This window comes from Medicago sativa, chromosome 6, assembly GCF_051527215.1.
Source record: "Medicago sativa cultivar Bolivia chromosome 6, Bolivia_mono, whole genome shotgun sequence".
In the NCBI taxonomy this organism is placed as follows: domain Eukaryota; kingdom Viridiplantae; phylum Streptophyta; class Magnoliopsida; order Fabales; family Fabaceae; genus Medicago; species Medicago sativa.
In genome coordinates, this window is record NC_140754.1 from 71,915,882 (window position 1) to 71,975,529 (window position 59,648).

Genomic DNA, 59,648 nt, shown 5'->3' on the forward strand with positions numbered 1-59,648 from the left:
GAAAACTATTTGAAGAAGCTTGCTTCAAAACTTCCTAGCTAAACACCCTTAGTATACCTCAATCTTGCTTAGATTTTATCTTATTGAAGGATTGAGAAAGGATGGAGGGAAGATCAAGTGTAGAGAGGAAAGGAGAAGATGAATTTCTAGAGAGAAGGAGGAGAAAATGTTTTTGCCAAACCCTAGAGAGAGAAGGTGAAGAAAATTATGAGGAATTTTAGACTTAAATTCCTTAAATACTCCTTCCATGATCAATTACACAAATACCCTTAGTCTTAAACGCGCACATTTTATCGTTATCTGGTAAGACATCGTTTCACTAATAAGCGGGATATTACAGTGTTTCTATTGAATAACTTTTTATTTTATATGCAAAACACTGTTCAATATTTGCACCGCTCCCGTTGTAGATTTTATGTGTTTGTATATGCATAAATAAATTTTATGTACATATATAAGAAAATCGATATGATATTATTTCGAAAACTTGTGACTATTTTCAAAATATCAACATCGATGTAATGTTTCTATTAAATAACTTTTTATTTTATATTTAAAACACTGATAAATATTTGCACCGCACTCGTTGAAGATTTTATATACTTATATGTAATATCCCGCCTGTCAGTATCGGTATATTACCTGTTGACCGTGTCAGAGGAATTAAATTAATGGAAAAGTAAGTTAATGGAAAATAATTTATGAGATGTCAGCTTTTTACGGGAAAAGTATCAGAGTTGTTTTAAATACGTTCAAGGCAAGGGCAAATTGGTAATTGCACACAAAAGGATATTTATTTGATATTTGTCCCAAAATATCTCATTTCTTTTATCCATTCTTTCTCCTAAGTTGTTGGCAAAGACTTCCTCTTCCTTTCCTCTCTTCTCCATCGCCCCCTTCCCTCAACCTTCCTCTCTCAAACTTTCACAATCATTTCAAGTGGTGACTAAGCACGAAAATTGTTGTCCTCTTGTTCAAGAAACAACCATTGACTTTGGAATCATGTTTGAGCTTCAATTCTCTTCTCCTTCATGAATCTAGGGTTTGGTCTTGATCAAGAAGTTAGGGCTTTGGGTTATTGATTTGGGAGCTCTTGATGAATATGTTACATGGGATTGATGAATCAAGCAAGAATCAACTATGGGTTTACTTAGAAAGCAAGAGTTAAGGAAGCAAGTGGATCAAAGCTAAGGTTATGGCTTGCTTGAGCTTGAGGCTTGGAGTTGTTGCTAGAGCTTTGATTAGGTGAGTTCCTAGATAGCTTATCCCTCCCTTGGGTTATGCAATTTCTTGTGAGAAAATCATGAATTTGTTAGTATGAAATTTTAGGGTTCTAGTTGCCCCTTTGTGTCATGTATGATCAAATATTGTTAATTGATGCCATGCATATGATATAAGTTGTTTGTATGATGTTTTGGAAGTTTAGGATGCATTAGAACACTTGGATTTGGAGATTTTTATGTAAAAATACGTTTTCTGCACTTCTGGACTGATGGCGTCCACAGCACACTAAAGCGTCCAAAATGTCGTAACTACTGGACCTGCACGCTTGGAGGACGCTAAAGCGTCCTCAAAGCGTCCTCAGCACGCTTAAGTGTCCAGGCAGCTTTTGACAGCACTTTTTATGAAAACGTTCTGAAATGTTCCGAAGGTCCAGAAATGCAGTTTAAAGCCCCGTTTCTTGCAAAATTTTATTGAAATATGAACCCCTCAATTCCAAGTGCCTAATGTACAATTCCAAGAAAGGTTTTAAATGAAGGAAAGGCATGGTAAATCATTAACAATGCTTGTTGATAAATGCTTGTTGATAAATGATACGCAAGAATGATATGTTATGCAATATGCATGGGTAGTGATCAACTAGCAAGGGAATGAAAGTAGAGCCTCGACATAGTTGTCGAGAACTAGCTAGTTAGCAAGAATCCCTAGATGATAAGACGCGAAGAATGTTATCTTCGCACTTGATTAAGAATAAGATAGCAAGCATGTTAAGATGTGGTTTGATTAGTTAATCACTCCACCACGATTAAGTATGTACATGGACAAGTATAAGTTTACCGCTAATCGGATCGACTCAAGGGTCCGAGATATTAAGCAAGCAAGTATGAATATGTTTAAGTATACATACGACAAGACTATGATTATTATTAAGTAGGTGGCATGTCTCTTGCTATCCACATCAGGGGAATGCAAGAGGTTCTCGATCTAAGGGGAACGATTTAAGCCGTAAGGGACCCGCTTGTCACTGAAATTAACAAGACGTAGGTGCTCGTGTCTCTTGTTATCCACGCCAGGGGGATACGGGAGGTTCTCGACCTAAGGGAAACGGTTCAAGCCGCAAGGGACCCGCACGACACCGAGGGAGTCCGATGTACGTACATCGATCATGTATGGGATTGTTCTCGGGGTTACTCCACCCGGGGCTCTCCGTAAAATGAACCAAGATAATAATTGTTTGTTCAACGCTAACATAATTGAATGAACTTAGATACATTTATGTATGATATGATTACGAATATGATTATGATTATGATTATGTTCACGAATGAAAGCACGTATGATTAAGTTAAGTATAAGAGATGCTATAAGACAAGTACAAGTTATGTATAGAACAAGTAAAGAACATGATACCGATGACGATCTTAGGTTTCCCCTAATCGTCCAGTTTAGAATCGTGCCATGATTATGATATGTTTAGGCCTTGAAACGTAAAGCGTATTCTTGGCAACGCGGTTCTAGATTCCCCCTCGACCGCCATGACACGTATAGAATGTGAAGCCTATAACAAGTGAGACAAGCCTATGACGGGTTTAACATGCACTACCGTCTAGGAAAGCATGACCACACACGTATAATAAACCGTCAGGTTGTAATGTAGACACGTGGTGACCGTAGGTTTCCCCTGAGGTTACCTATATCCTAGGATTTAGGGGAACTCACTGAGACATTATGTCTCATCCCAATCCTCATTTGTTTCAGATATCAAGTTTGACGTCAAGGTAGTAGCCGGGTGGATTTTCAGCAAGAGCTCGTTCGTACCCGAAGCATGAAGACTATGGATCTCAAGGATGTATTTATTTTAAATAAGATAAGATATGATGTATTTATAATGTACGAACGCATTTTGTTGTATATAAATTCATTCGAAGTTTTTATGCTGTATATTTTAATGTATCCAGTACTAGATTCAACGTACGTGCTAGACTTTCTAGATACGTCTAGTATGGGTGTTACATTTGGTATCAGAGCCAGGTCGATTCAGACCGTGCCTTGGGTCATTAAGTTACAACTAAGGTAGTGGGACCATTGGGTTACGGGTAGATGTTCTAGTTGTTGTTGTTAGTTGAGCCTGATCAACTCAATTTAACATTCGACGATTAGAATGGATGCCTGAGAGCTGAATAGGACCCAGGGGAAACGAAGTATGTGATGAAGAAGTTTGATCGTGCCAAAAGGTGGCCGGTGAACCAAGTAGAAGTGGGAATCCTCCGGGAACATAAGGTCATGTTAAGAAGGAACGTACCGACAATGTCGGGTAAGATGTTAGTGGTACTTCATGTACCCGTAAGTGAAGAAGTTGGATATATGTATCTAACCATGACCGAAAGTTTCGGTAAGAGTTGTTGTTGGAACGAGTTTATGATATTCTGGAATGTCAGAACAAGGTTACAAGTCAGTGAGAAGTCGACATATGTTGACGAAGTCAGCAAGCTCTCAGGAAGGGTATTATGTGAATGAAGTTAAGGACATGTATGTTCAGAAAGTTGCGTAAGTGGTAACATAATGAGGTAAGATATTCGTAATGGAGGAAATTAAGGATTCAAGAGAAACTTTTATGTTATCAGGATTAAGGCGTTGATTTCCGACATGCCAAGAATTGTATCGAAAAGGTTGAGTTGCCATGCATACGTTATAGAATGTTTTACGATGCCAGGAATGAATGATGTGCATTGGTTAATTGAAAAAAAAAATATAGTTGGAGAAACTCACCAATAGCGAACTTGGAACGAAATTTTCTGTTTTTATGAAATTTACCCATTCGTTCCAAAGGTTTGCAATGACTATTGGGGAGATGTCTTCACAATAATCTTTTATATGACGAAAATAATTTATGACATCAAGTAACGAATGCATATCATATCCTAAAATTTCCAAGGAAAAAGGCATGGGCAACCATCAACGAAATTGATACGGTTTAAGGTAGTTTTGGAGATTAATGTGTTAAGAGTCAAGAAAGATCTCAGATTAAGAGTTGGAGGTCCGGTATTTTAAATATACGTCATGGATGTGAGTACATGAAGAAAAATTAAAGCGGTGCAAAGTTATGAGAAATCACAAGGTTCAAAGGGTGGGAAACTAACTAAGGAACTCACCTAATCACAATCTTGAAGCAACTCCAAGCTCCAAGCTCAAACATGCCCAAAACCTTAGTTGTGCTCCCTTTGCTTCCTTGCTCATACCATTCAAACTTGTCACCCTTTTCTTGCAAACCAAGACACCATTTCAAGCTCAAAACCATACTCCAACTTTACCCTCAAAACACATATTCAAAACTTGAAATCAAAAGGAATTCTTGGTGAGGAAGGATAAAGATATTAATCCATTCAAACTTAATATTATTACCTTGATCTTGTGGAGACTATACCTTGTACCAATTTAGAATCCATCTTCACTATATACCAAACCCTAGTTCTCCAATCACTTCTTCAAGAAGAGGAATAGAAGATATCAAACATAATCCATAATTCCTTATGCTTAAGTGATCATAAAGGAACAAGTTTGGAAGCTTACCATGAGAGGATGAAGTTCCATGAAAGATTTGTGAAGAGGAAAAGAGAGAGAGGGTGGCGTGAAGATGAGAGGGAAAGAGACTCATCAAAACTCAACTTGCATCCTTCTCCATGATCTTGAAGAAACATAAGTTAAAGCCTTGCCTTGAGGGAAGAAGATTTGCAAAGGATTAATGGAGGAAAAGAGAGGAAGAGGGCGATGGGTTAGAGAGAAGGGAGAGCAAAACTTTCTCTCAGCCCTAGAGAGAGAAACACAAGGGAGAAATGAGATATTTTGTGCCCAACACAAATAAATATCATTTAAACGTGCAATTACCATTTTGCCCTTGCCATAAACGTGTTTTAAACGTTGCCGATACTTTATCCGCATTGTGCTGACATGTCATAAATATTTCCAATAACTTACTTTCCATGAATTAAATTCATCTGACACGGTCAACGGTTAATATACCGATACTGTCAGGCGGGATATTACAATGATGATAATGGAAAACATGTAAGATTCAGAAGGTTATTTCTCGTGACTCAAGTAAAGAATCGAAGCATCAAGAATGATGACCGGTATTCGGAGAAGGTACTAAAGTTCAAGTAATACTTAAAAGGATTATTTGAAGATTCAAGTTTAATGCTCCGAAGAAGTGGAACAAGTTAATGTCAAGAGGTCCAAGGATTTCCTACGAATATGTAAGCGGTATCGTGAGTATGTATATCGGTTAAAAAGGGAAGAATTCATCTTTGAAGTTACGCATGTTATCATGAGGGAGAAGCAACTTTTGAGTGATGTGTTATGAGATTCATACTCTTGTATGCAATACTTGTTGAGTGACAACGATACTTGTTGAGATATGTCAAGCCATGATTTTATAACTTTTAAAAGCTAAGATTGGTATTAAGGAACTTGGGAACGATGCTTATTTTAAACTCATGGATATTATACATTTTTGAAACTGATGAGATACGTCGTAAGTAAACTCACTTAAGACGTACAAGCTTCAGGACCAACTTGTCGTGGACAAGTTTGGGGCGAGTTGTTAAATCTTTTTCAAAATATAGAAACTCGTCCGGCGGTTCTGTGGTACCATTACACAATCAGTTTTGGAAATGATAAAATCTTTTTAGTCAAGTGTTTATTCGTTGCAAGAACCCGTATACCAAAGTTTAAGAAAGTTTCTTCAAGAAAGATGCTAGAACATGTATTGTTATCATTTAACAAGAAGTGGCACTTGAAAGTATGCACACGTTATGGAAACAACAATGTTTATGCGAAGCCAATATCATACAAGATACACGAACTTGTGTTAAGAGTATTCGACGTAAGTGTAAATGGACTTACTAGAAAGTTTCAAGAGCATGCCAATCACGACATTGATGGTTAGATTGTCAGATGAAGTGGCTAGTTGATTTCATTTTTCATGTCAAGCTATGTGAGTACCCATTAATTCGGGTGCAATAAGAGCTCAATGAGATCAGAAGATTTCTTAAGACTCGGAAAGAGATTCGTGGAATTGTTTACATGAGTAATGCAGGTAAGAGGCATGTGTCTCAAAGTACAGTAAGATTATGTATTCATGATAAGATGTATGTATGAAAGATGTTTTATGTTGCAAGTAAGCACTGCAGGGCAAACCTGGTATCCGGTATGATTCCAGTTAAAAGGCAAATCCTGAGTGTTCATGTTTATGATAAGATACCTTTATAAATGGTTTATGTTAAGTGGGTAAGATACAAATCCGAGACAAGAAGTCTATGTGTAGCAAGGTAAGTTCCAAATCATGATATACTAAGATAACTCTAAGTATAAGTGATATTAAGGTCAAGAAGGTTATGTTCAGTCACATGTGAGTTAAGAAACAAGATGAGGTCATGATACGACGGATCCTTTGGATATGTATGAATAGGAAATGTATGGCTTAGACCATAGATGGTAAGTCTTTGTCATGATGATCGGTAGGTGATCTCTAAATTTTGAGGACGAAATTTTTTAAGGGGGTAGAATGTAATATCCCGCCTGTCAGTATCGGTATATTACCTGTTGACCGCGTCAGAGGAATTAAATTAATGGAAAATAATTTATGAGATGTCAGCTTTTTACGGGAAAAGTATCAGAGTTGTTTTAAATACGTTCAAGGCAAGGGCAAATTGGTAATTGCACACAAAAGGATATTTATTTGATATTTGTCCCAAAATATCTCATTTCTTTTATCCATTCTCTCTCCTAAGTTGTTGGCAAAGACTTCCTCTTCCTTTCCTCTCTTCTCCATCGCCCCCTTCCCTCAACCTTCCTCTCTCAAACTTTCACAATCATTTCAAGTGGTGACTAAGCATGAAAATTGTTGTCCTCTTGTTCAAGAAACAACTATTGACTTTGGAATCATGTTTGAGCTTCAATTCGCTTCTCCTTCATGAATCTAGGGTTTGGTCTTGATCAAGAAGTTAGGGCTTTGGGTTATTGATTTGAGAGCTCTTGATGAATATGTTACATGGGATTGATGAATCAAGCAAGAATCAACTATGGGTTTACTTAGAAAGCAAGAGTTAAGGAAGCAAGTGGATCAAAGCTAAGGTTATGGCTTGCTTCAGCTTGAGGCTTGGAGTTGTTGCTAGAGCTTTGATTAGGTGAGTTCCTAGATAGCTTATCCCTCCCTTGGGTTATGCAATTTCTTGTGAGAAAATCATGAATTTGTTATTATGAAATTTTAGGGTTCTAGTTGCACCTTTGTGTCATGTATGATCAAATATTGTTAATTGATGTCATGCATATGATATAAGCTGTTTGTATGATGTTTTGGAAGTTTAGGATGCATTAGAACACTTGGATTTGGAGATTTTTATGTAAAAATACGTTTTCTGCACTTCTGGACTGATGGCAGGACGCTAAAGCGTCCAAAGCACGCTAAAGCGTCCAAAATGTCGTAACTACTGGACCTGCACGCTTGGAGGACGCTAAAGCGTCCAAAAAGCGTCCTCAGCACGCTTAAGCGTCGCTTAAGCGTCCAGGCAGCTTTTGACAGCACTTTTTATGAAAACGTTCTGAAATGTTCACAACTTTAAACAACACTTTGTGTAAATGTTCTGAAATGTTCCGGAGGTCCAGAAATGCCGTTTAAAGCTCTGTTTCTTGCAAACTTTTATTGAAATATGAACCCCTCAATTCCAAGTGCCTAATGTACAATTCCAAACAAGGTTTTAAACGAAGGAAAGGCATGGTAAATCATTAACAATGCTTGTTGATAAATGATACGCAAGAATGATATGTTATGCAATATGCATGAGTAGTGATGAACTAGCAAGGGAATGAAACTAGAGCCTCGACATAGTTGTCGAGAACTAGCTAGTTAGCAAGAATCCCTAGATGATAAGACGCGAAGAATGTTATCTTCGCACATGATTAAGAATAAGATAGCAAGCATGTTAAGATGTGGTTTGATTAGTTAATCACTCCACCACGATTAAGTATGTACATGGACAAGTATAAGTTTACCGCTAATCGGATCGACTCAAGGGTCCGAGATATTAAGCAAGCAAGTATGAATATGTTTAAGTACACGTACGACAAGACTATGATTATTATTAAGTAGGTGGCATGTCTCTTGCTATCCACATCAGGGGGATACAAGAGGTTCTCGATCTAAGGGGAACGATTCAAGCCGTAAGGGACCCGCATGTCACTGAAATTAACAAGTCGTAGGTGCTCGTGTCTCTTGTTATCCACGCCAGGGGGATACGGGAGGTTCTCGACCTAAGGGGAACGGTTCAAGCCGCAAGGGACCCCCACGACACCGAGGGAGTCCGATGTACGTACATCGATCATGTATGGGATTGTTCTCGGGGTTACTCCACCCGGGGCTCTCCATAAAATGAACCAAGATAATAATTGTTTGTTCAACGCTAACATAATTGAATGAACTTAGATACATTTATGTATGATATGATTACGAATATGATTATGATTATGATTATGTTCACGAATGAAAGCACGTATGATTAAGTTAAGTATAAGAGCATGAGATGCTATAAGACAAGTACAAGTTATGTATATAACAAGTAAAGAACATGATACCGATGACGATCTTAGGTTTCCCCTAATCGTCCAGTTTAGAATCGTGCCATGATTATGATATGTTTAGGCCTTGAAACGTAAAGCGTATTCTTGGCAACGCGGTTCTAGATTCCCCCTCGACCGCCATGACACGTATAGGATGTGAAGCCTATGACAAGTGAGATAAGCCTATGACGGGTTTAGCATGCACTACCCTCTAGGAGAGCATGACCACACATGTATAATCAACCGTCAGGTTGTAATGTAGACACGTGGTGACCGTAGGTTTCCCCTGAGGTTACCTATAGCCTAGGATTTAGGGGAACTCACTGAGACATTATGTCTCATCCCAATCCTTATTTGTTTCAGATATCAGGTTTGACGTCAAGGTAGTAGCCGGGTGGATTTTCAGCAAGAGCTCATTCGTACCCGAAGCATGAAGACTATGGATCTCAAGGATGTATTTATTTTAAATAAGATAAGATATGATGTATTTATAATGTACGAACGCATTTTGTTGTATATAAATTCATTCGAAGTTTTTATGTTGTATATTTTAATGTATCCAGTACTAGATTCAACGTACGTGCTAGACTTTCTAGATACGTCTAGTATGGGTGTTACATTTGGTATCAGAGCCAGGTCGATTCAGACCGTGCCTTGGGTCATTAAGTTACAACTAAGGTAGTGGGACCATTGGGTTCCAGGTAGATGTTCTAGTTGTTGTTGTTAGTTGAGCCTGATCAACTCAATTTAACATTTGACGATTAGAATGGATGTCTGAGAGCTGAATAGGACCCAGGAGGAACGAAGTATGTGATGAAGAAGTTTGATCGTGCCAAAAGGTGGCCGGTGAACAAAGCAAGTAGAAGTGGGAATCCTCCGGGAACATAAGGTCATGTTAAGAAGGAACGTACCGACAATGTCGGGTAAGATGTTAGGGATACTTCATGTACCCGTAAGTGAAGAAGTTGGATATATGTATCTAACCATGACCGAAAGTTTTGGTAAGAGTTGTTGTTGGAACGAGTTTATGATATTCTGGAATGTCAGAACAAGGTTACAAGACAGTGAGAAGTCGACATATGTTGATGGAGTCAACAAGCACTCAGGAAGGGTATTATGTAAATGAAGTTAAGGACATGTATGTTCAAAAAGTTGCGTAAGTGGCAACGTAATGAGGTAAGCTATTCGTAATGGAGGAAATTAAGGATTCAAGAGAAACTTTTATGTTATCAGGATTAAGGCATTGATTTCCGACGTGTCAAGAATTGTATCGAAAAGGTTGAGTTGCCATGCATACATTATAGAATGTTTTACGATGCTAGGAATGAATGATGTGCATTGGTTAATTGAAAAAAAATATAGTTGGAGAAACTCACCAATAGCGAACTTGGAACGAAATTTTCTGTTTTTATGAAATTTACCCGTTCGTTCCAAAGGTTTGCAATGATTATTGGGGAGATGTCTTCACAATAATCTTTTATATGAAGAAAATAATTTAGTAATGAATGCATATCATATCCTAAAATTTCCAAGGAAAAAGGCATGGGCAACCATCAACGAAATTGATACGGTTTAAGGTAGTTTTGGAGATTAATGTGTTAAGAGTCAAGAAAGATCTCAGATTAAGAGTTGGAGGTCCGGTATTTTAAATATACGTCATGGATGTGAGTACATGAAGAAAAATTAAAGCGGTGCAAAGTTATGAGAAATCACAAGGTTCAAAGGGTGGGAAACTAACTAAGGAACTCACCTAATCACAATCTTGAAGCAACTCCAAGCTCCAAGCTCAAACATGCCCAAAACCTTAGTTGTGCACCCTTTGCTTCCTTGCTCATACCACTCAAACTTGTCACCCTTTTCTTGCAAACCAAGACACCATTTCAAGCTCAAAACCATACTCCAACTTTACCCTCAAAACACATATTCAAAACTTGAAATCAAAAGGAATTCTTGGTGAGGAAGGATAAATATATTAATCCATTCAAACTTAATATTATTACCTTGATCTTGTGGAGACTATACCTTGTACCAATTTAGAATCCATCTTCACTATATACCAAACCCTAGTTCTCCAATCACTTTTTCAAGAAGAGGAATATAAGATATCAAACATAATCCATACTTCCTTATGCTTAAATGATCATAAAGGAACAAGTTTGGAAGCTTACCATGAGAGGATGAAGTTCCATGAAAGATTTGTGAAGAGGAAAAGAGAGAGAGAGGGTGGCGTGAAGATGAGAGGGAAAGAGACTCATCAAAACTCAACTTGCATCCTTCTCCATGATCTTGAAGAAACATAAGTTAAAGCCTTGCCTTGAGGGAAGAAGATTTGCAAAGGATTAATGGAGGAAAAGAGAGGAAGAGGGCGATGGGTTAGAGAGAAGGGAGAGCAAAACTTTCTCTCAGCCCTAGAGAGAGAAACACAAGGGAGAAATGAGATATTTTGTGCCCAACACAAATAAATATCCTTTAAACGTGCAATTACCATTTTCCCCTTGCCATAAACGTGTTTTAAACGTTGCCGATACTTTATCCGCATTGTGCTGACATGTCATAAATATTTCCAATAACTTACTTTCCATGAATTAAATTCATCTGACACGGTCAACGGTTAATATACCGATACTGTCAGGCGGGATATTACAATGATGATAATGGAAAACATGTAAGATTCAGAAGGTTATTTCTCGTGACTCAAGTAAAGAATCGAAGCATCAAGAATGATGACCGGTATTCGGAGAAGGTAGTAAAGTTAGAGTAATACTTAAAAGGATTATTTGAAGATTCAAGTTTAATGTTCCGAAGAAGAGGAACAAGTTAATGTCAAGAGGTCCAAGGATTTCCTACGAATATGTAAGCGGTATCGTGAGTATGTATATCGGTTAAAAAGGGAAGAATTCATCTTTGAAGTTACGCATGTTATCATGAGGGAGAAGCAACTTTTGAGTGATGTGTTATGAGATTCATACTCTTATATGCAATACTTGTTGAGTGACAACGATACTTGTTGAGATATGTCAAGCCATGATTTTATAACTTTTAAAAGCTAAGATTGGTATTAAGGAACTTGGGAACGATGCTTATTTTAAACTCATGGATATTATACATTTTTGAAACTGATGAGATACGTCATAAGTAAACTCACTTAAGACGTACAAGCTTCAGGACCAACTTGTCGTGGACAAGTTTGGGGCGAGTTGTTAAATCTTTTTCAAAATATAGAAACTCGTCCCGCGGTTCTGTGGTACCATTACACAATCAGTTTTGGAAATGATAAAATCTTTTTAGTCAAGTGTTTATTCGTTCCAAGAACCCGTATACCAAAGTTTAAGAAAGTTTCTTCAAGAAAGATGCTAGAACATGTATTGTTATCATTTAACAAGAAGTGGCACTTGAAAGTATGCACACGTTATGGAAACAACAATGTTTATGCGAAGCCAATATCATACAAGATACACGAACTTGTGTTAAGAGTATTCGACGTAAGTGTAAATGGACTTACTAGAAAGTTTCAAGAGCATGCGAATCACGACATTGATGGTTAGATTGTCAGATGAAGTGGCTAGTTGATTTCATTTTTCATGTCAAGCTATGTGAGTACCCATTAATTCGGGTGCAATAAGAGCTCAATGAGATCGGAAGATTTCTTAAGACTCGGAAAGAGATTCGTGGAATCGTTTAAATGAGTAATGCAGGTAAGAGGCATGTGTCTCAAGGTACAGTAAGATTATGTATTCATGATAAGATGTATGTATGAAAGATGTTTTATGTTGCAAGTAAGCACTGCAGGGCAAACCTGGTATCCGGTATGATTCCAGTTAAAAGGCAAATCCTGAGTGTTCATGTTTATGATAAGATACCTTTATAAATGGTTTATGTTAAGTGGGTAAGATACAAATCCGAGACAAGAAGTCTATGTGTAGCAAGGTAAGTTCCAAATCATGATATACTAAGATAACTTTAAGTATGAGTGATATTAAGGTCAAGAAGGTTATGTTCAGTCACATGTGAGTTAAGAAACAAGATGAGGTCATGATACGACGGATCCTTTGGATATGTATGAATAGGAAATGTATGGCTTAGACCATAGATGGTAAGTCTTTGTCATGATGACCGGTAGGTGATCTCTAAATTTTGAGGACGAATTTTTTTAAGGGGGGTAGAATGTAATATCCCGCCTGTCAGTATCGGTATATTACCTGTTGACCGTGTCAGAAGAATTAAATTAATGGAAAAGTAAGTTAATGGAAAATAATTTATGAGATGTCATCTTTTTACGGGAAAAGTATCAGATTTGTTTTAAATACGTTCAAGGCAAGGGCAAATTGGTAATTGCACACAAAAGGATATTTATTTGATATTTGTCCCAAAATATCTCATTTCATTTATCCATTCTCTCTCCTAAGTTGTTGGCAAAGACTTCCTCTTCCTTTCCTCTCTTCTCCATCGCCCCCTTCCCTCAACCTTCCTCTCTCAAACTTTCACAATCATTTCAAGTGGTGACTAAGCATGAAAATTGTTATCCTCTTGTTCAAGAAACAACTATTGACTTTGGAATCATGTTTGAGCTTCAATTCTCTTCTCCTTCATGAATCTAGGGTTTGGTCTTGATCAAGAAGTTAGGGCTTTGGGTTATTGATTTGGGAGCTCTTGATGAATATGTTACATGGGATTGATGAATCAAGCAAGAATCAACTATGGGTTTACTTAGAAAGCTCAAAATTCTCCCCAAGTAGGATTTGAACCAAGAGCTAAGGAAGCAAGTGGATCAGAGCTAAGGTTATGGCTTGCTTGAGCTTGAGGCTTGGAGTTGTTGCTAGAGCTTTGATTAGGTGAGTTCTTAGATAGCTTATCCCTCCCTTGGGTTATGCAATTTCTTGTGAGAAAATCATGAATTTGTTAGTATGAAATTTTAGGGTTCTAGTTGCCCCTTTGTGTCATGTATGATCAAATATTGTTAATTGATGCCATGCATATGATATAAGCTGTTTGTATGATGTTTTGGAAGTTTAGGATGCATTAGAACACTTGGATTTGGAGATTTTTATGTAAAAATACGTTTTTCTGCACTTCTGGACTGATGGCAGGATGCTAAAGCGTCCACAGCACGCTAAAGCGTCCAAAATGTCGTAACTACTGGACCTGCACGCTTGGAGGACGCTAAAGTGTCCTCAAAGCGTCCTCAGCACGCTTAAGCGTCCAGGCAGCTTTTGACAGCACTTTTTATGAAAACGTTCTGAAATGTTCACATCTTTAAACAACACTTTGTGTAAATGTTCTGAAATGTTCCGGAGGTCCAGAAATGCCGTTTAAAGCTCCATTTCTTGCAAACTTTTATTGAAATATGAACCCCTCAATTCCAAGTGCCTAATGTACAATTCCAAGGAAGGTTTTAAACGAAGGAAAGGCATGGTAAATCATTAACAATGCTTGTTGATAAATGATACGCAAGAATGATATGTTATGCAATATGCATGGGTAGTGATCAACTAGCAAGGGAATGAAACTAGAGCCTCGACATAGTTGTCGAGAACTAGCTAGTTAGCAAGAATCCCTAGATGATAAGACGCGAAGAATGTTATCTTCGCACATGATTAAGAATAAGATAGCAAGCATGTTAAGATGTGGTTTGATTAGTTAATCACTCCACCACGATTAAGTATGTACATGGACAAGTATAAGTTTACCGCTAATCGGATCGACTCAAGGGTCCGAGATATTAAGCAAGCAAGTATGAATATGTTTAAGTATACGTACGACAAGACTATGATTATTATTAAGTAGGTGGCATGTCTCTTGCTATCCACATCAGGGGGATACAAGAGGTTCTCGATCTAAGGGGAACGATTCAAGCCGTAAGGGACCCGCATGTCACTGAAATTAACAAGACGTAGGTGCTCGTGTCTCTTGTTATCCACGCCAGGGGGATACGGGAGGTTCTCGACCTAAGGGGAACGGTTCAAGCCGCAAGGGACCCGCACGACACCGAGGGAGTCCGATGTACGTACATCGGTCATGTATGGGTTTGTTCTCGGGGTTACTCCACCCGGGGCTCTCCGTAAAATGAACCAAGATAATAATTGTTTGTTCAACGCTAACATAATTGAATGAACTTAGATACGTTTATGTATGATATGATTACGAATATGATTATGGTTATGATTATGTTCACGAATGAAAGCACGTATGATTAAGTTAAGTATAAGAGCATGAGATGCTATAAGACAAGTACAAGTTATGTATAGAACAAGTAAAGAACATGATACCGATGACGATCTTAGGTTTCCCCTAATCGTCCGGTTTAGAATCGTGCCATGATTATGATATGTTTAGGCCTTGAAACGTAAAGCGTATTCTTGGCAACGCGGTTCTAGATTCCCCCTCGACCGCCATGACACGCATAGGATGTGAAGCCTATAACAAGTGAGATAAGCCTATGACGGGTTTAGCATGCACTACCGTCTAGGAAAGCATGACCACACACGTGTAATCAACCGTCAGGTTGTAATGTAGACACGTGGTGACCGTAGGTTTCCCCTGAGGTTACCTATAGGATTTAGGGGAACTCACTGAGACATTATGTCTCATCCCAATCCTTATTTGTTTCAGATATCTGGTTTGACGTCAAGGTAGTAGCCGGGTGGATTTTCAGCAAGAGCTCGTTCGTACCCGAAGCATGAAGACTATGGATCTCAAGGATGTATTTATTTTAAATAAGATAAGATATGATGTATTTATAATGTACGAACGCATTTTGTTGTATATAAATTCATTCGAAGTTTTTATGTTGTATATTTTAATGTATCCAGTACTAGATTCAACGCACGTGCTAGACTTTCTAGATACGTCTAGTATGGGTGTTACATTATATGAAGATTTTTTTTTTTTAACAATATGTAATAGTCAATATGATAAAATTTAAAAAACTCGTTACTATTTTTAAAATATCAACATGATTGTATTGTTTCTCCAAAATACCATTAAATATTTACACCGCACACATTGTAGACTTTATGTGCTTATATCTTAAAAATCAAATTTTATGTATACCGATATGAGAAAGTTGATATGCTTAAATTTTGAAAACTAATGATTATTTTAAAAAATTTAACATTATTGTATCGTATCTATTAATTTTTTAAATATGCAAATTATTAAAATTAAGAGATTAAAATAGATAAGAACAAAATGACGATATAGAGAATTAGTTAGTCTTAGAAGTGATAAATCTGAAAAATGAAGATACATAGAGAATTAGTTAAGCTAGAAAGATAAACAAATATATATATATATATATATATATATATATATATATATATATATATATAATAACTTTTTCCAAATGAATAAATTTGTATTTTATTTTGTAAAATGACGATTAAACCCATAAAATTAAGAAGATTGTGAGTTTAATTGAGGATAATTATGAAATTTTACTTGAGTAAGATTTTCTAATTTTCTTATTATAGTATTAGTAGTAGTAGATTAGTAGTACAAATAGATATTTAAATTTGTTGTGTGGAATTGAAAAAATAGTTGTCCGTAATTATCATGATAATATATTGGATTTTAAGAAGGACAATTATGAATTTTTTTTGGATTTTGATTTTGATATATATATATATATATATATATATATATAATTTTAATATATATATTGCTTTTTAATAATTTTTTATATATTGTTAGTAGATTAAAAAAACAAATAATATTTAAAATTTTAAAGTATTCCAAAGACTTATTAATTTTGCAACAAAAATACAAATATTGGTGGAAATTTGTTATATCAACTTATTCGTGGAAGTAGAAATTAGGAACAATTATTTTTTTAGAGAAAAAATTGGCTACACCTTTTTGTTTTTAATTTTTTAAACATTACAATAATATTCACTTCGACCGACGGACACCTCAATGACAAAAATATGTTTTGTGTTTCTGGTAGGTTTCTGGGGATAAAGGGTTGATTGATCCCTATTGAACCCTGGTTCTACAAGTTCCTCTAGAGAAAATTGACTATATTTTAATGTTGTGCTACACTGATTAGAGATTATAAATTGCTCATTCTTTTGCATACATGTTTTTTTGAACTCAAATACTTATATATAATGCAGATGAGATAGAACTTGCTTTCAAATAACCATTCCCCAACTAATATGAGCCATCGAGCTTAAACAAATTCAATTTATTGATTTTGATTTGAAATACAAAAGAAACATTAAAGCACAAAATCAACATCTCAATAAACTTAAAGTGAAAACAAGAAAAGCAATTATTTATTTATTACACCGATCGATTGGAAGAAAATTTTCCTTGTAAACTAGCATATTAAAACTACAGTCCCCTTCGTTTACACCAAAATCTTCAATCATATGTGTAGTTAAGTCAATCCAAGCTAATTCTTTATCTATCCTTTTGAAAAATAATTTTCCCTTTGCCACTCCAATTGGGTACTCAATGGAAGGCAAAAATCCAACAATGACGAGTTTGATCCATGATTCTTTCACATTTAATTCACCTAAAATTGATATATTGAAAGTATTCATCTTTTCGTGATATGTGACCAGGGCAATGGATTCGTTTAACACAATCAAGTGTCTCCGAAAACATCCTTTATCAAGAGTACCATCTATGTCTGATGGTATAGCTGTGGTAAAGAACGTCTCATTGCTTAAGTCAAACGACACTAAATATGATTCAAATTCGAAGTCTATAGATAACCAATGACACACTCCATCCATGTACACTCTAGCATCAGGAGTACGGTAAAATGTAGGCATAATGACATCAAGTTTTCTCCAAGAATTACTTCTCAAGTTATATATCTCCCAGAAGGGTTCGAAAGTTATATCTCCCAATGACACATATCCGGTGATGCTTGGAGACATATTTCGCATAGAAAATCGTATATGTTGAAGCACCTTATAGTCATGCTTAACACAATCATAACCAAATCCATGAACACTCACATACACATCAACCCGTTGAGACTTAGTCGGACTTCGAGGAATGGCCTTTGATTCATCCGTAGTTGGATTCCACAGTAAAACTCTTGAATAAATTTTCCGATCGTTATCACGAAAAAAACGACGAAAACATATAACTTCATTAATACCACCCATATTTAAAATATCAAAGATGAAGCAAGTTTCCGTTTGCTCTTGAAATGGATTTGGAATATTTAGCTTGACCATATTCTCAATCCTCTCATCTAAAAGAGAATACAACGTGATTGTTGGTAAAGACCCCTGTCGTAGAAGGAGAAAGGCATCACGGCGATGAGAAGGGTCTTTGGATAAAAAATAATTGCGGACCATGTTCATGAAATAAGTGTTTTCAAATAAGAGGGACCATGATTTTCGGACGCATCCAAATCGCTTCAAAGATTTAAGAGGTAACTTTGATAGAATAGAGAAGACTATATCATCATGTAAATAGTTGTTTACCTTTTCATTCGTCACGATCAAAGGTTTCTTCTGGTGTGACATTGATTTCAGTGGTAACACGAACGGGTGGATAATCAGACTACGAGAGAGAGTACTCACGCTCAACCAAAACCAACCTAAAACAAAGGAAGCGATGAATAATATTTGTTTGGCGATATAATTATAAAACGTAATCAAGCAAAGTGCTTTATATATTTTTTCTTTTGAAACAAACCCAACCGCATTATATGTCTCACTAAACTAAACAAATTTTGTAACAAAAAAGACTAAAAAAAAATTAATGGATAATATCATTGGTTTTTTTTTTCTTTAACAAAAAAAATCATTGATCTTCTTTCTTTTTTTATTCCTTCAAAAAAATCATTTATTTTTTAAGGGTGGATAATAGCATTGGTGTTCCTAAAATTTTATCTTTTTCCATGACATCAATAATATAACAATATTATAAAAAAAATTGTTTAAGGATATCATTAGAATAAAAAAATAACCTAACCTAAAATCTCATATATTCTTTAATGTGTACTAGCAAAAAGACGAGCACGTACTTTCCGCTCTTTTTACTGCGCTAAAATTTGTAAATTATGAACTATGTTTTTTTTAATGAGATTTTGATTAAAACTAAAAATATAAATATTTATTGCTTTCTAGTTATAACAAACCAAATTAACATGATTATCTATTCCAATAGCACCAATAATATAACAAAAAAATATAATCTAAATTTTTTTTATGACATCAACAATAATCTTTATTATAGAAAAAGTGGTTTAAGGGTATAATTGGGATAATAAAAATGTAAGCATAAATAAACTCATCTAGTTTGTTACACTTTTTAAATGATAAAGGAAAAAAATCAAACATATATATATATATATATATATATATATATATTCATAACGTGTTTGTTATATTTTTTTAATATTTAAATTTATTCTTATCTATTTCTTACGTATGTTATTTGTATTGAAAATTGAGGGTATTTTTGAAAAGAAAAAAAAAATCAGCCCAAAAGTGCTGAAATGGGTTGTTTTCTTTATACTCCCTCCCTTCCTTTTTAAGTGTCTTTTTAGAAGATTAACACCAAAATAGCGATGTGTATTTTTGCACATTTTCTTCCTATTATACCCTCATTTTAATCCATCAATAAATTCCTATTTCACACACTTTATCTTTCCAATAAATTTAATATGTTACGTTTCTCCCGTAACAAACAATTATTATCTTTTTCTCCAACAAATTCATATTTTATTGCGCACTCTCTCTCTCATAACAAACAATTGTCAATTTTCTAAATATTGTCGACATCTTTTTAATTATTGTATGTCAATATAAAAATTATTTCAACTTCACATTTATCAAAAGTTAAGAACAATTAACTTTCTTCCAACTCCTTTAATCAAAGTTAAGGCATCAACTAATGTTAGAGTCACACTTGAAATTTTTAACAATTGTTACTCATCTCATCTTATTTATAGAATTTTAACTCTTCTTGAAACCATTGTTTGGAACAAAATTTTGTTTAAATTTGAAGATAACAAGAAACAAATTTTGTTCTAAAAAAACAAACAAACTTTGTTTAAAAAAACAAATTTTAGTTTTTAAAATAGATAGCATTAAAAAAATAGTTTTACTGAAGCCTCTTAAAAAAAATTAGTTTTATTGAAAAAGATAACAGTAATTGACAAAGGGTATAATTGACAAATCATACCCCTAAAAATACCAAAAAGACAGTTAAATAGGAACAAAAATTCACCCTAAAAAGACACTTAAAAAGGAACGGAGGGAGTATATACTAGCGAAAAGACGGACACTCATGTGTCTATCTTTCCGTTCTTCTTATTGTGCTAATGTTTGAAAATTATGAACGATGGTTTTTTATGAAATTTTGATTTTGATTAAAAGTAAAAATATAAATGTTTTTTTTATTTCAAATTATAACAGATCAAATTAATCATGATTATCTATTTCCATGAAACTAACAATATAACAAAAAAAAAAAATATAATCTAAATTCTTATATTTTTAATGACACGAACAATAATCTTTATTATAGAAAAAGTTGTTCAAGGATAATGAAAAAGTAAGTATAGGTACACTTATCTAGTTCGTCACACTTTTTAAATGATAAAGAAAAAAACTAGACATTTGTGTTTGTTACTAATGACAGATCATCTTACGTTATTCTTTGCATTTTTTTCAGTTTATTTTAGTAGGAAATAGCAGCAAAAAGGAGGAGTATTAGAACGATTGCCTGTGATTTTGGGACTTTTGTAATTTTTCTATATTTGAGTCTTTATTTCTAGTTTTCCCGAAACATAGCAATTTAAGGGGGTTTTTGCAGTAATTCATGAAGAAATCATGCAAATCGGCTAATCAAGAACATCCGAAGAATTACGGAGAATCAAGGAAACAAAGAATGAAGATTCAAGAGGCCTCAAAAGACTTACAAATGGGAGGAATTCTGTTCCCAAGTCCTGAGGCACGTTATTTGAAGACAAAGACTCAAAACGACAGAAAATCGGAAAATTTGGGCGCAGGAAAGACGTGACATGCGCATAGCAAATTTGGAATGTGCCTAACATATGACAAATGTGCCTAGCACATGAACCATGTGCCTATCACATGGAGTAGGCATTCATGCGCCTAGGGCACTGTTCATGCGCCCAGGGCATGGCTTTTGCCATACTTTCATGCGCTAGGCACACTAACAATGTGCCTCGAGCTCCTACAAATTCGGGGCACAATTGTCTTTTTCTGTTATTATTTTGGGTAAAGAACACACTTTTAGCCCAAACCCAGGTAGAAACTCTCACTATAAATATCAGTCTTCCTCATTCAGAATTTCTCGTTCAGAACTGTGCCAGTTCATGAGGAAGACAACTTTGGAGCTTCAGGAGAGTTTCTATCTTCTCCTTGATTTTCTAGGGTATGTTTCTATCTTTAGTAATTTGTTTTTAGTTACCATGTGTAACTAAATCTTTTTAAGTTAGAGTTCTAAGATGAACCTCTATATATTTTTGTTGGATATGTATTTAATATAATTTGTCGTTATTTATTTTATTTATATCTCTTTACTGATAACTATCTGTCTAGGAAGTAAGTGATTATTAATTAGCCAAATATATCATAGGAATTGTTAACCCTAGACGTAGGTACCTAGTGGTCGATACCCATTGGGTCGTGTGGTGCATTACCGAAGCTAGGAATTAACTAGTTAGTAATTAGGGAAACAAGCACCTAGCTGTCCGATTTAGAGCTTATAACCTAGTAAAACCATTCTCTTGAAACCCTTAGTAAGGTAGACGTAGATTAGGGTTGCCTGTTTGTAGAACTACTAAGTAAGCTTAGAGAGAGTGTGTTATGAGTGTCTCAAGATTCATAGATGGAAAGACATAAGAGAACCTTGGCCTTCATTGCCTTGGGAAACACTGGAAAGCCAATTTAAGTTTATGTTTCAATTACCTTTGAATTAGCAAGACCCCGCACGTAAGGATCATCGTCCAATCAGCAGGTGCAGTTAGCCATCAGAGGGAAAGGCCTAATTATGTACCCAATGAATGATACCCATTGGGTCAGGTGGTGCCCACCTATTTAGGAAACTCCCAACGACCTTATCACTTCTGTAATCACCAAGAGATAAGTAAACGCGACATTTATATTACGTATTATCCAACAATAAATATACAGAGGGGATTCGAAGAATCCTAACCGCTACTTACTTTTCTGCAACCAAAATAGATAAATTCGCTCTATTGCAAACAGATAAAAATCGAAACTCACTTTTATACCGTCAAAACTTACAAAAATAAGTAACAAGTTTTGTTCGGACGAAAGGACAATCCCTGTGGATACAATACTCTACTTACTAAGTTTATTACTTGATGAAAACGATTGGTACACTTGCCATTGTGCAATTACGCTAATCAATACAATCCTAAAAAGAATTTTATGCGCATCAGTTACACATTTATTTTAATATTTAAATTTATTCTTATCGAATTGTTACATGTGTTATTTGTATTAAAAATTGAGGGCATTTTTAAAAAGTGAAAAAGCTAGCCCAAAAGAGGCTAGAGACTTGGGGAGCAAAAGTGAAGCCATAGTTAAGATTTTCCAAGCTTAATGTAAGGGTGGCTAGACTTCTCTCAAAATAAGCTAAAATCTCATGTTTTCAATTATGTGCAAAAGTGATTATTGGTGAATTTTGACTTATGTGAATTAAAACAATCAATTTTCGTGCTCCTTAATTGATTCTAAGTTTGGGTAGGTTAAATTGATGGAAAATTCGTTGTTATGGTTTGTTCTTCAGTGTTAAAGTCTGTTAATATGAAAACTTAGTGATTTTTGCTTAAAATGATGAAAAGTGATGTTGTTGTTATTGATTGTTGATGAAACCATGAATTGATGATTGAATTGTTGTTAGATTGTGTTGTTGATGCTAATACATGCTTTGGGTATCAATATATATGAAGTTATGATCAAGTTGTTGTTGTTTGGTGAGTTAGAGTGAAATGGTGATGTTGTTGTGATGAAATAATATGGGTAGATTTTCTGTTTTGGTTCATGATTTTGAATATAAGATTGGTTGGGAAGAAACTTGGGTTTTGTGTGAAAAATACTTTTAAGTGTTTTTGGAAAATAAGTGATTATGAGAGGGTTGAGTAAGTTGTTTTGGTACCAGCCATTACTTCGGAGGTAGGAGTGGTAACTGTTAACCATTATGGTGGAGGAACGAGTAATTGAAAACGGTTACGGCGGAGATGCGTGTAACTAAAAACGGTTATGGTGGAAGATTGTTAGACCGTGGCAGTTAGCGAACGATCCCCTCCTTCTAGAGCCAAATGATCTGTCAGGTGAGAATGGTTGAGTCGCGACGGTGGCAAAGAAGGCTCCGATGCTATGAAGCCCGAATACTCCAAAATGGAGACGTACCTGTATTGGATACGTATCTGATACCGATACTCGCGGATACGTTTCCACAAAGTATCAAAATTAATTATTGTAATTTTTAATAAATATTTTATCGGATACTTATGTGATACTCCATAGATACACAAGGATACTTCTAAGATACTTCGCATATACGTATCCTAGAAAAAGATGAAGATTAAAAAAATGAGACAATGTTATAAAAATTCATTATAGATGTATATGATTCAATTTTAGATATGCATCAATAGAATTGTTTCTCGATGAACAACTTAAAATTATATATACTTCTTGTGGATGAACGTAGTGAGAGAGGTGATTCGGTTAATCAACATTAGATAAAATTTGTGTTGAGTTATTTTAATGATGTTTCTCTCGATATCCTAACATATGAAAATGTAATATGGTTTATAAGAAAACTTTCAAAATTTGTTATTTTGATCACATATATTATTTTTAAAAAAACATAACTTTTTATAATACAATAATGAAGAGTAATCAATGTTAATTTTCTTCAAGTATTTTACATACATATAAGTTTTATTATAGATTTTTGGTAACATATCCTAACCGTATCGTATTCTAAATTTAAAAAAATTCGCGTATCCGCGTACCCGTATCGTATCGTACCCGCACCCGTATCCGTATCGGGGCTTCATGTCCAATGAGTCGGTAACGGCTTCTGGTACGGTGGCGATGAGTCTTCGTGGTGGAATGAAACGTTCCTGCAGGCACGTTAGCACTCCAACGCTCAAATCAGTAATGGAACTGAGAAAGAGTGTGTAAGAAGTGTTGTGGGAAGTTGTGTGTACCTTGAGGGTGATGACAGGTCATCTTACGTTATTCTTAGCATGTTTTTCAGTCAATTTCAGTAGGTTTTGGCAGCAAAAAGGAGGAGTATTAGAACGATTGCCTATGATTTCAGGACTTTTGTAATGTTTTCTATATTTGAGTCTGTGGTTCTAGTTTTCCCAAAACATAGCAATTTTAGGTGGTTTTGGAAGTAATTCACGAAGAAATCATGCAAATCGGCAAATCAAGAACATTTGAAGAATTGTCAAGACTTTGGGAAGACCAAGAATAAAGATTCAAGAGGCCTTTGGACACTTTACATACGGAGTAATTTTGTTCCCAAGTTTCGAGGCAAGATATTTGAAGACGAAGACCTAAAAACAACGAAGATCGAAGAAATTGGGGCTAGAAGCACACAAGAATGCGCCTAGGGCATGGAATTGCATTACAATGCGCCTAGGGTATATGCCATGCGCTTAGGGCATGGCAAAGGTGCAATATGCGCCTAGGGCATGCGCAAAATTGCACTAGATGCGCCTAGGGCATGCAGTATGCGCCCCAAGCATCTCAAATGTGAGGGGCGCATGCGTGATTTTATTCGTTTTTGTGGGTTTAGCACGCATTTTTAGCCCAACACCAGTTAGAAATCTCCACTATAAATATTATCCTTCCTCATTCAGAATTTCTCGTTCAGAACTGTGGCAGTTCAAGAGGAAGGCTACTTTGAAGCTTCGGGAGAGAATCTATCTTCTCCTTGATTTTCTAGGGTATGTTTTTATCTTTAGTAATTTGTTTTTAGTTACCATGTTTAACTAATTATTTTTAGGTTAGAGTTCTAAGATGAACATTTGTTTTTTTTTTTTGATATTTAATTAATTTAATGTCGTTTATATTTTATTTATTCTTTTGTTTTAACAATTTTTTTGCTCATGTTTAGAGTATTTAAAGTCAAATCTTTACCATTATTTTTTGCTCACATTTGTTACAATTGATCAAAGGCTAAGGAAGAGTAACTTAATAAAATAATATGAAAATACTGTTTTTTGTGGAAGTAATAAAATAATATGGAAATACTGTTTTATGTGGACGAGATATGAAAACACTTTGCAATCTTTGTCGGTTGTATTGAGGGGAACAACACAGATGTACAACATAAAATCGGCAGATAAAAAAGTAACATGAATTTTTGTTTTGTGCTAGTTTTTTGTGAGTTTGATCTGTGGTTAACAGAGGTAAAAGAGGGTTAATGGATACGATTATTAGTAATCCACGTGTTATTTTATAATTGGCTAACAATAAGAACAGTTTATAAAGAATCGTGTTTAAGTTTTCTCCTTAAATTAAATAATTGGCTAACAATAAGAACAGTTCACAAAGAATTGTAAGTTTTCTCCTTAAATTAAATTTATTATTATCTATTATCTATTTGTTACATGTGTTATTCGTATTTAAAATTAAAATTAAAAATTAAGGGTATTTTTGGAAAGAAAAGTCCAACCCAAAAGTGCGCTGAAAGGGGTAGTTTTCTTCATATATAGTATAGATTCTCTAATTAGTTTTCTCATATTTCATTTAAAAAGTGTAACAAAATAGATGAATATATTTATACTTACTTTTTTATTATCCCAATTATAAGCTTAAACAACTTTTTCTATAATAAAGATTGTTGTTGTTGTCATAGAAAAAGAATTTAGATTATATTTTTTTGTTATATTATTGGTGTTATTGGAATAGATAATCATGTTTAATTTGGTTTTTTTTGAAGGAAAAAATGTTTAATTTGGTTTGTTATAAGTAGAATGCAACAAATATTTAATTTTTAGTTTTAATCAAAATCTCATAAAAAAACATCATTGTTCATAATTTACAAATTTTAGCGCAGTAAAAAGAACGAAAAGTACGTGCCCGTCTTTTTGCTAGTACACACTAAAGAAAATATGAGATTTTAGGTTATGCTATTTTTTTATTCTAATTATATCTTTAAACAATTTTTTTATAATATTGTTATATTATTGATGTTATGGAAAAAGATAAAATTTTAGGAACACCTATGCTATTATCCACCCTTAAAAAATAAATGATTTTTTGAAGGAAAAAAAGATCAATGATTTTTTTGTTTAAAGAAAATAAAAACCAATGATATTATCCATTAGATTTTTTTAGTTTTTTTTTTTGTTACAAAATTTGTTTTAGTTTAGTGAGAGTGAGACATGTAATGCGGTTGGGTTTGTTTCGGAAGAGTGGTTCTGGGGTAACGTTTGTCATTCTTTAGGCGATGGCAAAAATACTCTCTTTTGGGCGGATGAATGGGTGGGGGGGGGGGGGGGGGGGGGGAGTGTCTTTCAGTGTTAGATTTAATAGATTGTATGAGTTGGCGGTGGTGAAGAGTGTGTCAGTGTCTGACATGCACTTGTTAGGGTGGGGGTGGAGGGGGCAGCGTGGAGTTGGAGGCCTAGGTTGTTCGCGTGGGAAGAGGAGCTAGTAGGGGAACTTAGGATTTTACTTCAAAGTGTTAATTTGCAGGTTGACAGGGTCGATAGAAGACTTTGGCGGTTGGAAACATTTTCGGTTTATGCTGTTCGAAGTGCCTATAATGTATTGACTGCTAGTGCTACTGTCAACATTGAGGCGTGGCAGCTGCTACGTGATAGGCTGTCTACTAAGGACAACCTCTACCGTCGTAATGTGGTTGGTGTCGATGATCAACTGTGCGTTGGAGGTAGTGGGGAGGTGGAAACATCTTCTCATCTATTTTTACATTGTAATGTTTTGGGATCTGTTTGGAACCATATTTACAGGTGGATAAATGTTGCTACGGTTATGCCTTGTGATGCATCAAGTCTTTTTCATCAGTTTAATTACATTGGGGGAGCTGCCAAGTCAAGGAGGTTAATGCCTCAGGTTATTTAGTGTGCAACAGTGTGGGAAATGTTGAAAGAAAGAAATAACAGGATTTTCAAGAACAAAAACTCTTCTATATTGCAAGTGGTGGACAAAATAAAGTCGTCGACTTTTATGTGGTTGAAAGGGAAATACAAAAGTCTTTCCTCCAACTACCATGGTTGGTGGCTTAGCCCATTTGCGATATTAGGCATTGGTTAATAGTTTTTCTTTCTTGTTTTATCTTTTGGTGACCTGTAATTATTGTACAGATATTGTTTGAAGAAGGCCATTTGGTTGTGTTAATATATTCCATTTTAGCTTCTTCAAAAAAAAAAAATCAATGATTTTTTTGTTTAAAGAAAAAAAATTATATTATCCATTAAAAAAATTGTTAACAAAATTTGTTTAGTTTGGTGAGACATATAATGCGGTTCGGTTTGTTTCAAAAGAAAAAATATATAAAGCTCTTTGCTTGATTACGTTTTATAATTATATCGCCAAGCAAATATCATTCATCGCTTGTTTTTACTCTCAGTTCGCAACATTTGCTGCACTTTTCAAATTCTAAGGTAATTCTAAATTGTTTGTTTCAATTTCAATTTCTAAGTGTAAATAAATTTGGACGGATACAAATTCTAAGGTTTGTTTCTAAAATAATCCTCTCTCTTTTTCCTCACTCGGTAACAATTTTTTTTAGGTTTCGCTTGAGTGTGAGTAGCTCTCTCAAAGTCTGGTAATCCACTACAATCAATGTCACACCAGAAGAAATCTTTGATTGTGACCAATGAAAAGGTAAACAACTACTTACATGATGATATAGTCTTCTCTATTCTATCAAAGTTACCTCTTAAATCTTTGAAGCGATTTGGATGCGTCCGCAAATCATGGTCCCTCTTATTTGAAAACACTTATTTCATGAACATGGTCCGTAGTTATTGTTTATCCAAAGACCCTTCTCATCGCCATGATGCCTTTATCCTTCTACGACAGCTGTTTAAACCAATCACGTTGTATTCTCCTTTAGACGAGAGGATTGAGAATATGGCCAAACTAGATTTTCCAAATCCATTTCAAGAGGAAACTGAAACTTGCTTTCAGTTTGAAATTTTAAATATGGGTGGTATTAATGACGTTATATGTGTTCGTTGTCATCTTCGTGGTAATGATTTGGAAAAGTATACAAGAGTTTTACTATGGAATCCAACTACGGATGAATTAAAGGTCATTCCTCGAAGTCCGACCAAGTCTCCTCGAAGTCCGACTAAAACTCAACCGGTTACTGTGCATGCGAGTGTTCATGGATTTGGTTATGATTGTGTTAAGCATGACTATAAGGTGCTTCAACATATAGAATTTATGCGACGTTCGTTTCCATGTACCGGATATGTGTCATTGGGAGATATAACTTTCGAACCCTTCTGGGAGATATATAACTTAAGAAGTAATTCTTGGAGAAAACTTGATGTTGTTATGCCTACATTTTACCATACTCCTCATGCTAGAGTGTACATGGATGGAGTGTGTCATTGGTTATCTATAGATTTTGAATCATATTTAGTGTCATTTGACTTAAGCAATGAGACATTCTTTACCACAGCTATACCATCAGACATAGATTGTGGTTTTGATGAAGGATATTTATGGAGACACTTGATGGTGTTAAACGAATCCATTGCCCTGGTCACATATCACGAAGAGAAGACTACTTTTAACATATCAATTTTAGGTGAATTAAATGTGAAAGAATCATGGATCAAACTCTTCATTGTTGGATTTTTGCCTTCCATCGAGTACCCAATTGGAGTGGCAAAGGGAAAATTATTTTTCGAAAGGATAGATAATGAATTAGCTTGGATTGACTTAACTACACATATGATTGAAAATTTTGGTGCTGAAGAAGGGGGCTGTAGTTATAATATGCTAGTTTACAGGGAAAATTTTCTTCCAATCGATCGGTGTAATAAATAAAAATTGCTTTTCTTGTTTTCACTTTAAGCTTGATTGATTTTGTGCTTTAATTTTTCTTTTGTATTTCAAATCAAGATCAATAAATTGAATGTGTTTAAGAACGATGGCTTTAGTTCAAATCAAGATTAAGGGTATGGCTACACTTTTCCTTGAGTTTCATCATTATTATTGTCTTTGTTGATTCATGTTATATACACACAATAATGGAAAATAAGCAAACGGGAAGGAAAATGAAAAATAAGAAATTGAAAGCTCTATTACCATGATTTTGAATTTATAAATACTTAATTATGTCACATTTTAACAAATGTGTGTTTTTTTTTTTGAAGGATCAAACAAATGTGTGTTTTATACACTCTAAATCATAATAATGAAACTCTCGCATTATGTTTGGTAAAGACACAACTTTGCAATCCCACTGTTTTGTACATTCTATGAAAAATATAGTATTACTGGAATAACCATACTTTTGTTCCTCTAGTTGTTGCCAAATCAACAACCGATGAAGTGTTCGTATCGGATGGAGCCTCCGACTAGCTTATGAGCTAAAGCTGAGAACATTTGATCATTGATTGTTAGGAGTTATTTTCTCACATTATTAGTTATGTTATCGTCATTCAGCTGCTCATAAGTTACCTCAAATAGTAAAAACAGAAGGATGAGTAACACTGCAATTCCACAATAACACTACTGCGAAAAAATTCGACTTTCAAAAAACTTGTATAAAAAAGAATGAAAAATGTATAATATCTAATCATTGTAGTGACATGGAAATCTAAAGGAAATTAATGTATCTGCTAGTTGATAAGCTTGACGAAAAGTATACTCAATTTTCTCTAGAGGAACTTGTATCGCTTTATCCGCAGAAAATTCTTACACTTGCTTCTTGAAGTTTCAATCAATATCACCGTAATGTTTAAAAAATCGGACCAAACCGGCTAGTTCAACAAAAATGAAACGTTTATAATTTTTGCATTATTTATTTATTATCTGGTTTAACTGTGGTTGAACTGATGAAACCAAATAAAACATGATTTAGAGGTCTCATTGGTTCGATCTCTGGTTTATTTTTTAAAACATTTGTATTATTGTGATAGAACATGAAACCTAAAGCAAATGAGTAATGTTTGTTTTCCCTTCCCCTACATTTTATATCATAATAAATTTAGTATTACAAAAAAAGGAAACATTAAAAACTGTATGATAGTTTCAACTTGTATTAAGAGAAGAATTGAACAATAGGAATCTTGTTGAGACTTTTTCCAAAACCATTGTGATTTGAGGAAGGAATTAATGTACAAACAGACAATAGGGCTAATTCTTGAGTGTCCTAAAAGTCTCCTACATTCAACTAGCTATCTAGACAACTTCTAATTACCTTCTATCCCCTGAGATACACATTTCTTATGAAGTATAGACACAAACACGGACAGTGGACACCATACATGACACCAACTCATAAAAAAACAGTAATTATTTAAGGAAATGAAAGTCATGCAAGTGCTACATGACTTTTCTAACAAGTGGCCTCAAATTATTGAACTAAGATCAAAATAAATATAGATAAATATCGTGAGGAAATTGCACTCGCCTCCGCCCTAATGAAATTTCGGGATCGTGAGGAAATTGCACTCGCCTCCGCCCGAGGAAATTGCACTCGCCTCCGCCCTAATGAAATTTCGGGGTCTAACTCATCCTTACAAAACCGGGGTTTTTCCCAATACACCCCCGTCATGCCCAACACTATTTGGGCTTTGGTGCGTCTCCGCCCGAGGAAATTGCACTCGCCTCCGTCCTAATGAAATTTCAGGGTCTAACTCATCCTTACAAAACCGGGGTTTTTCCCAATACACCCCCGTCATGCCCAGCACTATTTGTCCGGGGTTCGAATCCCGGCCATCACAAAAAAAAAGTATAGATATATCTTCGGAAATGCTAAGTGTCCTCTTTTTTTCGGAAATGCTAAGTGTCCTCTTTTTTTTTCTAAAGAAGCTAACCCCGGCCTTCGGAAATGCTAAGTGTCCTCTTTTTTCGGAAATGCTAAGTGTCCTCTTTTTTTCTAAAGAAGCTAACCCCGGCCATCAAAAAAAAAGTATAGATATATCTTTTTTCGGAAATGCTAAGTGTCCTCTTTTTTTCTAAAGAAGCTAACCCCGGCCATCAAAAAAAAAGTATAGATATATCTTTTTTCGGAAATGCTAAGTGTCCTCTTTTTTTCTAAAGAAGCTAACCCCGGCCATCAAAAATAAAGTATAGATATATCTTCGGTTTTCTAATATATCTTCGGTTTTCTAAAGAAGCTAACCCCGGCCATCAAAAATAAAGTATAGATATATCTTCGGAAATGCTAAGGGTGGCCACTCCCGAAAAAATGTCACTCCCTTAGCATTTCCGAAATGGCCACTCTCGAAAGAGTGGCCATTTCGGAAATGCTAAGGGAGTGACATTTTTTCGGGAGTGGCCATTGAGTGACATTTTTTCGGGAGTGGCCATTCGGGAGTGGCCATTGAGTGACATTTTTTCGGGAGTGGCCATTGAATTCGACAGGCTCTGATACCATAATGAAATTTGGGGGCCTAACTCATCCTTACAAAACTGGTTCAACAAGGTGAGGATTGCCTCCTCTATATAAACTCTTATCAAGAGTCTTATCTATCCGATGTAGGACATGGGTTTTTCCCAATACGCCCAAGATACACTTAAAATAGTGCACATCCTCTTTGTTTGACAACTACGGGAGATGTACGACTGAGGAGAGGTTATCAATGTCTTTTACAAAATAGAGGTAAGTGCAATTTCTCCTTGTTAGAGAATGCAGCAGCACAAAGTCGATAATAATTATATTAGGGATTGATAAGCATTTATTTAGGCATGACTAAACACTCAAGCAGACTATCAACATGGCTGATGCTGAAGCTAAAAGTTTAAACCATTGCAAACTCTGATATATTAACCTTTTTTGTTATTTTGAAAAAGAAAAAATTGTGACAACAATTTGGATGACTAACATAGCCTAAATATATGATTCGTTATGTTATGTTTAGTAGATGGTTAATACTATATTTTAAACTTAATAGGTATAACAAACTTTTGCAAGCCATTAGTTCGTCTATTTTTCCTAAAATCATCTAAGTTCAATTTTATTCACAAAATAGAGTCCCATGATCTTTCCTATCCTTAAAAACATCTCTACATACTATCCAATAGCTCATTTAATCAATCAAAGTAAATCGGTTTCACAAAGTTCGATTAATTCCACAAAAACTCAAAGTTCGTCCAATTTTAAACTTGATTCAAAACCAAATTCATTCTCAATCTAAAACCAAGTTAAACTACTCATAAAAGTCCAATTATACTTCAATTAGATAGGGTTAGGTGTTTGGAACGCATACAAATACTTAAAAGATCGCAAAATGAGAAAAAATTGGGTTTCTGGAACACAGAGGGGGGCGCACGGTCGTGCCGACAGGGCACACGACCATGTGTCCCAATATCGTGAATATGAGCACGGCCGTTCCACTGGGCCGCACGGTCGTGCTCGTATGACAGTTCAGATTTTCCGATTTTCTCCGTTTCGCCGTTTCATGCATAAAATTCCAACCGTTTATTCGATTTCGATTCTGTTTTCTCCTACATGTTCCATTCACTCAAACCTATCATATTCTTCAGTCAAAATCAAGTTTCCCCATACCAAAACAACTTACTCAAACCTCTCATAATCACTTATTTTCCAGAAACACTTAAAACGATTTTTCACACAAAACCCAAGTTTCTTCCCAACCAATCTTATATTCAAAACTCATGAACCAAAACAGAAAATCTACCCATATCATTTCATCACAACAACATCACCATTTCACTATAATTCACCAAACAAAAACAACTTGATCACAACTTCATATATATTGATACCCAAAGCATGTATTAGCATCAACAACACAATCTAACAACAATTCAATCATCAATTCATGGTTTCATCAACAATCAATAACAACAACATCACTTTTCATCATTTTAAGCAAAAATCATTAAGTTTTCATATTAACATACTTTAACAATGAAGAACAAACCATAACAATAAATTTTTCACTTTTCAAAAATGCCCTCAATTTTTTATACAAATAACACATGTAACAATTTGATAAGAATAAATTTATATATTAAAATAAAAGTGTACTTGATGCTCGTACAATTCCTTTTAAGAATGTATTGATTAGCGTAATTGCACAATGGCAAGTGTATCAATCGTTTTCATCAAGTAATGAACTTAGTAAGTAGAGTATTGTATCCATAGGGATTGTCCTTTCATCCGAACAATTCTTGTTACTTATTTTTGTATGTTTTGACGGTATAAAAGTGAGTTGCAATTTTTATCTGTTTGCAACAGAGCGAATTTATTTGTTTTGGTTGCAGAAAAGTAAGCAGCGGTTAGGATTCTTCGAATGCCCTCTGTATATTTATTGTTGGATAATACATAATCTAAATGTCGTGTTTACTTATCTCTTGGTGACTATAGAAGTGATAAGGTCATTTGGAGTTTCCTAAATAGTTGGGCACCACCTGACCCAATGAGCATCATTCACTAGGTACCTAATTAGGCATTTCACTCTGATGGCTAACTGCACCTGCTGATCGCACGGTGATCCTTACGTGTGGGGTTTTGCTAATTCAAAGGTAATAGAAATATAAACTTAAATTGGCTTTCCAGTGTTTCCCAAGGCAATGAATGCCAAGGTTCCCTTAGGTCTTCCCATATATGAATCTTAGGACACTCATAACACACACACACACTCTCTAAGCTTATTTTGTAGTTCTACAAACGGACAGCCCTAATCTACGTCTACCTTACTAAGGGTTTCAAGAGAATGGTTTTACTAGGTTATAGCTTTAAGTCGTACAGCTAGGTGCTTGTTTCCCTAATTACTTACCAGTTAATTCCTAGCTTCAGTAATGCACCACACGACCCAATCGGTTCTAACCACTGCGTACCTACTTCCAGGGTCAACATTTCATATGGTATCTTTGGCTAATTAATAATCACTTACTTCCTGGACAAATAGTTATCAGTAAAGAGATATAAATATCAAGATATAAGCATCTAGTTAGTACCTAATCTAGGGTTGCACCTCTCACATAAATAAAGACTATAATCTAATAAAATTCTATAGTGGACAAAAGCATAAATAAAATAAATAACGACAAATTAAATTAAATACATATCCAACAAAAATATACAGAGATTCATCTTAGAACTCTAACCTAAAAAGATTAAGTTACACGCGGTAACTAAAGAAGAATTACTAAAGATAAAAACAGACCCAAGAAAATCAAGGAGAAGTTAGAAACTCTCCTAAAGCTCCAAAGCTGTCTTCCTCTTGAACTGCAATAGTTCTGAACGAGAAATTCTGAATGAAGAAGATAGGTATTTATAGTGATAGTTTCTACCTAAATTTGGGATAAAAGTGCGGGCTTTACCCAAAATAATAACAGAAAAAGACAATTGTGCCTCGAGTTTTTAGGCGCTCGAGGCACATTGTTAGCGTGCCTAGCTAGCGCATGAGAGTATGGAAAAATCCATGCCCTAGGCGCATGAACATTGCCCTAGGTTCAGGGATGCCTACTCCTTGTGCTAGGCACATTGTTCATGTGCGAGCCATACTTCTCATGTTCTAGGCGCATGACACCTCTTTCCTGGGCCCAAATTCTATGATTTTCTATCGTTTTGAGTCTTCGTCTTCAAATAACTTTCCTCAGAACTTGGGAACCGAATTCCTCCCATTTGTAAGTCTTCTAAGGCCTCTTGAATCTTCATTCTTTGTTTCTTTATTCTTCGTAATTTTTCAGATGTTCTTGATGAAGGTGAGAAAAACACAAGAAGGGGGAGTTAAATTGTGTTAGCTTTTTATTCTCCTAAAACTGAATTCACTGATCTGAATCTGATAGGTTTCAGGTTCTTATGAAATGTTCAGAGTCTAAGTGCAGCGGTTACTTAGAGAGAGAGAGAGAGAGAGAGAGAGAGAGAGGGAGAGAGAAAGAGAAGGAAGAAAGACACAAAGCAATTATAGTGGTTCCTTCCACAATCCGGAGTAGTCCATTCCCCCTTGCACTTCCAAGTAGAGTTCACTAAAATCAATATCTGATTACAATTGCTCAAGCACAAAAGCAAGAGACTTCAAACTACTCAAGCACAACAACAAAAGGTTTCCTATGCTCAAGCACAACTGCAAGAGACTTCCTATGAAAATCAAGGAGAAGATAGAAATTCGCATGAAGCTCCAAAGTTGTCTTCCTCGTGAACTGCCACAGTTCTGAACGAGAAATTATGAATGAGGAAGACATGTATTTATATTGAGAGTTTCTACCTGGGTTTGGGCTAAAAGTGCGGGACTTACCCAAAATAATTATAGAAAAAAACAATTGTGCCCTGAGTTTTCAGGCGCTCAAGGCACATTGTTCGTGTGCCTAGCACATGAGAGTATGGAAAAAGTCATGCCCTAGGCGCATGAACATTGCCCTAGGAGCATGGATTCCTACTCCATGTGCTAGGCATATTTCTCATGTGCTAGGCACATGGCACCTCTTTCCTAATTTATACAAATGAAGTCAAAACCTCTAAATCCTTCCTCAGATGCTTTCAATTCCAACAGAGTTGATTCTTGTTGTTTCATTAACTCAATATTTATCTTTTAAATCACTCAACTCATTGGTTATATGTTCAAAGTGTGTAAGGAGCTCTTTAAGTGAATCAATAAGTTCTTCTCTAGGAATATCAGAATATACCTTATTTTAATCCTCAGAGTCTGATTCTAGTTCAGCTTCTAAAGTCATTGTAGCTACTAACCCAGCACCTACTTTGGCTTCATTTCCAGCATCATCCTTCTCAGACCCTGATTCGCTATCCATATCTTCCTAGGTGGCCATTAAGCTCTGCTTAATCTGTCTTATATACTTGTTGGACTTGAAATTGGGTTTCTTGGACTTCTCCTTTAATTTATCCTACTGAAAATCACGATAATCAGCAATAAAGTGTCCAGGCTTCTTACAGTTGAAGCAACCTATTTGATCTTCTTTCTTGGAACCTTTGTAACCACTGCTTCTACTCAAGAACTTCTTGTTTTTCTTAGCCAAATACTAAAGTTTGTTTGAAAGCATTGCCATCTTCTCAACCACAATAGGGTCTTCATCAGAATCTCCATCAGGTGACTCTTCTTTAGACTCATTTGCTTTGAGATCTTGTGACTGTTTCCCTTGGGACTTTAGTGCAATAGACTTTGATTTCTTAGCAGAATCATGCTCATTAAGACTAATCTCATGAACCTTAAGAGAACTCATAAGATCTTCAACACTTAGAGTGTTTAAATCCTTAGCTTTCTCAATAGCAGTTACTTTAGGTCTCCATCTAGCATGTAAGCTTCTTAGAATCTTGTTCACATGATCAGAAGTTATCTAACTTTTCTTCGATATTTGATGTCCAAATACTAGAGTCTGAAATCTTGAGTACATAGCCTCAATACTTTCATCGTCTTTCATCTTGAACAACACATACTGATAAACAAGCATACTAGTCTTTGCTTCTCTAACCTTCTTGCTACATTCATTGTTAGCACAAAGTGAAGAAACCATTGCTTTAGCAGTAGATTTATCACTCATCTTCAGATATTCTATGCGAGGTTTAACAGCAACAAGAATTCCTCTGATTTTGTGATGTTTCTTGTAAAGCTTGTTTTGAGCAGGAGCATGCTTCTTCCTATCAATAGCAGATCCTTCTTCATCAAGGGGGAAGTCACCAACACCATCTTCAAGAATATTTCATAATTCATCATCTAAACCCTTGATGTCACTATACATCTTGGTTTTCCACCAAGAGAATTCTTCAGGATATCCATAAATCCTTGGAGATTTGCTGGAGTCAGATTTCTTATCATCAGAAGTACCATAGTCATAATGAATAGCATTGTTATTCTGACAAGAACTTGAGCTATCACCAGATACCATATATTCTCAGATCTTTATCCGTTACACTGTTAAGTGTTAAGACAACAGACCAAGGCTCTAGATACCAACTGAAGGTCAGAAAAACACAAGAAGGGGGTATTGAATTGTGTTAACTTTTTCTTCTCCTAAAACTGAATTCACTGATCAGAACCTGATATAGTTCAGGTTCTGATGCAATGTTCAGAGTCTAAGTGCAACGGTTAAGTAAAGAGAGAGAGAGAGAAAGAAGAAAGACACAAATCAATTACAGTGGTTTCTTCCACAATCCGGAAGTAGTACACTCCACCTTGCACTTCCAAGGAGAGTTCACTAAAATTAATATCCGATTACAATTGCTCAAGCACAACTGCAAGAGACTTCTAATCAAACAGAATTACAAAGAAAATGTTTGCGGGTTGAACACTTGATATACAATCAGGGGTGTTCACAATACAAATCAGATAAGACTCTTAAGACTCTATAATTTCTAAGATATGAAAGTTGTTAAGAAATTCTAAGAGAACTTTGATGTGAAAAAGTTTCAGCAGAGGTTTTGTACTTGTAAAATTGTTGTAAGAGTCTTGCCAATCTTTAGGTCTTCACTCCTTTATATAGAGGTGTGAAAGATACTTTAGAAATTGCCAGCACATCAAAAGTGTCGTTGTGAAGCTTGATCAAATCACCAATGATTTGTTGCCTGATTTGGTTATTGTCCTATGAGGGAACAATTTCAAATCCATTCCAAGTGTAGAGCATAACTAGCGTAGGTGTAGCTGTATTCTTGTACTATTGCAGACATGAAGAGTGAAGCAGTGCAGTAGAGGTTGTACAATTGTACTATTGTCCTTTTCCTGTGCTCTTCAGTGGATAAGCATCCAATGCCTTCAAATTCCTCTGAATTAACCGTTGCTCCAGGCTTCCATTCCTTCTGCAATCATAAGCTTTCAGAATAACAGCTTTTAACAAACTAAAGATTCCAGTCTTCAGCCTCTGATGAACTACATCTTCTAATGACTTTCAGCTACTGGTAGACAACTTCTGATAATCTTCAGCATCTGGTAGACAGCTTCTGATAATCTTCAGCTTCTGATGACGTCAGCTTCTGATGATCTTCAGATGCTTCTTTCTTACAACACAAGCTTCCTTTTTGTGAGTGTCATTGCTCTCATTTGTTCTTCTAGAACCTATATTTATTTAATTTTTTTTGTTTATGGTCTTGAACAGTAGAACAAATATTAGCATATTCAATTGACATTTTTAATACCTTATTATCAAAACTCAAAGTGATATTATCAAACACATTTTGTTCCAACACTTGATTTGCGGATTTGCATTATTTCTTCATGAATTACTTCAAAAAACCCCTCAAATTGCTATGTTTTAAGAAAATTTGATATAAATACTCAAATATAGAAAAATTACAAAAGTCCCGAAATCATATGCAATCGTTCTAATACTCCTCCTTTTTGCTGTTATTTCCTACTACTGAAAAAAATGCTAAGAATAACGTAAGATGACTTGTCATCAGTAATAAACACAACTGTCCAGTTTTTTTCTTTATCATTTAAAAAGTGTGACGAACTAGATGAGTGTATATATACTTACTTTTTCATTATCCTTAAACAACTTTTTCTATAATAAAGATTATTGTTCATGTCATTAAAAATATAAGAATTTACATTATATATTTTTTGTTACATTGTTAGCTTCATGAAAATAGATTTTTTTTTTTACAAGAGTTTCATGGAAATAGATAATCTTGGTTAGTTTGATCTGTTATAATTTTAAATCAAAAAATATTTATATTTCTACTTTTAATCAAAATTTCATAAAAAAAAAAATAAACATCGTTCATAATTTTCAAACAGTAGCACAATAAAAAGAAAGGAAAGACATGCACGTTAGTGCCCGTCTTAACGGTAGTATATATAAAGAAAACAACTTGTTTCAGCACTTTTGGGCTGTCTTTTTCTCTTTTCAAAAATGCCCTCAATTTTTAATACAAATAACATACGTAACAAATAGATTAGAATAAATTTAAATATTAAAAAATTGTAACAAACACGATATGAATATATATATATATATATATATATATATATGTCTAATTTTTTTTCCTTTATCATTTAAAAAGTGTAACAAACTAGATGATTCTATTTATACTTACATTTTTATTATCCCAATTATACACTTAAACAACTTTTTCTATAATAAAGATTTTTGTTGGTGTCATTAAAAATATAAGAATTTAGATTATATTTTTTCTTTGTTATACTGTTAGTTTTTTGGAAATAGATAATCATAATTAGTTTGATCTGTTATAATTTTAAATCAAAAAACATTTATATTTTTACTTTTAATCAAAATCAAAATCATAATTTCTAAAAAAAAAATCGTTCATATATAATTTTCAAATATTAGCACAATTAAAAGAACGGAAAGACATGCATGTGAGTGCCCGTCTTTTCGCTAGTATATATAAAGAAAACAACACATTTCAGCACTTTTGGACTGACTTTTTCTCTTTCCAAAAAATCCCTCAATTTTCAATACATATGACACACGTAACAAATAGATAATAATAAATTTAAATATTAAAAAAAATGTAACAAACACGATATGAATATATATATATATATATATATATATATATATTCTTACATTTTATTCCTTTATCATTTAAAAAGTGTAACAAACTAGATGAGTATATTTATTCTTACATTTTATTATCTCAATTATACCCTTAAACAACTTTTTCTATAATAAAGATTATTGTTGGTGCCATAAAAAAAAGGAAGTTAGATTATATTTTTTTTGTTATATTATTGGTGTTATTGGAATATATATTCCTGTTTAATTTGGCTTGTAATAACTAGAAAGCAACAAATATTTATATTTTTAGTTTTAATCAAAATCTCAAAAAAAAAATAGTTCATAATTTACAAATTTTAGTTGCTAGTACACACTAAAGAAAATATGAGATTTAAGGTTTATTTTTTTATTCTAATTATATCCTTAAACAATTTTTTTTATTATATTGTTATATTATTGATGTCATGGAAAAAGGTAAAATTTTAGGAAAAACCAATGCTATTATCCACCCTTAAAAAAATGATTTTTTGAAGGAAAATAAAAAGAAAGAGATCAAATATTTTTTTGTTTAAAGAAAAAAAAAATGATATTATCCATTAAAAAGAAATTTGTTAACAAAATTTGTTTAGTTTGGTGAGACATATAATGCGGTTCGGTTTGTTTCAAAAGAAAAATTATATAAAGCTCTTTGCTTGATTACGTTTTAAAATTGTATCGCCAAACAAATATCATTCATCGCTTGTTTTTACTCTCAGTTCGCAACATTTGCTGCACTTTTCAAATTCTAAGGTAATTCTAAATTGTTTCTTTCAATTTCAATTTCTAAGTGTAAATAAATTTGGACGGATACAAATTTTAAGGTTTGTTTCTAAAATAATCCTCTCTTTTTCCTTACTCGGTAACAATTTTTTTTAGGTTTCGCTTGAGTGTGAGTAGCTCTCTCATAGTCTGGTAATCCACTACAAGCAATGTCAAACCAGAAGAAATCTTTGATTGTGACCAATGAAAAGGTAAACAACTACTTACATGATGATATAGTCTTCTCTATTCTATCAAAGTTACCTCTTAAATCTTTGAAGCGATTTGGATGCGTCCGCAAATCATGGTCCCTCTTATTTGAAAACACTTATTTCATGAATATGGTCCGCAATTATTTTTTATCCAAAGACCCTTCTCATCACCGTGATGCCTTTCTCCTTCTAGGACAGGTGTTTTCACCAACAATCACGTTGTATTCTCTTTTAGATGAGAGGATTGAGAATATGGTCAAGCTAAATATTCCAAATCCATTTCAAGAGCAAACTAAAACTTGCCTCCTGTTTGATATTTTAAATATGGGTGGTATTAATGAAGTTATATGTGTTCGTTGTCTTTTTCGTGATAACAATTTGAAAACTTATACAAGAGTTTTACTATGGAATCCAACTACGGATGAATCAAAGGTCATTCCTCGAAGTCCGACTAAGTCTCAACGGGTTTATGTGGATGTGAATGTTCATGGATTTGGTTATGATTGTGTTAAGCATGACTATAAGGTGCTTCAACATATACAATTTATGCATCGTTCGTTTCCATGTACCGGATATGTGTCATTGGGAAATATAACTTTCGAACCCTTCTGGGAGATATATAACTTAAGAAGTAATTCTTGGAGAAAACTTGATGTCGTTATGCCTACATTTTACCATACTCCTCATGCTAGAGTGTACATGGATGGAGTGTGTCATTGGTTATCTATAGATTTTGAATCATATTTAGTGTCGTTTGACTTAAGCAATGAGTCGTTCTTTACCACAGCTATACCATCAGACATAGATTGTGGTTTTGATGAAGGATATTTATGGAGACACTTGATGGTGTTAAACGAATCCATTGCCCTGGTCACATATCACGAAGAGAAGACTACTTTTAACATATCAATTTTAGGTGAATTAAATGTGAAAGAATCATGGATCAAACTCTTCATTGTTGGATTTTTGCCTTCCATCGAGTACCCAATTGGAGTGGCAAAGGGAAAATTATTTTTCAAAAGGATAGATAAAGAATTAGCTTGGATTGACTTAACTACACATATGATTGAAGATTTTGGTGCTAAAGAAGGGGACTGTAGTTTTAATATGCTAGTTTACAAGGAAAATTTTCTTCCAATCGATCGGTGTAATAAATAAAAATTGCTTTTCTTGTTTTCACTTTAAGCTTGATTGATTTTGTGCTTTAATTTTTCTTTTGTATTTCAAATCAAGATCAATAAATTGAATGTGTTTCAGAACTATGGCTTTAGTTCAAATCAAGATTAAGGGTATGACTACACTTTTCCTTGAGTTTCATCATTATTATTGTCTTTGTTGATTCATGTTATATACACACAATAATGGAAAATAGGCAAAGGGGAAGGAAAATGATCACATGAAGTATTACAAACACTCTCATGACTTCAAACATAATCACATGAAATATATAAGATTTTTTCCATTTCCCAATGGAATATGAAAATAAATTGAAAGCTCTAGTACCATGATTTTGAATTTATAAATACTTAATTATGTCACATTTTAACAAATGTGTGTTTTATACACTCTAAATCATAATAATGAAACTCTCACATTTTGAATAATAAAACCAAACATTAATTTCTTTAGAAAAATTGAGTAGAGGTAGGTGATCTTTGCAACAACCAAGAAGCCTGCCTTGGTTCAGATTTTGGTACCGATGAAGTGTTCGTATCGGATGGAGCCTCGGACTAGCTTCTGAGCTAAAGCTGAGAACATGATATTTGCATCTGATGCTTTGAGTGGTTAACTGTTTTATTGAGCAGCATTTGATCATTGATTGTAAGGAGTTATTTTCTCACTATTAGTTATGTTATTGTCATTCAGCTGCTCATAAGTTAGCTCAAGCAGCAAAAATCTTGTTTCATGGTTCTCTTTCTCTGTTGGCTTGGTGCCTTAATATAAGTATTTGATGTTTTTTATAAAATAAAAAAAATAAGTGTTACAAGGGAAAAACAGAAGGAAGAATAAGACTGCAATTCCACAATCACACTACTGCGAAAAAATTCCAAAAAACTTGTATAAAAAAGAATGAGAAATGTATAATCTCTAATCAATGTAGTACAACAGTATTTGACATGGAAATCTAAAGAGGGAAAGTATAGTCAATTTTCTCTAGAGGAACTTGTATCGCTTTATCCCCAGAAAATTCTTACGCTTGCTTCTTGAAACTCCAATCAATATCACCACTAGCCTACAAGAAACATAAACCATATTTTATAGTCATTGAGGTGTCAGTCGGTCGAAGTGAATATTATTGTAATGTTTAAAAAATCGGACAAAACCAGCTAGTTCAACCGATAGAACCGGGAATAGGACAGTTCGCCGTTAGTTTGATTCCGGTTATCATGAAGTCCGGTTGAATTTGGCTTGAACCGGAGTTGAACCACAGTAGGTTCAAACATTTTCAATTTTTGCATTATTTATTTATGATCTGGTTAGACAATTGTTGAACCAATGAAACCAAATAAAACATTGTATTATTGCAATAGAACTTGAAACTTACTGCTGTTTCAGCAATTTCTTTGGCTTTTTCATCGTTGAAACCTAAAGCAGACAAGACCTTTCGACCTGCCGATTCTTCTTGTGACCAAATTCCAAGAAGTAAATGAGTCACGTTTGTTTCCCCTTCACCTACATTTTATATCATAATAACTTAAGTATTACAAAAAAGGAAACATTAAAAATTGTATGATAGTTTCAACTTGTATTTAGAGAAGAATTGAACAATAGGAATCTTATTGATACTTCTTCCAAAACCAATGTGATTTTGAGGGAGGAATAAATGTACGAACAAACAATAGGGAGTGTCCTGAAAGTCTACCACATTCAACTAGCTCACTAGACAATTTCTAACTGCCTCCTATTGTCTATTTAGTACATTTTATTACAGTTGTTACACTTGATTAGTTTCAGTCCTACTATCTCCTGAGATATACATTTCCTATGAAACATAGACACAAACACGGACAGTAGACAAACTGAGGCATAACTAAACACTCAAGTAGACTATCAACATGGCTGAAGCGTAAAAGTTTAAAGTACTAAAGCTGGCTGAACTGTAAATGTCTTTCACAACACCTGATTTTCACTCCTTATTGAGCAGTAGGGAAAAATAAACAATTAAAATTTAAAATCAATTTTCATATTTCAACCTTTTTCTAACAGATCAGGCACAGACGAAGATAACAGAGTTTTTTCTTTTACTTGAACTTGCGAACTCTGATATATTTCCTTTAAAGTAGCCAGTAGATTAATTAGCGTTGTGTTATTTTGACAAAAAAAAAAAAAAATGGGACAACAATTTGGATGATTAACACAGTCTAAATATATGATTCATTATGTTTAGTAGATGATTAATACTATATTTTGAACTTAATAGCTATAACAAAGTTTCGCAAACCATTAGTTATCCATTGAACACACTTAACCACGATTTTAAACGTCATTACTCATCAAACATGATTTTTTTTCAGGTGTATATTTCAACACAAATCGTCGTAATTAACTACATATTTGACCTACATCATCCAAACTGTTGTTGAAATTTGTGTGTCAAAATATCGTTTCTGATTAATTAAAACATGAACACAATGGCACAAAATTTGAAAATGGAGCCCTACCACCAACAGAACAATGAATCTAGCAGATCAATTGGGAAAATGCCAGGAGGCTACTTCTCAATACATAGATATGTCATCACCTAAATCATCCATACCTGACTTTGATGTCTCATTAAGTGCCCAATCGAGGGCTTTATGAAGTGGTTCAGTCAAAGAAGGTACCACAGGGGTGGAGTAGAACCAGTCAGATTTCCCAAGTATCTCTAATGTTTGTTCGCGTACTTTCAGATAAGTAATTCCATTAGCTCTTAAGAATTTTGCAGCTTTACTTGTTCCTGAAAAGGACAGCAAAAATTAATCAAATGTTGAACAACGTATACAAGGTACCCAACCTGAAAACAACACAACTTCCTTCCGAATAAATGGAAGGATCTTGGCATGATTTTTAAAAAATTTGGCATAATCTTAGGAGAAACAAAACCTAGAATCAAATATTCAAACTTGGGTATGCCTAGCTCACTATCTATTATAATTTTCAAACCCACAACTCATTTCTTAGAGACAGCAGTGTTGACACTTTCCGGTCTACGCATCCAATTTTAAGATTTAATAATGTGCAATTGTTGAATCTAGTTATAAGAAACACAACTGACCCAGATACAGTTTTGTCAAAACTCAAGAATGTCTTGGCCCATATGGAAGGAATGAACAAAAAAATTGACCACCAATAATTCAGAGCAAATGAACAATGCCAATATTGCCAAGTAAATCCTGTAGGGGAAACTAAACAGTTTCTAGAAAAAATCACAGGATTAATCTTTCTACATCCATTCTTGGTTCTTACATACAAGCACAAAGCACTAAAATATATTTTGGCTTGCATACGTCCGGATTCGAAACGAACTTATAATAAATGATGCCAGTGGATGGTGCATATCAAAATAACACAACCAAAAGGTGCTTAATCGCATTTAGGGGGCATATGGAAGAGTTTCTTTAAGTTAATGTTATGATTTATAACAAAAGCGCTCGTGTAATATTGGAAAGAGATTATAGAAATAGTTTATATATGTAAATATGCCCATAATCTATTCCGAAGTTATATAATAAGCTATTCAAATAACTAATGGAAATAACTTATGTATAATTTCATCCATCTCAAGTTCCATTTTTCAATGAAAACAAATATTAAGAATGCAAAAAGCTTTCTACCACGTGCCATATGTACCCAAATGCTTATACCTATTAAATTTATGTGTTTATAAAATAAACTCTTATGTGTGATACTGATAACCACTTATTGCATAATGGTTTAAGAAAATGAATAATGCCCTGCCAGTATAAAATCTCTTTACACAGTCACTCAATCACATTTTATTGTTCAAGTATGACATGATTGGACGATAGTGTAAAACATTTTTACAGTGTCATTGTATATCAAATAAACTCTAACTCTTGAGCCAAGCACTATCTTGGAAAAGTTCAATAACTAAAGCATCTATTCCATGCGAAAAGAGAAATGCATTTTGCTATTACTACTGAAAGTAAAATAAAAAATAAAAAACTAATTGAGCATTGCAACAAACCTTCAATTAAAATCCCCATGAGAAGAGCTTCGGTTCCTACTTTAGGATACTTAAGTTTCCTTGTTTCCAACTCCGCCATTGCATATGCCTTTATAGCCCTCGCCGACCACCTTAAACCAAACAAAAACAAAACAAATTGATGAGAAAATCATCACAAAACAAAAAAAAAACCCAATTACATGAAGAGTATTGCTATTTAGTACGGGAGATAAATCCACGAAAGACACGATACAGTGCAAACTGACAATTATATATATTTATTTTAACAATAAATTAATACAATTAAGGCGGTTAGCGGAAATCATGGGTCGTTCTTAGTGTTATTCTTCGCTTTCGTGGCTTTTTCCTTTCGTACAAACTAGTCTTATCCTTACATGAATTATTGAAGAGTAAACCTAAAACTTTTCTCCTAAACTTTCATTATCTATCCTATTTTTTTTTTTTTTTTTTTTTTTGTGAACCATTATCTATCCTATTTATTCCCTAAAGTATAGAAATGTAATGAATAGACTATAAACGATCTTCAATCAATCATGTTAATCCACAAACTCTATCTATCTATCTATCTCTATCTCTATCTCTTCTATTTTTTAAACATAAATGAGGACTAATAGTTTAGGAACTATTTCTTATTTTTTTTATACTTCAGAGACCAAGTACAAATAGTATGGACCAAATTGAAGTTTCACGCATAATTGAATTATAAGCAACGTGAACAAATTGAAGAAAACATGTCGTTTCTCTAACAATGTTGTCAATTCCAGAAAATAGCCGTCATTTCAAATTTTAGTACTGTTCAATGTTAAAGCACCGCTAAAGCCACCATTTGACAACACTATGAACTAAATATTGTATCGCATAATAATAACGATTTGTTCGAATTCAACACAAACCTGTAGCCGTATAGCTCGGCTATAACAGTTACTCCCTCCATCCCTTATTACAGGAACGTCTAACAAAAATATGGTATTAAGAAAATTGTTGGACTGATAAATTTGTCTGAAATGTGAGTGTCTATTGGTAAATTACCCTATGCGAATAAATGCATTCAATGTTGATTTTTAATATACTCAGGCAAGTCGGTAATACTAATCAGGGATACATTTAAATAAATGCATCTAGAAATTTGTAGAGCACTTATATATAGGGACAAACAATTTTTTTTGAAATGGTCTGTGGACAACGGGAGTACTCCCTCCATCCCTCAATTTGTAGACCCTTCACAAAAATTTAATTTTCCTAAATATAAGACCCTCTACAAATTTCTATATACACTTATTACTCTTTTCCCCCAAATATATCTCTTATTAATACTATCAATTTATCTTAGAATATAAAAAGTAAACACTAAATGTATTTATTCATAAAGGATAAATTAGCAATAGTCTGACATATTTCAAATAAATTTATCATTCCAACAACATTTTCTTAATACCCGTGATTTTCGTTAGAAGTTCTTATAATAAAGGACTAAGGGAGTTTTGACTGCATTCAATCCACAAACATAAAAACACAAAATTCTAACCACAAAAACCAATTAGATGAATTATTCTAATTTATATGTATTCGGCTCAAGTACCAACTAATCCTGTTAACTTAGTGGGGCTCAATTGAAGCCGGAGAAAAGCCATGTATTATAGTATAGATCTATGAGGCATGGACACTCTTTGGATTAGGCGTGTTCCGTTGTGGGACACGACACACCAAGATGACACCGACACGTCTAATTACACTGAATTATATGATTTTCTATTAGAGGTGTTTGGCGTGTCAGTGTCCGTGCTTCATAGGTATAGACTAACTCAACACATAAATTGTTAACACTAAATAATCGAACCTGAGACCTTGAGAGGAGCAGAGTCATAGGTCCCGGACCCAATTACATGAAATATTGAACTACAAACAAAATGAACAAACAAACAAACAAACAAAAAAAACTCACTTTGAAGGATTTGGAGTTTTCTTGGTTTCACCAGATTGTGGATTCCTGCAAAAAAAAAATAGAAACTTTAAGCAAATTAAAACCGACCCAGAAGAAAATTTGAAGAAACTAAACAACTTACGGGTCAGTGGGGAGATTAAACGGCACCGTTTCTGAAGTGGCACGGAAGTTTGTGATGGAAATGGGTCGTTGGAGAGTAAATTTGGTTCCAAAGAGAGAAGTGAGAGAGAGAGTACATGATTGGTTGTTGTTGGAAAATGAACGAGGGAAGAGTGTGTTGGTGTTGGGTTTGAGAAGAAGAGAGTGTGAAGAAAAGGTTGGAATGGAAGCCATTGAAGAAAGAGAGAGAGGTTTTGGGGGGTGCGCTTTTGGGTGGGTTTGGATGAATTTGTAGTGTGCACACTTTGTTCTTCTAGTAGTTGAAAGATACTCATTTTTGGTATTTTGAATCTCACATAGATAAATTTACTTTCACAAAAGATAAAAGAAAATGTTTATTGTCCTCGTGAGCTTAACTCAGTTGGTAAGGAGAATGCATAAAATATGCAAGGTCCGGGGTTCGAACCCGGGCACCACAAAAAAACGGTTATTGGGCACTTTGGTCCTGACTCTGTACCACGCTGTTATAAATATCCCTAACTCATGATTAAATATATCCCTAACTCATGATTAAATATAAAGTAATACACTTCTGTTATCAGTTTAGTATCTGACGTTAAAAACGTTTTTTCACTGATGAGGTGACATGCATGGGGTGTCACAGGAACTAAAGTGAAAGTAGAAAAGAGTCACTTTGATCCCTGGACTAAAAATCAATATCCTAAATTGAATCTTATGCACGCTACCTCATCAGTTAACCGGGGTTGGGTATTGGTTAAGGAATCAAAATTAGAACATTTGTTTTAATAAAATCTTTCTTCTGTTGACCGTTTAATCAATGTCTCTGATGCACCGATTAAATTTCTCTAAACAAATTATGACACAATTTTTTAATAAAATCTTTCTTCTTTGTTGCTTAATCGATGTCCCAAAGGCAATGTTTAACATTCTCCAAAGAAAAAATAGTTCAACCAAGAATATTGATATTGTTAGGATTAACATCCTTATTCACGTTTAAATTTAGGAACTTGCAATTGTAGTTTTTTTATCAGGTAATTTAGTAAAATTGTAGTTTTTTTATAACGAGTCAAAATCACAAGTTTCGTGAAGAGTGAGGGCCAAAATGCATTTAAACCTGAAAAACTAATGAGGTTGAGGAAAACACATCAACATATTCACTAGCCACATTCAACATTTATTACAATTTTATAAATGGCTTCTTATAAACTCCAAAGTCCTAATATTCATTTAATTGAATTCATTTAATTGAAGTTAACTGAGCATGTATATTTACTTATAAAATGATCTAAAAATTGTCTTTATTGCATGCAAAGGAAAACAAATATGGCTCAATTTCTTATCTTTATTTATGTTTTAATCATCTTTCTTTCTCTATTTCTTGTTGAAACGAATAGGAGTATGACTTTTTACACCATTTTTTTTCAAGTTTTCTCTTTTACACAATATTTTATCACATTGCAATGACATTTTTCTTAAAACTTTTTCTTATTTTACAATGCAGTTAATGTTCGTTGTGTTACTGTCGATGATTGTCCAAAGGTGAAAAGACCTCTAGTTATGAAGTGTTCAGGTAATTACTGTTTCCACTTTTTGAGTTGGAAAAATTAATCAATTATGAAAAAAATTAGGTTATGTCTAAGCTTAGCCTGTGATCTCAAGTCTGTTCCAGTTGTGATAATCACTCTTGTTGATGTGGAACAATGGATGGATGGATGGGATGAGTTTTGATGTTAAAAATGGAGCTGTTGAATAAGTTCCTTTGAACAAGAATTGTTCAATGATCCCAATAAATAGATTGTTGACTTTTCTTTATTAAGGGATGGAATATTTTTTGGATATGGAAGAAAATAGCTAAAACCAAATATTTATGGTCCGTTTGAATTAGCTTATTTTAGAGCTTATATAAAACAGTTTATGCAAATAAATGTGTTTTTATGTATTATTTATAAGTTTTTAAGGTAGTTCATGAAAAAACAATTTATGAAGATACAATTTTCGTTAATGAGAGATTATAAATTAAAATAAAAGTTTACTTATTTACATAAGTTATTTTTCATAAGCTCAAACCAAATGGGGCCTAAATATTATTAAAACTAGATGGTGGTAGTACTAGTTTTTCACATTCGCGCAGAATCATTATTAGCTTTGTAATCTTGTAATAATTCATATTCTCTATACTCATCAAATAACATTCTTTAATCATGCTTAAACAAACTTCCACAAAGCTAAGTATTAAAAGTGAATTGCAAATTACAATGTATCATAGAAAAATACAGCCACAAATATATTCATTAGAGTGTAAGAGCAATATTTGTATAACTTAATTATAAAACAAATAAAGGATGAAAATAGACAATGCATTAAAATTTCATCAAACAAATGAATCCCCTTCTTGCTCTTCGATGGAATTGCGGTGAAATCGACGCAGATACACACATTCTCCCCCATTTTGTCATCAAACAACATAGATTGAAGGTATCCTTCATCAATCTTATCTAAAATGTAACTAGAATCTAGCAGAACCACAAACAAAAAGTAATCAGCAACAAATCTGTTTGGACAAAGGCATTTGAAATACTTATTTACTCTATTTATTTCCATCTATTTTATATGATTTAGCCTAATTATGATACATAATATTAGTACAGTTCCTGTTAAGTAATTAGATGATAAAGTAAGCATGTTCAGACAATGGCAAAGTCTCAAGTTGCATGATCATGCTCAACAATCAGACCATCAATATAACAGATTTTCAATGTTATAAATTTTTCCAGATGCTACAAAAGGAGAAAGTAATCCATGAACATTTTAAATTATATTCTCGAATTCAGCTGTTACGAACACAAGTTCTATGAATTTTTAAAGATATGGCAGGGTTATAATGCATTTGTATCTATGGTCATTTAATCTTGACAGAAATGGAAGACCATAACCAATTGCATAAGAGTTTCATAAACTAATTTAATATAGAAAAGAGCATATGGATCAGCCCCTATTCCCTCCTCCAAATAAATGGATTTAAGGATGCGTTTGTTTCAGCTTTAAAAAAAATAGATTGTGTCAAAAGAATCTAGAGATTTTTATTTAGAGATTTTAAAAAAAAATCTGAAGTTATTTGTGTTTGTCTACTATCCATAAAAATCCATTTATTTTAAAAAATGAGTTCTAACATGCACATGTGTTATCTCCTTGTTGTTGAAAAAAATAGATTTTGAGAAAAGCTAATCCTAATAGCTTTTCATTATAGAGTCAAAATAGATTTTTTTGATAAAATGATTTTTCTAAAAATCCTAAACAAACACTCAAAAATGAAAAAAGTGATTTTTTTAAGGAAAAAAATAGATTTTTTTTGGAAAAAATCTGAAACAAACAGGCCCTAAATCATACCTTTGATTGCTTAAGTTCTTCAACCTTGTTACTGTCTATATGCACTTTGAATTTTGTATATTGAACAATGACTGCATTCTCTAAAGTCTAAACTTGCCTTAATCAGAAATAACTCTAGCAAAAATAAGATAGTATAAATATCAGAAGATTCGAGTAGGTAAGAAATAGTAGAGAAAATATTTTGCAGAAAATAATCATTGTCAAACAATATAGCTTCACCCTTTGATTAAACAAAAGAATTGAAGTATCATGTCCTCCTTCCAATCTGCAAACAGCAAGCAAAACATTCAAAGGAAGAAATAGACAAGAAAAAAAAAAAAAATCATGAAACATGGACTCCAAATTATAACAGAGCTTCCAATATATTTCTCAATTGTCCGCATAAAAAAGTTAATAAAAGACTTTCGTAAACAAATTTAAAATCCAAGTCTTTTGCAGAGGCAGAAAAAACTACCAAGAAAATGAATTACTAAATAGAAATAAAGCAGGTAATGTACTTCCCTCCAGAGGCATACTCTTTCCTCCAACAAAACCACCTCCTAATGAATGTAAGCATATTTGGGTTAGGATGTGCCGGCTCCAGCTGACTTCCCTGCAAGTCCACTTCCACGGGGCATTTTCTTGGAACTCAAGTCTTCAACATCCTTGGGGTTGTAAAAGTTGGGGGCTATCTCCAGCAACCACTCTGGCTTTATCTCTGTGACCTGTCTCAGATATTCCTTGGTTGTAAGTACTAGTTCATGGTACAAAACCAATCTAGGAAAAACCTCGGTCAGCCCCGAACTAGGATGTATGTGAGCAGTTTGTAGACGTTTAACCATCTGATAAGTACCATATTTTTGCAGCTTTGCAGTATTAGGGAAAAATCCAGATGTTATGGATTTCTTGATGGCATCTAAATCATTAGAATTCGAAGTTAGTTCAATCTCAACCCTCTCCAAGAGACCTACAAGTTGATCACGGATATCCTTAGCACGTTTCATACTCCTTACCTGTATATAATTCTCATAACACCATTGTCTTGAATAATTGGACTCCTTCCATGAATTGTAGATATTTAAATGAGCAATGTGGTCACCAACATTTCCAGTGTGAAAATTCATTCTTGCATTGTCTGCATGTACTTTTTTATTCTTCGGACTGTAAAATATTGAACTGCCAACAGAAAGCATAGCAGCAATGGAGATGATCTCGTCAGAACACTTGTACTTTTCTGAAGCAATTATCATTTTTGACAGCATAGGATCAAGTGGGAACTCTGCCATTCGTCTGCCTACCTTAGTTAACTTGCCGTGCCCATTTAAAGCACCCAGATTACATAAAAGCTCCACGGCATTCTTTAAGGCATCAAGTGGTGGAGGATCCATAAATTCAAACTGAAACAATTTCTCTATCTCAATACCAAGACTAATTAAAGTTAAGACGACATTTGCAAGGTTAGTCCGTTGTATTTCAGGTGTAGTATTATCTTCCATATCATTTTGAAAACTGTATGAAGTATACAATCTAAAGCACTTACCAGGACCTGTTCTTCCAGACCGACCTGCTCTTTGCATTGCTGAAGCTTTTGAGATGGGAGTTACTAGTAAAGACTCCATTCCAGTCCTTGGATTATAAGATTTCATCTTACAAAATCCTGGATCAATGACATATTTGATCCCATCAATTGTCAAAGATGTTTCTGCAATATTGGTGGCAAGGACAACCTTTCGAGCCCCTTTAGGTATGGGTTCAAATATTTTAGCCTGTATTTCAGTTGGTAGGTTGGCATATATAGGACATATAATTAACTCATCTATTTTAGACCCCAAGGCTCCCATCCGAAGCTTCAGGTGTTCTTCTGCGGTTTCAATTTCTTCTTGACCAGTAAGGAATACCAATATATCTCCGGGAGGTTGAGTGGTATGGATCTGAAGCGTCGTATCAATAGCAGCATCAAAGTAGTTGGCTTCTGCTTTTTCCGTGAAGTGTATTTCAACAGGATATGGTCTCCCAGGAATTTCGAATTTTTGAGCATGATCAAAGAAGTTAATGAACTTCTCTGCATCCAGAGTAGCACTAGATATCAACAACTTAAGATCAGGTCGGGCACGGGCAACATCCTTAAGTAATCCAAACAAAATATCAGTTGAAAGTGTTCTTTCATGAGCCTCATCCACCATCACAACACTATAACTGTCCAGCTCAGGTTGAGCAAGGAATTCCCTCAACAACATTCCATCCGTCATATATTTAACAATGGTTTTCTTGGACGTGCAATCCTCAAAGCGTATGGAGTAACCAACCTCGTGTCCTAGTTTAACACCCATTTCTTGAGAAACTCGGGCAGCAACACTCATAGCAGCAACACGCCGTGGCTGAGTACATGCAATCATTTTTCCATGCTTTGTATAACCAGCTTCGTGAAGATATTGGGGAATCTGTGTAGTTTTTCCGGAACCAGTTTCACCAACAATGACAAGTACCTGGTGATCATGAACAGCTTGCAGAAATTTATCCCGAACAGCATAGACAGGTAGTTTTTTCCTCTCCTCCCGAATTGCTTCTAAAGCTGACCTCTTAGCTCTAGACTTTTCCAATGCAACCTTTTTCTCATAATCAAACTTAACACCATCCATTACCGACGACTTGATTAAATCAATCTGGTCCTCAAACACAAACTGGTAATCATCACAGACTTGTCTTTTATCTTTCGAACCAAATTTCAGTGTCGCCTTTCTAATTTGATGTTCCTCCCAAGCCTCTTCTTTCTCAGCATTTGGATCATTGTAACGCTGCCTAGCCACAGAAAACCTCTTCTCTTGATTAACACCAGCTTGCTGATCATCATAAGCTTCTGGCATTCTATACTCATGACTCCCACTCTCTATTTCCTTCTTCGCAAGTACATTGTATATCTCTTTCTTGTGCATGAAATCACGGTATTCCACGTCTGAACGCTTCACTCCTTCAAATAGATAATGCTCATCTTCAATGTCATCTCTAAGTTCTTGTAATTTCTGCTCCTCCCTTTTCTTCAAGTACTTTTGCCTCGAAACTTCTCTCAAAGCTCGAATATCCTTGTTCTCCTCTGCAGCATTAGATTTTCTTCGAATTTCCTTTGGTTCGGCTAACTTGCGCGTTCTAGCTGCATCTCTTTCTCTCAAACGCTGCTCTAGTTCCTCCTTCTCTCGCTGATCTTTCAATATTTCTTCATCACTTGCAGAAGCTCTTCTCTTAAATTCCCTCTCTTTTTCCTCAACTTGAACTGATTTTCTACTTCTCTTCCTATCCATGTCTTTCACAAAGATAGACCTAAAAACAGAAGGCACAAAAATTAATTAGCCGAAATTTCCGGAAATATTTAAATTATATTAATGATTATTATATATATAGTTATCAATGCGGAGTTGCGGCGCAGCGCGGCTAACCAAAAAAATGGTGTAGTGCGGGAGCGGGCGCTATTTCAGTGACGCGAACACTAGTACACACACACACACACATTTACCACACAAGCAGAAAAATATCATACATGAACTAAAACAGTATATTATATTTCAACACTAACAATATGTCATATTTATTGAAATAATATACTATTTTTACTATGGTTTAATGTGCTATTTCTTTTATCAAAGTTATTTTATCATCTTAAGTCTTAAGGGTCAAATTTCAAACAAAAAAACAGTCTTAAGAGGTCCATGTTCAAAAAAGAACAAGTCCAATAATTCAGTAACCCAAGATTTGTCGCGTAACAATAGCAACACGCCCCTCTTCTCTTGCTTCAGTAGCACCGTTTCATGCCTTCTTCTAAAACAGTGATAAAGGGTTATATGAACATCTTCCCCTACTACTGTGTTTCAACCTCCCTTATCTTCCCTGATCTATGTTATTCGTCTGTCGCGTTTTAGAAATTGGTTTTTTCTTAAAAATCGATCCGTTTCAGCAACGTAGCATGTTTACATGGGTGATGTGGTGGAAGCGGATGATATTGCGGTGGATCGCACTGGGATAATTCGGTCAAAGCGGCAGCATATCTGAACCGCTCCGGCGCGGCTGGGAGCGGGCGGCATCAAGATTTCTGCTCCGCACAGCTATATTGGCTGTAGCGGCCGCTATTGACAACAGATATATAACTCCACTTTTAACATTATTTTTTCTTCTCTAATTCTTTTGCATTATGCCAATCAATGTCTAAAATATCCCAAAAACATTATAAAGCCCGTTTGTTACATCTTATTTTGTAAAAACAAAAATAAACTTTTTAGGACAAAATAATTACTTTCCAGAAGTTTTCATATATTGTTACAACAACAACCAAGTCTTATTTCACGTAAGTGGGGACCGCTACATCGATCAAATTATGCCATAGTCTTCTATCATGAACCATATTTCCATCCATTTCATTAATCTCGAAATCTTTCCCAATAGTTTCTCTTATAGTTTTTCGAGGTCTTCCTCTGCCTCTATTGATCTGACTATCCTTCATCTGATCTACTCTCCTTAATACAAAATCTACATGTTCCATTTTCCACCATTGTTTCTATTATAGATGCTACCTAAACTCTCTCTAATATTGCTACAAATTTTTCAAAAAACTCAAGAATTTGGAAATAATCTAAAAATTTCTTCAAATGAATCAGATTTTCAAAAAAATCATTTTCTATAACAACAATGATTTTGATACTCAATAATTTAAATATTAAATTTTAGACATTTGTGTTTGTTTACCAAAATGAAAATCACTTTTTCTATAAAGTAATGATTTTCTGTAAAGCTACAACACAAAACTTCTCAATTGAATCAGTCTAATCGAACATTTAATCAAATCCCCAATCTAATCGAACAAATTCATAATCTAATTGAACCATATGATCCGAAAATACAAACCCTAATTAAGAAACAAGAAACTGAAAGAAAGAAAAAAAGCTACAAATAGAAACAAAAAACAACGTTGGTAATAGAAGTACGAGAAACTAACCTAACGATGTTTGTGTGCGGAAATCGATGCAATCGATGATGAATTGAATGAAGGACGAGGATCTTGGTGAACCAAAAAGGGGGAATCGAAGAGAATAAGGACGAAGCTCCAACACCATAATACAACTTGCAAATTGGGGGCACAAACTATTTATATGTGTAATTTTCTTGTTTAATTATGTATTTTCTAGTTAAATAAGTAAATGGTCCCATAAATATATCAATTGTTGCCATGTCAGCGTGTTAAAGAGGGGTTAACAGCTAGGACTAATTTCATGAATAGAAAAATTTTTGTTCAAAAAAAAAAAATGAATGAAAAATTTTAGCGCGACTAAAGGTCCGTTTGGATTAGTTTATTTTAGAGTTTATATAAAATATCGTATGAAAAAAATAATTTTTTTTTTATTATTTATAAGTTTGTTAAGGTAGTTTAAAGAAAAACAGTCCATGAAAATACAATTATTGTTGGTGAGAGCTTAAAAATTAAAATAAAAATTTATTTATTTACATAAGTTATTTTTCATAAGCTGGACCTAAAAGCCTAAAGAAAATTTTCGAAGAACTAAAATCAACAGTTGGTATATTTAGGGGGACCATTTACTTAAATAACCCTTAAATATATATTTTAATCCTACAAAATTTAATTATTTCGTTATTTCAAAAAAGAAAAAATCGTTATGAGTTTTACTAAAATGTTTTTAAATGGTACATATCCCTTTGAAAGCTCAGTTATCAATTATCAAGGTTCAGGGTTCAAATCTCGGCCGAAACAAAAATAAATGTTTTTAAATATTTTCAACCAACTATTTCACTTATCAATCTAACTCCAAAGAAATATGTCATTATATGGTTCAAAACTTATGACATAATTTAAGTCACATAAGTAACAAAGAAAGAAACAATGCATGAACACTCAAAAGTGGTTTCACAAAGTATATAACAATAATAAATCAGGGTGGCTTGAAAAAAACTCAAGATACCAAAACAAGTGCATAGTGTGCGTGACAATATAAATGATAGTTCAAAACTTCTTCTTCTTCTTAAAGATTTGGAGGAGTTTGATACAACCTGAACCTCCTCAACCCTTCACTTCTTAACAGAGTGGCAGATATGCTACCTTCCTCATTTTCATCGGAATTAGAAGCTTTCAAAGAAGAGTTTCAAAACTTGATGCTGCCATTACAAAGCAAGATGCTTTGGCTGATGATATCAAGGAGATGTTGATCCTAATGCATAGCATAAATCCTTAGGACTTATTTTTTTTACCCTTCTATTTTTGCACAAGTGTTTGTAATATTATTCAACATTTTAACTTGTTCTGAATGAATGTTTCTTTTATCAGTGTCTTTTATACAAGTTATGTTTTTGTTGATGACAAAATTGAGAGTAAGGTTACATAGAATTTAATTCTCCTAAACAATTGTTTAACTCTATGCAAAAAATAGATTTTATAGCTTATGATGCTTTAATTAGATTTATTGAGAATTAATTAACCAGACTAAAGACTTAAGGGGAGCTTACAGACCTCGCCCTTTAGTTTATAAGACTCGGGGAGAGTCTACAACCTCATCCTTTAAAGTTGTCAAGTTAATTAACAACACCAATTGTTCTTGGGCAATATGATTCGATTCAAATAAAGTGTGAATCATATCAACCTTCTTGGCTCAACTTGCTTGTTTTTAGCTGTCTGAATCGATTCACACATTTAGTGATTCGATTCATTGTGTTTTATTTGCCATATTTTTGCACTTGCCACTCTTTTATATATACTTATATCCTCATAACACCCAAACTACTAAATCATTTGCATCTATTCTCTCTAGAGTCTCCAAACCTGATTTTTCATTTGTTCTTCAGATTAAACACTTTTTCTAAGAATCTTTGTGGTCTTTGAGTTATAGATTGCTAGAGTGCTATATGAATTGTAAGTTGATTGTTTTTAAGGATATTGATTGGGAATCAAGGATCTAAAGTGAATTGAGTAATTTCATTCCACCTCCAAGGGTATTGGGGGTTCTTTCTAATCTTCTCAAGTTGCTATATGAATTGTAAGTTGATTGCTTTCAAGGATATTGATTGCGAATCAAGGATCTAAAGTGAATTGAGTAATTTCATTCCACCTCCAAGGGTATTGGGGGTTCTTTCTAATCTTTTCAAGTTCAAAGGGATCCAACCATCAGACGTAGCAAAGAAGAGTTCGAGGGAAAAGCTTCAAGGATTGCACAGGTGATTGAGAATTCAAAGACTTGAAGAAACACCAATTTCAAGGGGAACTTGAAGATTTGGGTAATGGTTGCATAGGAATTGAAAATTAGGATAATTGAAGGAGTTCTTGTAATCACAACATTATAATCAAACATTCAATTTTAGTGGAAGACCTTGATATAGACGTTTTCTATCAAGAAGAGTAGACGTATCCCGAAGCAAGGACGAAAGGGAGAACCACTATAAATTTCGATGTCGTTTCTCTTCCCTTCCTCTTTTACTTTGTTCTATATTGAGTATATGAATGTTTGATTACCCTACCTTATTGATTTGAATGTGATCTATGTTTAAGCATTAACCTAGTTTTGATTCATTAAATCGAATTTTATTATTAACTCAATATTGATCACATTAGAATTCAGGTAAAGTTCAATTCATCGAATTCATATACCTTGTTTTCATTAGTTATAGCTCGATTTATTTCTATTCTCTTCACTAACGATTAATCACTGAAAGAATCAATATGGCAAGCAAAGAGCCTAAGGGGGCATATAATAAAGCACCAATTTTTTACGGCAAAAACTATGACTATTGGAAAGAATGCATGAGTGCTCATATCCAATCGGTTGATATGGATGTGTGGGACGTTGTGACCAATGGGCGGTATCAACCGCAAGTTGTTGCTAACAGTGTCGCACAAGACAAACCAAAAGCCGATTCGAGTGCCGATGACAAAAAGAAGTTCCAATACGATTTAAAGGCGAGAAACATACTTATTTCCTCTCTTGGAGTGAATGTGTATCGCTCAGTTTCTCATTGTAAAACCGCTAAGGCTTCTATCATTTTACAAGTGCCCTGATGAGTCATAAATTAGTCTATTTTAATGCTTTATTTAGTACCGTTTTATTTAGATTTAGTTTTATTTTATTTTAGTTTTATTTCCTTTTTGAATATTTTACTTTAAATTGCATTTTATTTTATTTCAGGAAAGAATATATGATGGAAGGTGTCTTGGAGCAAAAGAAAGAGGACTGAAGCAAATACAGTGCGAAAATACAAAGATACGGGACAAAAATATGTCTCCACCAAGTCAGAAGCTTGGCACGGCCCGTGCCAACATGTGGCACGGCCGTGCCACCCTCCAGATGCTCTTTTGCTGCTTTTTCTTCGGGCCCAAGTTACTCTGTTGTAGTTTTACTGATTAGCCCTTATAGTTGCTTAGATTTTAAGTCAATTGTAAAGCTATAAATAGAGTAGCACTCCATCATAAACATTCATCTTTTGTTCTTGGAATAAAAGTTCACTTTTATATTATCGTTCTTTTACTTTATTGCTTTCTCTCTTCTTCCCCTATGTCTACAATGAACGTTAGTGAGTAGACACTTCTTTGTCTTGGGATTGTTGGTAAGTCTAATGACATA

The 59,648-nt window shown here is 34.2% G+C and overlaps 6 protein-coding genes and 1 long non-coding RNA gene across 10 annotated transcripts; 4 read left to right on the plus strand and 3 right to left on the minus strand.

The window, feature by feature from the left end:
- Positions 1-17,080: 17,080 nt before the first annotated feature.
- On the minus strand, positions 17,081-18,149 carry LOC146916678 (putative F-box protein At3g49980). The gene has a single exon (XM_085721696.1). The coding sequence runs from the start codon at positions 18,147-18,149 to the stop codon at positions 17,109-17,111; it is 1,041 nt and encodes a 346-aa protein (XP_085577822.1). The 3' UTR covers positions 17,081-17,108.
- An 8,065-nt stretch (positions 18,150-26,214) lies between these two features.
- On the plus strand, positions 26,215-26,909 carry LOC146916679 (uncharacterized). Its single transcript, XM_085721697.1, has 3 exons — positions 26,215-26,250; positions 26,523-26,707; positions 26,798-26,909. The coding sequence occupies exons 1-3, from the start codon at positions 26,215-26,217 to the stop codon at positions 26,907-26,909; spliced, it is 333 nt and encodes a 110-aa protein (XP_085577823.1).
- A 723-nt stretch (positions 26,910-27,632) lies between these two features.
- LOC146916680 (F-box only protein 8-like) lies at positions 27,633-28,850 on the plus strand. The gene has a single exon (XM_085721698.1). The coding sequence runs from the start codon at positions 27,633-27,635 to the stop codon at positions 28,848-28,850; it is 1,218 nt and encodes a 405-aa protein (XP_085577824.1).
- An 11,534-nt stretch (positions 28,851-40,384) lies between these two features.
- On the plus strand, positions 40,385-41,584 carry LOC146916681 (F-box only protein 8-like). The gene has a single exon (XM_085721699.1). The coding sequence runs from the start codon at positions 40,385-40,387 to the stop codon at positions 41,582-41,584; it is 1,200 nt and encodes a 399-aa protein (XP_085577825.1).
- An 877-nt stretch (positions 41,585-42,461) lies between these two features.
- LOC146916682 (ATP-dependent Clp protease ATP-binding subunit CLPT1, chloroplastic-like) lies at positions 42,462-47,918 on the minus strand. Its single transcript, XM_085718660.1, has 6 exons — positions 47,678-47,918; positions 47,557-47,601; positions 45,615-45,724; positions 44,184-44,363; positions 42,972-43,099; positions 42,462-42,659 (listed from the first exon to the last, which is right to left on the minus strand). Exons 1-6 carry the CDS (start codon positions 47,887-47,889, stop codon positions 42,618-42,620), a joined length of 717 nt encoding a protein of 238 aa, XP_085574786.1. The 5' UTR covers positions 47,890-47,918; the 3' UTR covers positions 42,462-42,617.
- Positions 47,919-48,779: 861 nt separating this feature from the next.
- Positions 48,780-49,618, plus strand: LOC146916683 (uncharacterized). Its single transcript, XR_015015212.1, has 2 exons — positions 48,780-49,072; positions 49,178-49,618. It is a non-coding gene; the product is annotated as an uncharacterized LOC146916683 (long non-coding RNA).
- A 263-nt stretch (positions 49,619-49,881) lies between these two features.
- LOC146916684 (pre-mRNA-splicing factor ATP-dependent RNA helicase DEAH1-like) lies at positions 49,882-56,151 on the minus strand. 4 transcript variants are annotated; one of them, XM_085718663.1, is made up of 5 exons: positions 56,024-56,151; positions 52,056-54,357; positions 51,283-51,958; positions 51,064-51,177; positions 49,882-50,189 (listed from the first exon to the last, which is right to left on the minus strand). In XM_085718663.1, the coding sequence occupies exons 2-3, from the start codon at positions 54,336-54,338 to the stop codon at positions 51,938-51,940; spliced, it is 2,304 nt and encodes a 767-aa protein (XP_085574789.1). In that variant the 5' UTR covers positions 54,339-54,357; positions 56,024-56,151; the 3' UTR covers positions 49,882-50,189; positions 51,064-51,177; positions 51,283-51,937. The 4 variants fall into 4 exon arrangements, with proteins under 4 accessions (XP_085574789.1, XP_085574788.1, XP_085574787.1 ...); XM_085718662.1 differs by having other exon boundaries at positions 51,064-51,958; XM_085718661.1 differs by having other exon boundaries at positions 51,283-54,357.
- Between the last annotated feature and the right edge of the window lie 3,497 nt (positions 56,152-59,648).

Coding starts and splice junctions, on each gene's coding strand:
- LOC146916678 (XM_085721696.1), bottom strand. CDS start 18,149: ATGGTCCGCAATTATTTTTTATCCAAAGACCCTTCTCATCGCCGTGAT.
- LOC146916679 (XM_085721697.1), top strand. CDS start 26,215: ATGCGGTTGGGTTTGTTTCGGAAGAGTGGTTCTGGG. Junction 26,251..26,522: donor TTCGGAAGAGTGGTTCTGGG/GTAACGTTTGTC, acceptor GTTAATTTGCAG/GTTGACAGGGTCGATAGAAG. Junction 26,708..26,797: donor GTTGGTGTCGATGATCAACT/GTGCGTTGGAGG, acceptor CCATATTTACAG/GTGGATAAATGTTGCTACGG.
- LOC146916680 (XM_085721698.1), top strand. CDS start 27,633: ATGTCACACCAGAAGAAATCTTTGATTGTGACCAATGAAAAGGTAAAC.
- LOC146916681 (XM_085721699.1), top strand. CDS start 40,385: ATGTCAAACCAGAAGAAATCTTTGATTGTGACCAATGAAAAGGTAAAC.
- LOC146916682 (XM_085718660.1), bottom strand. CDS start 47,889: ATGGCTTCCATTCCAACCTTTTCTTCACACTCTCTTCTTCTCAAACCC. Junction 44,364..45,614: donor CATGGGGATTTTAATTGAAG/GTTTGTTGCAAT, acceptor TGTCCTTTTCAG/GAACAAGTAAAGCTGCAAAA. Junction 43,100..44,183: donor TAATGAGACATCAAAGTCAG/GTATGGATGATT, acceptor TATAAAATGTAG/GTGAAGGGGAAACAAACGTG.
- LOC146916684 (XM_085718661.1), bottom strand. CDS start 54,338: ATGGATAGGAAGAGAAGTAGAAAATCAGTTCAAGTTGAGGAAAAAGAG.